This window comes from Apium graveolens, chromosome 6 (genome assembly GCF_009905375.1).
Source record: "Apium graveolens cultivar Ventura chromosome 6, ASM990537v1, whole genome shotgun sequence".
In the NCBI taxonomy this organism is placed as follows: Eukaryota; Viridiplantae; Streptophyta; class Magnoliopsida; order Apiales; family Apiaceae; genus Apium; species Apium graveolens.
Window position 1 is genome coordinate 90,380,799 of NC_133652.1, and position 72,089 is coordinate 90,452,887.

Here is a 72,089-nt window from a genome sequence, read left to right on the forward strand (position 1 = left end):
CTGTAAATACTGAGCATAAAGTCTGATAACACAGAACAAGACTAAGCAGATTTAGAGAAAGAACCTGAAACCATTCCAAGTTCATTTACCAATCTTTTAAAAGTAGCTTCACACAGTGTTTTTGTGAAGATATCTGCTAGTTGTTGATCTGTGGGAACAAAATGCAATTCCACTATACCTTCATCCACATGTTCCCTGATGAAGTGGTACCTGATGCTGATGTGCTTTGTCATAGAGTGTTGAACTGGATTACCTGTCATAGCAATAGCACTTTGATTATCACAGTAAATAGGGATTTTGAAATATGTTAACCCATAATCCAGTAACTGATTCTTCATCCAAAGAATCTGTGCACAACAGCTTCCTGTAGCAATATACTCTGCTTCTGCAGTTGATGTGGAAATTGACTTTTGTTTCTTGCTGTACCAAGAAACCAATCTGCCTCCAAGAAATTGACAGCTTCCACTTGTGCTTTTCCTGTCAATTTTGCAACCTGCAAAATCTGCATCTGAGTAACCTATTAGTTTAAAATCTGATTCTCTAGGATACCATAATCCCAGAGCAGCTGTTCCTTTAAGATACTTAAAGATTCTTTTTACAGCTGTTAAGTGAGGTTCTCTTGGATCTGCTTGAAATCTTGCACAAATACAGGTAGCATACATGATATCAGGTCTACTAGCAGTTAGATAGAGTAGAGAGTCAATCATACCTCTGTAGTCAGTAATATCTACTGATTTACCGGTATCCTTATCCAGTTTTGTTGCAGTGGCCATTGGAGTGGATGCACTTGAACAATCTTGCATTCCAAATTTCTTCAGCAAGTTTCTGGTGTACTTGGTTTGACAAATAAAAGTGCCTTCCTCATTCTGCTTGACTTGAAGGCCCAGAAAATAGCTAAGTTCCCCCATCATACTCATCTGATATCTTGACTGCATTAGTTTGGCAAACTTTTTGCAAAGTTTGTCATTTGTAGATCCAAAAATGATATCATCAACATAAATTTGGACCAGAAGTAAGTCCTTTCCATGGTTGAGGTATAACAGTATTTTGTCTATTGTCCCTCTATTGAATCCACTTTCCAGAAGAAACTGAGCTAAAGTCTCATACCATGCTCTAGGAGCTTGCTTAAGTCCATAAAGTGCTTTATCAAGCCTGTAGACATAATCTGGATGTTTGGTATCTACAAAACCTGGAGGTTGTTCAACATATACCTCCTCCTCCAATTTTCCATTGAGAAAAGCACTTTTCACATCCATTTGAAAGACAGTAAACTTTTTGTGAGCAGCATAAGCCAAGAATATCCTTATGGCTTCTAACCTAGCAACTGGTGCAAATGTTTCATCATAATCAATTCCCTCCTGTTGAGAATATCCTTTTGCAACCAGCCTTGCCTTATTCCTTGTAATTATGCCATCACTGTCAGTTTTGTTTCTGAATACCCACTTTATACCAACAACAGATCTATTCTTTGGTCTTGGCACTAGGGTCCAGACTTTGTTTCTTTCAAATTCATTCAATTCTTCCTGCATTGCTTGCACCCAATCAGCATCTTGAAGAGCTTCTTCCACTTTCTTTGGCTCAGTCTGAGAGAGAAAAGAATTGTAAAGACATTCATTTGAAGTACCTGTTCTAGTTCTGACACCTGCATCAGGATTTCCAATTATCAAATCAGGTGTATGTGATTTTGTCCACTTCCTTGCAGATGGAAGGTTTTTCTAGAACTGGATGCTCCCCCATGATCCATGCTATCTTCATTTTCATTTTCTGATGCTCCCCCTGAAACTATGCTCTCTGAGTTGGAGTCTTCAGTATTTAAATTTTCAGCACTATCAGAACTTTGCTTATCAGAACTTGACGAAACAGAATTTGAAGAGCCGGATGTATGTTCTGATGTTTCTTGAGCTGTGGTAGGATCTTGAGTATGCTCCCCCTGTATCGGTGCATCTTCCCTTGGCGTAGCCACCACAGTTTCAATAACATCAGAGTTTATTCCATCAGAGTTTACAGTATCAGGACTTAGACTTTCAGGTTTTTCAGTATCAGAATTTGAGTCTTCATTTTCAAATCTCAGCTGATCATGGTCAATGAAATCTTCAAGACCAGTAATCTTCTTGTCATCAAAAGAGACATTGATAGATTCCATGACTACTTTAGTTCTCAAATTATAGACTCTGAAGGCTTTTGTGCAAAGTGGATATCCAACAAAGATTCCTTCATCAGCTTTTAGATCAAACTTTGATAGCTGTTCAGTATGAGTCTTGAGAACAAAACACTTGCATCCAAATACATGAAAGTATTTCAGATTTGGCTTCTTTTTCTTCACCATCTCATATGGTGTTTTTCCATGCTTGTTAATGAGTGTTGCATTTTGAGTAAAACAAGCAGTCTGCACAGCTTCAGCCCAGAAATAGGTTGGAATCTTTGCTTCTTCAAGCATTGTACGTGCAGCTTCAATGAGAGTTCTATTCTTCCTTTCAACAACTCCGTTTTGTTGTGGAGTTCCAGGAGCAGAAAATTCCTGCTTTATTCCATGGCTTTTGCAGAACTCTTCCATTATCAAATTCTTGAACTCAGTTCCATTATCACTCCTTACAACTTTCACAGAATCTTTGACCATTTTATCCAAATGTTTGACATGATCAATCAAGATTGATGCAGTTTCACTTTTTGTATGCAAGAAATACACCCATGTGTATCTGGTGAACTCATCCACTATGACCAACGCATACTTCTTCTTTGCAATAGACATGACATTTAATGGACCAAATAGATCAACATGTAGTAGATGATAAGGCTCAAGAATTGATGATTCAGTCTTGCTCTTGAATGAAGATTTTCTTTGTTTGGCTTTCTGACATGAATCACAAAGACCATCAGGAGCAAATAATGTGTTTGGCAATCCTCTCACAAGATCTTTCTTGAACAGTTCATTTATATTGTTGAAATTTAAATGAGAGAGTTTCTTATGCCAATTCCAGCTTTCTTCAATTGATGCTTTACTCATCACACTTAGCTTCATAAATGTTACCACGCCTGTATCCTTTCAGAACAACTTTGCCTTTAGATTTACTCACAATTTCACAATGTTCTTCAAAGAAATCAACATGATAACCTCTGTCACAGATTTGACTTATACTCAGTAGGTTGTGTTTAAGTCCTGAGACCAGAGCTACTTGTTTAATTATGACATTTCCAAGATTGATATTGCCATATCCCAATGTTTTTCCAATGTTGCCATCTCCATAAGAAACACTTGTGCCAGCTTTCTCCACAAAGTCTGATAGCAGGGCCTTATTTCCAGTCATATGTCCTGAACATCCACTGTCCAGAACTAGAATATTTTTCCTGTTGCCCTGCAATCACAAAGACCACTAATTATTAGTTTTAAGGACCCAGACTTGCTTGGATCCTTTGGCCTTATTAAGTTTGTTAACATTTGCAGCGGTTTTAGCATCAGAGTTTATGTTAACATTTTTCTTATCAGAATTTACACTATCAGACTTTGAATCAGAATTTACACTAGAAGGAACAATGGAAACTTTCTTCAAAGAAGGTTTTATTTGATAATAATCATAGTACAAGTTATGATATTCCTTACAAGTATAAATGGAATGCCATAAACTACCACAATGAAAACAAGGATTTTGTGGTTTGTATCTAACAGACTGACTCTTAACTCCTGACTTTGAAGGTAAGGAGTTAATATTCTTATTCTTCCTGCAAAAAGAAGCCAGATGGTTAGAACTTCCACAGTTATGACATGTTTTCCTAGAAGCATCAGGAACAGATTTATAATTATTGCTTTTATTCACACCTTCCTTTATATTCCTATTTTTCCTAGGTGATTTTACCTTATTTGCATTCTTAACATCTTTTAGCTTATGCTTAAGCTGCTTCTTTGTCATTAAGCCTATGTTCACTTCAGCTGTCTTTTCCTGTTTTAGTTTGTCAGAAGTTAATTTCTTTGTAACTTCTGATTTTTCATTTTCAGACTTTACAGTTACAAACTTAACAGGTTTTAACTTTGGCTTTTGCTTATGAACAGACTTAATTTCTTCAGTTCCTTTATCATTCTTATCTTCTCCATAACCTAAGCCCTCTTTCCAGTTTCCACTACTTAGCAAATTTTGAGTTGTTTTGCCAGAGTTAGTTCAAGTCCTGATAATCTCTCTTTCCTTTTTTAACTCAGTTTTTAGAGATTCATTTATTTTTAGCACTTCATTCCTAACATAAAAAGCATCATCTCTATTCTTCTGAGTTTGATGGAACATGACTAACTCTTTTTCTAAGAAATCATTTCTTTTCTTAAATGCAAGATTTTCAGAAGTTAATCTTTCACATGTTAAAGTTTGATCTCTATAACTAACAAACATGGTTTTAAGATATCTTCTCAACTCATTAATATCATCAGTATGAAAAGCATAAGTAGTCTGAGGTACCTTTGTTTCAGCAGCTTCAGAACTGCTCTCAGCACTTTCTTTATCAGAATTTGCCATCAATGCATAGTTTTCCTCACTTTCAGAGTCTGAGGTGTCTGTCCAGCTTTTCTGCTTTGTGACAAGAGCCTTGCCTTTGTCACCCTTTACCTTCTTGCAATCAGGAGATATGTGGCCTTTCTCACCACAGTTATAGCATTTAACATTGGTGTTATCTCCTCTGTCAGACTTTCCTCCTCTGCCTTCAGATCTTCTGAAATTCTTCTTATCAGAACTTATGCCTTTCCTGGAAAACTTATTTCCCTTCCTGAACTTCCTGTATGCAATCTTTGTGATTCCTTTCACCATAAGAGCACACAGCTTCATCATCTCCTCATCAGCATCAGTCTCAGGAAAGCTTTCAGAATCTGAGTCATCATCACTCTCAGAACTTGATGACTCAGTATCAGACTTTATGAAAAGAGCTTTACCCTTGTCTTTCTTTGAGGAAGCTGCTTTGGGGAATTCTTCTTCAGCCTTAAGATCAACTGTCCTTGACTTTCCTCCTTTCCTCTTGCTTCTTTGTTCCATCTCCAGCTCATGAGTCTTGAGCATTCCATAGATTTCGTCAAGAGTTGTTTCATCAAGATTGTAGTTGTCTCTTATTGTCGTTGCCTTCAAATCCCAGCATTCAGGAAGAGCTAACAGGAACTTAAGGTTTGAATCTTCAAGATAATACTCTTTATCAACCAATGACAAATCATTCAAAAGTTTGACAAATCTATCATATAAATCATTCAATGACTCATTAGTCTTTGAGTCAAAGTGTTCATACTCTTGAGTGAGTATTGTCTTCCTGTTCTTCTTAATTGTGTTAGTTCCCTGACACCTTGTTTCCAGAGTATCCCATATCTCCTTAGCAGTCTTGTAGTTGATTACCCTGTTTGACATTACATTATCAATGGCACTATGCAGTAAGTGTCGTACCTTAGCATCCTTAGCAATTGATGCTACGTCTTCAGCAGTATAATCACTCTTCTCCTTTGGTACGGTCTTTGCTGCTTCACCTGCAACTGCAACTGCAAGCTTGGTTGGTTTGTGAGGGCCTTCCTTGATTCTATCAAGGTATTCTGGATCTGTTGCTTCCAGGAACATGGTCATCCTTACCTTCCATATGGGATATTCAGATGGTCTCAGTATGGGAACTATGATGGTCTCATACCGACTCTGAATTTGTGTCTTTGGTGGTTCCTCAGTTTTGGTAGGCTTAGTTGGAGTTTCTGTGTCCGACATGATTGTGTTTGGATCTTTAACTGTATGTATGTTAACAGATAGGCTCTGATACCAATTGTTAGGTCACACACACACTGTAAAGGGGGTGAATACAGTGTATAGTACACTCAAATCGAACTTTAAGAACTTAAGTAACAAAAAACAAACTTTATTGAAACAATAAACTCTGTTACAGTATGGAACTGTTACCTCTCAGTGATGAACAAATATCACGAGAGCTGCTAGGGTTACAATGAATAATCTTCTCTAATAATGATAACACTTATAGTGTAAACCCTATGTCTGTGTTTATATACTATACAGTTACAAGATAATCGCTAATTGATATGAAATATAATTCTGCTTCCTAAAATATATCAATCAGATATCTTTTCTTCCAAGTATTCCATTCTTTACATAATTCCTTCTTCATGCATATCTCTTCTTATGTTTATCTTGATCTTCTTTCCTTTAATCAGCTACTGTCCTTATCTGATCGTCCTTCAGCACTTAAGTTCTAATATCTATCTTCTGATGATTATCTCCTGATAACATAAGTACTGATATCCTTAAGTCCTGACTTCCAGTATAAGTACTGATCAACAGTTAAGTACTGATTTATCCTGTTCAAGTAAGATCTGAAAGCTAAACATAAAACATATTAGCCATGACATTATCAAATATATCTAACAAATTTACCTGCATTTTCTTTTATTCTCAAACAATACTCTAACTTGGTAGTAAAAGTTTGTAATGTTTATATTTTTTTATAATGAATAGATTAACAAATACTTTTCATTTAGTTTATAATTTTCATTTTTTTTATAATGAATAGATAAACAAAAAAAATTATCGTGAGAAATAATCATAGAAAAACACTAATACGTAGAATTCTGTAAAAAATATAAATCCCAAATTTTGACCAAAGTGTTTATGCAAGACAATTGACACAACTCCCCCAGGCGTTTCCCCAAAAAAAATTGATTTTTCATTTTCTACCACAAATACAACTACATAATATCACTTCAATCATAAATGAAGATAATATGGTTATTGAGATTGCTTATTCTATTACTTCATCATAATATGATCAGATGAAATTTTTGCTTATATTTCTTTCTCAATATTTTTGAAATTAAAACAAAATCAAAATAAAAAATTTATTGACGGCTTCTCGGCGTCGTCTTCGACGACGCCTCGTGTTTTACAATTGAAATGGTATAATAGAGAATATACAATAATTTTAAAATTAAAATTAAATAAAAAAATAATATGTACTAACAGTTTCTCGGTGTCTTCTTCAATGAAGTATCGTGTTCTGCACAAAAAATGTATAATAAAATATATACAATAATTTTTAAAAATTTATGTATAATTTTGATATAGAGTATAAGTATAAAATATGTCTATTTCATAAAACACGTCTGAATTAAAAAAGAATGTTAAATTAGTAATGCACAATTTTGATTATTAAATTTTATAAAAATCTGATCAAATTAAATTTTTACTTATATTTCGTTCTCATATTTTGACTACAAAATAATAACGCAAACACAACTGAAAGATATACACAAATAAAATAATTATTAAAACATACATACAACTTCAAAATTAAGGTCTTAACTTTACCCATCAATCCATTATCCATACACGTAGAATCAGAATTCAAGAACATGTACCAAAATTATTCGTTGATGATAAAATTTGGTCATATTCACTTTTATTTTCTCATACCAAGAAATTCTTTTTAATTTTAATAATTGTAACTACATAAACACACACAAACAAATATTACCAATAAAAGGTGAAAAAGATGATGACTTTCTAATTTTTTATGACACTTAACCAAACTCAACAGGTGTGTAGTGTAGTTCATTCACCAATACTATAAATTAATTCACTTTCTACACTAATCAAAGAAATATAAGTATTGTAATAGAATTAAGTAAATAACGAATTTGAAGGTTTTTCCAAACTAATATATATATAAATAAACACACACACACATACCTCAATTAATACTTTTTGAATGATTTTGGGTTCATCATCGTCTCTTATCTGCACAAATAAAAAAATATGAGTAAACGAATATATTCAAACATCAAAGCAGAAATCATGAAAAATTGAGATATATGAGAAAAACGGAAATCAATTAAAAATTAGATAATGAATTGAAGGTGTGGATGAGTATTATAGAATCAAAAAGATATATAAGAATTCGAATTTTGAATTTTGATTGTGAGCGATGATAAAGTAGGTTTATTTGACGTGTAAATATGATCGATCAATTAAGATGAGTTGAAATGATAATGAGTTAAGTTTAAATGATAATTGGTTAATGGGTTATAATGGATTTAAATGTGAAAGATTCATGAATATGTGTATAATATAAAGTTTTATGTGTAAAAAATTAAAATGGATAATGAGTCATGAGTAAATTTTATATGGGCAATATTATATAGATTTGTATTCTTATAAATTTTTAAGTAATATAGGTCATTATTATTATTATTACATACATTCCAATTAGTAAGAACCTGACCAAACAAAAATGTTCAATAAAAGTTTAAATCTTTAAATTTTAATTTTTTTATGATAAGTCAAATGAAGTCGCAAAATTTAAGAAAGCCCTAAAAACGGACATTCTAGTGCAGGTAAAGTGGCAATGTTAAGACAGGGGGTTATGGTGATGCACAGGTACATGTAAATCACCCACCAATCAGGACTTGTTTATATATGCGCACACGTAACTATATTTTACTGTGCGTGACGGCGCAAAACTGGGGCCTTCAAATTTCTCATTTCTTTCGCCCCCCCCCCCACTCTACATATTTCTTTTGATCGGTTAGTTTACTCTTAATAGCTTCATTCAACCTTCTTTTATTTCTGTTTATCCTTTTCACTGGAATGTTAAAAATTATTGATTCAGTGTTAACTTTATAACATTTCGTTGATTTTGTTTTTTTTTTTTAACTAGCAGGTGTTTGATATATTGACTAATACATTTTTTTAAAAAAAATTGGGGGAAATGCTTGTTGTTGAGTAGTGTTGGTATTGTTTGAGTTATTCAATTTCGACGATTTTGTTTTTGGTTTACTAGCTGTTTCATACTTTAGTTTCAGTTTCTGTTTTTGATTCTCGGTGCTTGGATTTGAGTCACATTTGTGTTGGCTGAGTTTTAGGTTTGAATGGTGGCATTTTGATTCATTAAGCTTCATGTTAATTGTTATTTTTATTCAATTGATTATTGTATTAGCTGAGTTTTGAGATTCAGATTTTATTTGCTAGGTGTTTGATAATGGTTAAAGAGACAATTTGATTAGGAATTTTGGGGATAGGTCTACAAAGATGGACTCTGCGTGCAGTTTTTTGCAGCCCACAGTGATTTGTGGCGGTGAAGGTACTAGTTATAGCTTATTGGAGAGGTTAAATTGGAGGACGGGTTATAAGTGTAAAGCTATTAGCAATGACAGACTAAAGTGGAAAGGTCGATCCACAAAGTGGAAGAAATCGGTTTCTTGTAGTACAAGTGAGTTTGATAGTTTTTTTGGTTGCTATCATTTGCGGAAGAGTTCAGGGTTTAGTTTTGGTTATTGTGTTGAGATGTCGAGGGGAGTGGTTAGGCCTTTCTGTCAGGGGAATGATTCAGTTGCATATATTGATGGGAATGGGAATGGTAATGGTAGTAGAGTAGATTATGGTAGGAATACTGATGAGGAGAGTCTAACAGACAGGGTTGATGAGAGTACGGGAGGAATTGGTTTGGTTGAGGAAGTTGGAAAGAGTGAAGAAGTAGAAGTCCCGAGTTTAGATGATTTGAGGGAAGTGTTACAAAAGGCTTGTAAAGAACTGGAGATTGCACGGTTAAACAGTTCCATGTTTGAGGAAAAGGCGCAGAGGATATCAGAAGCTGCAATAGCATTGAAAGATGAAGCAGCCGTTGCATGGGATGACGTTAATTCTGCACTTAATGATATCCAAGAGATTGTAAATAAAGAGGCTAGCACAAAAGAAGTTGTTCAGGCTGCGACAATGTCCCTTTCTTTAGCAAAAGCAAGGCTTCAGGTGGCAGGGGAATCTTTGGAAATCACGAAAAAATTAACTTCTTGTAAGGAAATAATTACAGAAAGTAATGTGGAAAATGAAACTGTAGGAGATAAATTAAATTTATTAAGAGAAGAGGAAGAAACTTTCTTGTCTGCCCAGGAGGAAATTAAAGAGTGTCGAACTGCTTTAGCTAATTGCGAAATGGAGCTGATGCATTTGCAGAGCAAAAAACAAGAACTGCAGCAGGAAGTGGACAGGCTAACTGAGGTTGCAGAGGAAGCAGAAAGGGATGCTTTAAAAGCAGAGGAAGATGTTGCTAATATAATGCTTCTGGCTGAGAAAGCTGTTGCCTATGAACTCGAGGCTGCAAAACATGTAAATGATGCAGAAATTGTTCTACAGAAAGCTCAGAGAACTCTCTCGGTTTCCCCTCTAAGTTACTCAGAAGGTACAACACTACAAAATGAATCATCTCAGGTCAGTGAGGGCGCACTTATTGAGGAAGACAAGACGGAACGTGAAAATTCAGGTGATAGCATTGTTGATAGAGACAAAAAAGTACAGCAGGATACTGCCTCTTCAGTTGGTGAAGCCTCATCAGATAGCCAATTTGACTTCCAAGGGCAGAGACTTAAGGACTCTAGAGAATTTGAAGACGTTGACTTGGAGAATGGAAAAGTAAGTGCATCACGGAAAGAGACCGAAGAAGAAGCAGAAAAGTTAAAGAAAATGGTTCAAAATAAAAAATCGGAGTCACACAAGGATTCGAATCGGGACAGCTCGCTTTTTAATGCTCCAAAAGCATTGCTGAATAAATCTTCCCGTTTCTTCCCTGCATCATTCTTCTCGTTTGCTGGTGATGGGACTGAATTCTCTCCAGCTTCATTTTTTCACGGGCTTGTTAAGTCTGGAAGAAAGCAACTGCCTAAGCTGGTTGTTGGGTTGTTGCTTGCTGGATCAGCGTATGCATCTTTATCAATTGTGGACTGACTATTTATTCTTCTGTTAAAAGAATCTTTCCCTTGTAATCCTTCCACATATTCTTGTTGAGAATTTATGTGTTAGCCCTATTTCTCTAATATAGATGCATCAGTAGTTGGTAGTTTTCGATATTGTTTACAAGGTTTGGCATCCTTTTGACAAAAGTGCTGAAACTTTTTCACAGGGTTGCTTTCTATGCCACCCGCAATGAGAGGGTCAGTCAGATTTTCCAACAGACGGACATCATGTCTACTAGTATTGATGAAGTTTCAACAAATACGAAGCCTCTAATTCGACAATTGAGGAAATTACCCAAGAAAATAAAAAAATTAATGGACAAGCTTCCCCATCAAGAGGTATGCTTCAAAGAGTATATCTATATATACACTGCACTAAACAGAATAAGTATTACATACTATAAAATATATGATCAATTACTTATAAGATCCATGTGCACTCAGATAAATGAGGAGGAAGCTTCTCTCTTTGACGTGTTGTGGTTACTTCTTGCAAGTGTTATATTTGTCCCTCTGTTCCAGAAAATCCCAGGAGGTATTGAGTTTCTTATTCATTTGACCGGCTGCAAGTGTTTGTGGTTATCTTTAATAAGTTGCTTCGTAATTCGCTGTACTGAATTTGCATATATCCCTGATTAATCACGACAGTAAAGTCGCCTGTTTTTTACTTCTAGTTTCTTGGATGTTAGTAACGATGCTTACCAGAGTCTTAGCACTTTATTATCATCTACACGAATGTATGGAGCCTTCACATACTTTTTAACATGTAAGAGCGTTTGATTTGCTCACGGATCATTCGTTTCATAATTTAGGCAGTCCTGTTCTTGGCTATCTGACTGCTGGTATTTTGATTGGACCTTACGGTTTTTCGATTATTCGGAATGTACATGGAACAAAGGCTATTGCTGAATTTGGCGTCGTTTTTTTGATGTTTAATATTGGTCTTGAGGTAAATTTTGACTCTTGTGACTCTCAAGATATTACTTTTTATTGAATGAATAACTTGATACCAAGTCTTGCCGATCATTGCAGCTCTCTGTCGAAAGACTAAGTTCCATGAAGAAATATGTATTTGGATTAGGCTCGGCTCAGGTGAATGAAATCACCATTTCCCTATACAGTGAACATGTTTAATAATTTAGTATATGACCTCAAATTACAATGCTTGAAACAGGTCTTGGTAACTGCAATGGTGGTCGGTATGATTACTCATTTTGTTGCTGGACAGGCAGGTCCTGCGGCCCTTGTCATTGGAAATGGCTTGGCATTATCTTCTACTGCTGTTGTCCTCCAGGTAACTAGCGCTGACATATCTAGGCTCTAGCTGTGCTAAATATTTCTTATATAATTATCCACCATGGGCACAAGTTTTTGGACTAAAGATATAAAACAGAACAGCACCAAATGAAAGATTGTCTTTTCTCAACATATTTCTGTATTAATAAACTTGTGTTTCCCCCCTCTTAGGTAGTCTAATCTGAAAAAATTGACTATTGCTATCACGCATGCGGTCTGTCTTGTTGCAAATTTAATTTCAAATTATAATATCCATAGTGAGGAGTATTTGTGAAGGCAGTAAATTTAATGTCCAAGATTATGCTTAAATATGTATCAATAATCTTAATACTGTAATATGCATAAAAGTACAACACAGATGAAACTTATTTCGAGTGAGGAGTATTTGTGAAGACAATAGATTGACATTTTCTTAATTTTTTAAGATGCAATTTAGGCAACCATCACAACAAAAAGTAATAGCTGCTGGTACAACAATTGCTGTTTTAAATTTTCAGTCAGCTTAAGTGCTTGTAACTTGATTTCTTTTTGATTTGCTAAGCTACTTAAAAAGAGTCCAATTTTTTTACTAATTAGTAAGTTTAGAAATATTAAGGGTCCATTTGTCCTATCTTAATTAAAGTTACCTTCCATATAATATTACTTATATTACTTGCAAGTAAAAAGTGATTTCTGTCTTATAAGTTACTATATAATTGATAATATATAACAAACAACAAAAAGTAAAAGTAGTCACCCTTTAAAGGGATAATAATATTATTTATGAAATTATATTGCAAAATCAAAATAACTGAAATATGTGCATAATTTGTACTTTTTAAATTTCAACTTATAAGTTACATGCAAGTCACTTTTACTTGCTTCACAAACAGTCTAATAGTATACTTCATTAACTTCTAGTCAATTATCTGGTAAGACAAACATGCTCCAACTTATGCGCTTTAGAGGTGTTAGGATACTTGAAAATACAAAGATCCTACTAAATAGTACTATGCACATTGTTGAACTCGATATCTGTAATCTTGAACAGGTACTGCAGGAAAGAGGAGAAAGCACATCACGTCATGGACGGGCTACGTTTTCAGTCTTACTTTTTCAGGTATCCTTATAAATTATAATCCCTTAGATAACTCTGTTGGTTAGATAATTTAAACCGCAAGGCAAATGTTGATATTATTATGTAATCCATTGTTGTCATCATTATGTATTTCCATAAGAATCGACGAAGGTAACATGATATACTTTTATTCATCTTAATTATAGAGCATGGCTCCATGGATCCATGATGGTCTACATTGTCGTTTAGTATCTATTTTACCTCCATGATTAATAACATGTTTGAAGTTTCTCTTCCTTCCATATGTTATTGAATATCCCTATTCTGTACTTTTCAGCTTATAATGCTTGCATCTTTTGTACTTTTCCTGATAATATCCAAATGTTCCAGGATTTAGCTGTCGTGGTTTTGCTGATCCTCATTCCTCTGATTTCACCAAATTCATCTAAGGGAGGCGTAAGTGTGTTTTTCGATCTTTTTATTAACTAGGTACATCGTGCCTTGTTTATCTTTCAAGAATGTTAGTGTTATGCGACTCTCCCTTTATTGTCATGTTTATTGTCACATTTATCTACTACAAATATTTGACCACTAGTTGACTGATATAGATTGCACCTGTTTGTTTTGGCACATGGTATCAGCGGTGCGTGCTGCGCTTTTTCTACTGTTGGTGTATAATGTCTACAATTTTCAGGTTGGCTTTCAAGCAATTGCTGAAGCTCTTGGATTGGCAGGCCTCAAGGCTGTTGTTGCTATTAGTGCAATTATTGCTGGAGGACGCTTGGTAAGTTATAAACTTCACGGATTTAAATTTAATGTTATTGGGTCTCAACTGATATTGCGGCTCTTTAGTTACTGTTACCATGAAAAAAGCTGCTCTTTGGATATTTTTTCACAGTGAAGTATTTGGATAAGGCTCGAGGCTATGTACATGTGTTCTTATTTAGCCTTTTGTCTAACTATTGGTATATGGAACTCTTTGTAGGTTTTAATACTTGAAGCAAGATTTTCATATATTCTGGTATTTGTAGTAGATTCATGCCTCTTTGTTTACATGCAGTTGCTTCGCCCAATATACAAGCAAATTGCAGAGAATCAAAATGCGGAGATATTTTCCGCCAATACGCTCCTGGTTATTCTTGGTACAAGTCTGCTTACTGCGAGGGTACACACGTTTTAGCAGTTTTCTGAATTGATACTATTTTAAATACAACTGAGAACTGGCTGGCCTAGTAGGGATCAAAATTCCAACAGAGTTATCTAGTATATTAATCTAGTATATTAATTTGTGATAGTTTTCCTTATGAGTTTAAAAACAGTAATGAAATATGTAAGAAGTTATGAGTTTGATTTACAGTCTTAAATCAAATAAGTGTATTGTTCTGTAAATCCGTCTTTCTACAATGTTGGGCCCACAATAGGATGCTGTTTATACTACTAGAATCCTCATTCCTTTATATTCTCTATGAACTTTTAATCACTTCATATTTTTAATGAAAACAGGCTGGGCTTTCAATGGCATTGGGAGCATTTTTGGCTGGTTTGCTCCTTGCCGAGACTGAATTTTCTTTACAGGTGGAATCAGATATTGCTCCTTATCGTGGCCTTTTATTGGGTCTCTTCTTCATGACGGTGGGTTACTATGTTATCATTCTGGACTTGGTTATTAGTTCTAGTAACTGTTACAAGCTCAAAATATTTGAAATGTTATTATAAATTTATGCATATAATAATCTGTGGGTGGTCACGATCCCCCAGGTATCTGACTTAACTCTGTGCATATATAAATTAATAGAAATATAAATTAATAGAATGTTCTTCTAAATGATTTATGTTGACCAGAAATAATATTCTGTCGACTTGGTAATTATAAAAGTTACCTTTTGGATTTCAGGTGGGAATGTCAATTGATCCAAAACTTCTCCTTTCAAACTTTCCGGTTATTATGGGGACACTGGGACTATTAATTGGTGGAAAAACCCTATTGGTTGCTTTAATCGGAAAGGTTTTTGGTGTCTCCATTATATCTGCAATAAGAGTTGGTCTTCTACTTGCTCCAGGTGGAGAATTTGCATTTGTGGCTTTTGGTGAAGCTGTCAATCAGGTTTGTTATGACTACTTAATATTTGCACCCATTTCCTACATTTGTCAAAACTTCATTGTAGTTTCCTCTATGAAGCTTCAATAATATGTTCTTAGCAATGTAATGGGGTCCAAATACTTGAGGCTCGTGAAGAATAAATGATTTATTACCAAGCTTCACCAGTGGGTTGGGGTTTGTCAGGATCTTAATTTCTTGGGGGTTTTGTTTTTTTAATGGATCTGTTGGGTTTGTATATATTGCTTATTTTAAATGATGTGCTTGATCAGTGTGTTTTATATATTATATTCATCACCATTAACCATGAAGGGGAGATAAATCCTATTTATGTAAGGATCTTGGAATGGCTTCGTAGTACTCCATATACATACGGATGTGGTTTTAGGCCCTATAATTTTTTTAGAAGAAAGAATGATTTTTTTTCTTGACTTCTGACAGACTGCTTTGATACTTAGGCAATCTCAGAGTATCTAGTAAAGAATCGCTTGACCGACTCGCCTCTTAATCTCTAGTAAAGATTATGTGTTGAATAAGAGCTCGGAAACTGTTCCCACCTAAGATTTCAGGGTTAAAATTAGGCACTATGTAACGGTTTACAAGGAGACGTCTGAGGTGAATGGGAAAAAAATTGAGTTTCTATAAACATTAACAAAAAGGAGAAGCTCTTCTTTTGTGTTCAATTCTCGTTCACAGGGATCTCTAGAACTAGGCAATCATGTAGATTTTAATTTAGGAATATTGGGAGCTATATCCTTGTCAATATCATAAATTATTGGTTGGTCGCCTCGCCTCTCGCCCGTACTATTTTCTGGTCACCCAAGCATCCAGTTACTGCCCTCATGAAGATACAGGATAGCATGAAAGTACCGAGTTGCCGAAGCACCGGAAGTTGTAAACTTCATTTATGTCTACATGAATGACTTTTATAATAATTAAAAAAAAGATGCAGTTTCTGCATCATATGTTATTGATAAGACAGCAGAAACTAACTTTTGCTTACATGTTTGCTTTCAGGGTATAATGTCTTCTCAGTTGTCATCTCTGCTGTATCTGGTTGTTGGAATCTCAATGGCGCTCACACCATGGTTAGCTGCTGGAGGCCAATTAATAGCTTCTCGTTTTGAGCAGCATGATGTCCGAAGTTTATTACCTGTAGAGAGTGAGGTAAATTACCCAGCTAACAATTCATAGAATTAGCGTGTTCGGATAGATTAATTTTCTTCATGTAAAACATGATTTCACTATCTAGTTTTCTTTCTGTACTCGGTGCTCATTTATTTGAGAAATTTCTGATTGTACCTTCAATATACTAAAGAAAATTTCAAATAGTTATAAATCTAAGTCGGGATCTTGGAAATGAGTATTATGTATGACATTTCAGTTTTTATTGTATATATAAGATGTAATTTTATTCTTCTCTTCATCCTTTCTAAAATGAAAAAATGTCATATTATGCTGCATAGATCATTATAATTATCATAATTTCTCTTTTGAAATAGAACTCTTTTCTATAATTCCATACGTTAGAAAATATTTCTACTTTTTAAGTGCTGAACAGTATATAAAATACTACAATATAGGCGTCATATTTCCATTTTCTACGTCCATATGGTACTGTTTTAGAGATCCTGGTTTTTGTTTGCATATGATGTAATTACTTTTTTTTGCTTTCAGACAGATGATTTACAAGATCATATTATATTATGTGGATTTGGACGTGTCGGCCAGGTTGTCACAATCTCGAATTATGTCAATTGAACTATTAATGAGAGATCAAGAAGCTTTTAGTCTCCTCTTAATATCTGATTCAATCTTTTATTTTGGTTAGATCATCGCTCAGCTTCTTTCTGAAAGGCTGATTCCTTTTGTTGCTCTTGATGTCAGGAGGTATGAGTTTATGCTGTCCTGTTCTTTATTAACTTAAAGTGGCACAGTTCTGTAAAATATTGCTCCTAATTATGGACTGGTCTTTTATTTTTCACTGGATAATTTTTACGGAAGTTCGCAGTTAAGATTTTTTTATTTAATTTCTTTTATCTAAATGGAAATTTTAAGTGGTCTCTATACAAGAAGACCCCTAGAAGCCTGTTTCTAGCTTGCAATATATTTGTGTTTTCACTCTTAAAGTACCACATTAAACTGTACATAAAAATCCACAAAAGAATAAAAAACATGGTAATTTTCTAAAGAAAGATACTTCTGAAGTCCTTGACTCAATTTTTCTTACTACTAAAGTTAGTTACTAAGATGTCCTGTATCTGGGGAGGAAAGGGGGGAGACGAAATTTACATTCAGTAGTATTTATTCATATTTCCTGAAACACTTCATAGCACCTAATTCGATAATTTGGAGTTGGCTTCAGTAACTTCAATATTTAGGATATAAGAAGAAACTAAGATTTATAAAGTTGCTTGAAAACAATAATTAATTAGATACTAGATGCTTTTATGATTTTTAAACCTTTTGTTGGAATTAGAGGTAATTTAGGTTTGATTTACTATCTATTCCTCCATAAATGCAACCCTAAGTGAATGTACTTATTCCAGTGATCGAGTATCAGTTGGGCGTGCCCTTGACCTTCCCGTCTACTTTGGTGATGCTGGTAGTAGAGAGGTAAGATAATTGAGGGTAATAGCTTTGTTTTTTTAAGATAATAATAATAATAATAATAATAATAATAATAATAATAATAATAATAATAATAATAATAATAACAAAAAATTTCTTGGTGACATACTAATCTACCAAGTGCTTGCATGGTTGGTAGGTTCTGCATAAAGTTGGGGCTGAAAGGGCTTGTGCTGCAGCAATAACTTTAGATACTCCAGGTGCAAATTATAGAACTGTCTGGGCTCTGAACAAGTATTTTCCCAATGTGAAGACATTTGTGCGTGCTCATGATGTTGATCATGGGATTAATTTGGAAAAAGCTGGTGCAACAGCGGTATATTTCTGCTATCTTTAATATCCTGTGATATATATAGTTTTATTTTCACATCAAATTGATTTTTCAAATTATTTGTTTCTATTTTCTATTTATATGATCTTTTTTTACTTTTTTCTTTGACATAGATGCTATATGGGTAATGTATTCAACCTACGCCAACTTGTTAGGAAAAAGAAGCATTTTGACTAGAGATGTGGTTTTTGACATGCAGTATATAGTAATTTTAGAGTTTGTAATTAGCATCTATGGGCAAATTTTGTCCCAGCACATGCAGAATATAAAAAAATATTATATCCTTTGCCAGGGAAGGGACACCACAGACACAATAAAAGATCTCAAGCTACCAAACTGATCACGATGTGAAATCTTATTTTTGATTCAATGGAAATAACTTTCAAAAATATTCATTACATCCATTATACTGATCGAATATTCAAAGTGTTTCTGAAATTATCTATGATTCTTCTCCTCTGAAGATATTGCCATAAACATTTAAAATGGCAGGACTTACCTCTTGTACTGTTCTTGGGAATTTATCTGTTTCCTAAGCGTCAAGTAATTGTGACGGTTAATATTCCCCCCCCCCCCAACAATAGTTAATTGAAATAATTACTCGTTCATATTAAAAGATGGGTTAAAATTGCAGGTTGTCCCAGAGACCTTAGAACCAAGCTTACAGCTGGCAGCTGCTGTTCTTGCACAAGTAAGCATTACTCTGTCATAAGTGTTAAGTCTCATAAATCAAGAAAATATATGAATTTGTGTACATAGAAACCTTTTGTAATGCTTTGCAGGGGAGTACAGAATGTTTTGCTTGTGCGGGGCACACAATAACATGTATTCACAACTATACAAGAACAGGTTCCCAGCTAAATTTAATTACAAATAAATGGGAATAAAAATAATGGATAAAACTAATGTTAGATTGTTGTTGATGACCAGATAGTTCCTAATATTTCCAAATAATTAGGGGGTGCATACCTGTTGTTTTAAACAAAGTTGTAAAGGTATAGAAAATGAAAAGCTATTTCTACAATTTATAGGGCATTTACCCTCAGGCCACTGGATAGGTCTACCCTGATCCTTAAAACGTTCTTTGTTGGTAATTAATATTAATGTATTGTAGTACTTGATTTCTAATTGTATCTCTTTAGACTTTAGAGAGAAAATTAATACATGTAAATCACAAATTCTCAGCGGTCTTCTCATTTTTCTGGAAGTTCGCCATGATAAATTTACAGTATTAAGTTATTTACAAGGTGTCCACTGACCACTGTTTGCTGGTTTGGATCCCTGTACAGATTTAGGTTTGATGCCCAATTCTTTGTAAATGGTTAGAGCCTTGAATTCTAATATCTGCTGGAAAATCTTTGAACTTGGCATGATATAGTTTTGTCAGTACATTATGTTGTGATGTACACTGCATTAACATATAAAATCTCAATGGAGGTCAGATTATGTATTCATTTGAATTTTCCGCAGAGTTAAAAACCTATGGTTGAATCTTTTCTTGAATATTAGCATGGTTATTTTTCTGTTTCAGTTTACAAGTTAAATTAATAACCTTTCCTTTATAGGCCAAACTTCCAATGTCTGAAATAACAGCAACAATCAATGAGTTTAGGTCCCGCCATCTATCTGAGCTTACTGAGGTATATAATCTTTATCTTTTTAATCGTGTGGAAACTGGTTGTAGTTATGTTGGTTTGGTGCCCCTTTCTGCCATATCAGTGGGAGGACTCCTTCAGAGATTTGCAATCCAGAGTTGCTGAGCTTCTCTAACATATACCACTAATGTTTATTGGTGCAGTTGTGTGAAGCCAGCGGAAGCTCTCTTGGTTATGGTTATTCTCGGATAATGACTAAACCTAAATCACCGCCATTGGATCTTTCGGATGAGGACGAAGTAACTGAAGGAACTCTAGCAATATAACCATCATATAAAAGACGGAAAGAAGAATAAATGAACAGAAAAAAGCATATTCAGCGACTGTATAGCAATTTCTTGACCGGTAGTCACGAGTTGTACAGAAATTTAAAACTGAAAACTTTCAAGTGCTTATTTTCTGGACATACGGCAAGTTGTATCAGAATGACACATCAAGGTTTCTAACATAGGCCTTACGCGACAGTTGATGAAGATGGGGGATACTAAAATCCCAAAATAAATTGTTTATTCTCTCGTCAACCATTTAAGTTACTTTTTGTTCTGTTTTAATAATGTTATAATAACTAGATTGGAGAGAAAGATGTAATAACCGGATATTTATATATAAATGTAATAACTATGGTGATATTTTGTCACTTTGCCCTTTTTCCTTACCTGCAGCTTTTAGAATTCCAGTTTCTGTAAATTTTTAAATATTGTGTATCTGCGTCCATCCAAAAACAAAAACAATTATAATCCTCCATATTAGGGGTTGGGGCAGGAAAACACTCGTGACTTGACTATAACTAGTAAGTACAATCTGCATTTTATGTTCTTTGCAACAAAAAAAATGTATTGGATTTATGTGTATTATTATTTTAAAAAAGCTAAGGATACGCAGCATTGCAGAAATGAGACAATCCATTAGAAGCCTTAACATTTCTGAGAAAAAAAATTCTATGAGAAATAGTGTTTATGAGTTGAAAAATGTACCTAATTCATGGGTGTACAAGAAATTATTAAGCTTTATTATATAGAAATTAGAAATTCCCCAATTGTGCAGCCGCTGGTGTTTTGCGTCGGGAAGGATTTGTTTTTCTATTCTAAATATAAAGTTATTTTTTTAGGGGTCTACTTGAAAATATAATATAAGAATATAATGTTTCATTTTAATATAATAGTATACATAAATGTAATTTTTAATTCAATTAAAAATTGAGTCTTAAGGGATTTGTACAGTTAATTTCTTAATAATTAAGTATTAGCCTCGGCCCCATACTATTAATATTTATATATTTATATTTATTTATATATAAAATTAATGAAAATCTATATAAATAAATAAATATAAATTAATAATTATATAATTAAGATTTCAATTTGAATGTGTATATATTCAAGATAAGATTAAATTAGGGACGTGTATTTACCTACCATGTCCTCCCAATCCCTTCACGCCATGAAAGGGCCGGGAATCGAGAATTTTTAGGATAAAGGACGGTAATCAAGAAGATATTTATAAATCTTTCGAGGGTGATTCGTGCCCTCATATTATATTTATAGATACATCAAATAAAATATTAAAATAATTATAATATTAAAATTTTAATCCTTTAAATTATTTAAATTCACCTATTTTGATATTATTTAATTTTAATAATATTATTTTTGTTTATTATTAATACTATAATAATTATTAATTCAAATTTAAGGTTTAAAACTAGTTTAAATTAATTTTTAATTAAAAAATATTATTCGCATTTTATTTTTGTTAAGCAAAAAAATCCCGCCTAGCCACCTGAATTCATGTTTGGTGTTCGGGATGGAGATGTTATGGTAAAATAATACTTGTTCGGGGATAGCACTTATGGACCCCAAATTGACATGATAGTCATCTCATCCCAAGATTAAGTAGTATAAAATAGTATATAAATGACAGACTTTAATTATTAACTTTATTTATAATTTTGTAAATTATAATACTAATTATTGTTGTTGGTGTGACTTGAACTAATTTTATTTTTTTTTGTATATTTATGAATAATACTAATAATATTTGTTTTGATAGGATTTCAATATGAGAGGTTGAGTAATGTTTTATTTTAATATTTAAATTCAACAATCCGTATCATATAATTAAAAAGATATAATAATTGTGAGAGACAATAATAAAAATGAAGATTAAATGAAGTCCCTATTATTAAAATTTAGTATGAACATAGAGTCCACGCAGCAAGGCATGAAGTGAATTTATTAATTTGAGAGATGAGTATGTTCCACAACTGAATAATTGATACATCTAACTTCAGTAGTTTCCGATCTCCCTGTGCACATCTTCATGTTTAAGTACTCCTTGACCATTGATTTTTTCCTTACCCGGAACTTCCTTGTTTTGTGTAACTGCATCAATTAAAAACAAGACAGGAAAAATAATTAAGAAATCATTGTGTGGCAGTGTAAGTAATTAAGGAAAAAAGAGAAGTATATTATAGGCACCAGAACACCAGTTAGGAGGACAATTCCTTCTACAAATGTCGTAACACCAAGGGGGCCTGGATTTGCATTGTTTAGAACAATCGTCACAACAGGGGTCGTCGTCATTTGATCTCCCAAAACCTTCCACATTTCTGCCATAACATAACACTACCAACATCAACACTACCTCCAAATTTAATTTTACATCTTTCTTTCCCATTTTTTCTTAGTAATTATATATACTATTTTCTTACTTCCAACTCTATTATGTTTTCTTTGTTTCTTTTCTGAATCAACAAAATAAACACTCACCTCTCCTCTTATTTATAATTGTCCACCCTACAATGTCTATTTAATACCTAACTACCAACTACCCACCCAAGGGTAATACAGATCCATATTATTATTTTTTTTTTATGGGAAAATTTAATGACTAATTTGTCCATTTGTGCATTAATTTTGAGAATCGAATTTGAGTCCCAACTATTAACATACTCCTCTCTTAACCACTTTACCATAACCCAATGTGGTTGGGAAATTAATCAATATTTAATTGAATTTAAGAAGATAATACAATGAATGTTATTTAGTATCTCTTACTATATATTATATGGGTAAAAAAGTGATTTAGTGATCGTGAAATCACAATTTTGTCCTTTTATTTTAAAAAATTATAAAAATGTCACTATTACACAAATTTTGTTAAAAATAAGTACAATTGTTTTATCCAATAGGAATTAAACTCATTACCTTTTACTTACAAATTTCATGACACTGCCATCAAACTACATAATTTTTTGAATCCAAAATAAATTTTTTATTAGATAAGTCATATCCTCTCCTTTTATCAAATTCTATTTTTTATTACTTTAACTTTTGAGTGAATAAAATATTAATTTATACAAATATAAAATATATAACTGTGATGTAAATTTTGAAGTTAGACAAACACACACAAATATATATATATATATATATATCAATTATGTTGTAATTGTTATGATATATATTTTATAAAATTAAATAGATTTTATACATTTTTGGATTTATTTTCAAAAAACCATAATTTCATCTAATTCAGTTTGAGTAATCCAGAAATACTTGGAATGAGTAATCAGAAAAAAAATAAATCAAACATACTAGAATCAAACTTATGACTAAATTTTATCTTTTTTTTTTTTTTTTGCCAAATTTAAAGCAGATTTCATTAATGACTTAAATGAAATTCAATCGGGACAAACCCCCAACTGATCATGCAACCAGGTTGAAAAACAAATAGAGCTAAATAATTAGTCATTTTGTTTCCGGATTGCTTAACAAACTGAATACAAATATTCTGAAAATTAAAAATGAAGGTAATGGTTTCCCGGACAATCCAGCACGCATCTCCCCCGAAAACAGTAGCTTCACAATTGACCCTCACATTAATTCGATTGATATTGCAATGTTCAGAGGACTCAGTTGCAACAACAGAGTTTAGAGGCCTCATATTATGAACAAATATTTTTTGTGAGAGGTGAGCACATGTGATTTTCACCACCGTTCCAAACACACTCCAGCTATCTACTTGCCGGACACCAGCTATAAACCTGCCGAAAGTGTTGTTGATTCGAGATATCCAGATCTCCCAATACACCATCCAATTCATTTTCAACACAACCACCACATCGCACAAACCGAGACACATCGCATAAAGCGAGACAATCAAACACACAAATAATAACTTAAACAGAACAATACGAAAAAACCCAAAATTCAAAAATCTCGAAATAACACCAAATTGTAATATGTTGTTAGACCAGAGATTTTGAATCCAAAAACTGAATTTTATTATAAAATCCAAGCTGTTATCTTAGTAGATCTGAAAACTAAATGAAAAACTGTAATGGATATTTCGAGATTTGTAAAACAAATCTCGATTTTATTAAAGAAAAAGTGAATAAAAGAAGAAGATGAAGATGAATATGGAGATAGAGATGGATAGAATGGGGGAAAAAGAAGGTAGGACGGCTAGGGTTAGGTAAAGTTAGGGCGGCCGACTCTCATACGTGAGAGAAATTTTTTACCTTAGTGTTTATTTACTAAATTTTATCTTAGAATCATGGTGCTATGATGAATTTTGATTTTATTTTAAAAGTTTTGTTTAAAAAAAATTATATTTTCTCCTTTTTTTAATTTTAACTTTTGAGTAAATAAAATGATAGTTTATATAATTATATAGTTGCAATTTAAATTTTGTACTTCGACACACACACATATCAATTATGTTTTAAAATATATTTTATAAAATTAAACATTTTTTATACTTTTTTTGGATTTGTTTTCAAAAAATCATAATTCTGTTTTATTCAGTTTGACTTGTGTGATTGTCGAGTCAAAAGTATTCTGTTTAATCCGGGAGTACTTGGAATGAGTACTTGGATCTAAAAAATCAAATTTATTAAAATTTTAACTTTAAAAACTAATTCATTAGGTCATCTCCAAGTATTGCTCTATTTTAAAATAATTTTATCTTCAGATTTCACCTTTTTTTTACTTATATTACCATTTCATCTCCAATCATTTCTTCAAATTTTACTTTAAATCTACTTGATCAATGTGTACAATAATAAATAATTTTAAAATACACAGAGAGTTGGGCCTACATGATAACTCTAAATTTGAAGTTGCACTGTGTTTTCTTTTATTTAAAAAGATAGGGTAATTCATCGTTGGACCCCCTAACTTCATATATAAAGTAAGAAATGAAGTAATATGATATATAAATATGTGATTGGAGATACCTATTATAGATATGTATCATATAAAAAATTATATATTACTTTTAAAAATGAAACCATCAAAACAATATGCATTACTCTTATTCTTATCATTATTATATACATATTCCTACATAACAGAAAAATATTAATTATAATTCATTACGGAGGTAAAAATGTTAATTTTGTACAAAATCGGACATATATGAATTACAGAACGAGATGAGTAATTAAATTTTGTAAGACTCCTGAATAATTAGGTAATTGTGTTGGTTCAATATTTTTCTTAACTTCTATTTATTTTTAGACTTCTTAATATTTAATCCGAGTAGATATAACTTTGACCCGAGTTAGACTCAAGATCGGGTTTTATTCGACTAAAGAAAAATCAGCTTGTGAATAAACCCCAATCAATCCTAACCCATTCGGGTCTGGGATTTCGAGAAGTTTTCGGGGGCGGACTTAGCAACGAGGAAGGTTTTATAAAATTTCGGGGGTCGGGCGGAGTTTAGGATTAATATCTCCCCGCCCCATTTCCCCGACCCCGATTATATGTATATATATACATAACAACATATTATAATTTAAAATATTTGTCTTGAATTTTAATTTATCATTTCTTTATATTGTAAATCAATTTTAATATGATTTGATTTTAAATTATATGAGATATTACTATTGTTTTTGTATAATACGAATAAGTAGATTTAAAAAAATAAAAAAATTACATGATAATTATTTTTAACTATATCCAAGATTCTCGCAGAATTTCCCATTCGGGTGAGGACCGGAAAAGAATAGAATTTCCGTTCGGGGTGTAGGGTGGGTTTGGGGATCAGCTAGGACTTCTTAATCGCGAAATGACCCGATGCATAATCCCTATAAACAATTACAAGTATTTTTGTTATAATAGTATAATTTTTTTTTTTTAGTAATTAGGTTTATCTACCTTAAATTACGTATCTAATATCAAAATTATCGGGGGTGAGCGAGAATCGAACTTTACGGTAAAAATAGATTTTCACTACTTAAGTTGTCTATATATTCGAAAAGGAAAAAATTAGAAAATACAGTGATGACTTTTAAGTCATCTCATTTTCATTGCATATTTAGTTATTTAAATTTTTATGAAATGTAATTAAATTTATAAAAATATATTATTCATTTTTACGTAATTGATGTATGAACATAAAATAGAGTTAAAATAATTATTTACTGTATTCAAAAATCAATTTCTTATAAACATAAAGTCGTCCGAGATAATATTTTGATATAAATACAGGCCCGTGCCTCGCATGGGCTTTCACGCTAGTTATAATTTAAATTAGAAACTATAATACTGCTTGTACATAAAATTACGTGACCAAAATTTTAATTATTTGATGAAAATTTAAATGTTTATAATAATATAGTATAAATTACGCTCTCTTAGATAGATATTCGTAGAGAACTATTATTTAAAAAATATATTATTTCAATTTTTCATCATATATAGTTACAATTTTTAATTACTAAATTAAAAACGAAGTTGCACAATTTTTTTATTTAAAAAATTATTAAAATTTGATGAAATAGTTTAAAATGGTTCTGTAGTAGAATCAAAGTAAAATCGTAATTATCCAAAATTATTCCACAATATAATCAAATTTAAAATTGTATTTTTTTTCAAATTTCAATTGTTATTTTATTATATTTAAATAAAATTATTGTTCTACATTAGCAACAAATTTGATAAAATTATATAATAGAACCAAGGTTCTCTCCGGTTGTCTATATATTCTCTTTTCTATAAAGGTCATATATATAATATATATAGGTCTTTTTTCAAGAGAACTCTTATATAGAAGAGTCCGTAGAAAACAATTTTATTATAGAATTTCTTCAAATTTATTGATAATGTAGAATAATATTTATATTTAAATATAGTAAAACGTTTAACAATTGAAATTTGAAAAAAATAAGTTATTTTAAATTTGATTCTATTATGTAATAATTATATTTTGGAATAATTTTGGATAATTGTGATTTTATTGTGATTCTATAGAACACCTTAAACTATTTCATCAAATTTTAATGATTTTTTAAATAAAAAATTATGCAACTTATTTTTTAGTTTAATAACTAAAAATTGTAACTATATATAATAAAAAATGGAATAAATTAGGTATTTACATTTTTAGATAATGGTTTTCTACGAATCGCCGCCCGATAATCTCTGTATATATATAAAAGAATTGTTATTGTTTTTAATCATACATATTGTTACTTAAAAAATACATTTTTATATGTGTATTAGGTAATTTTGTTATTAAAATTAGATCGGAACTATAGTTTCAGAATATTTGTATTTAGTTTTTAAGTAATCCAGAAACAAACTATTAATTATTTAGTTTGATTTGATCGGGTTTGTCCCCATTGAGTTTCATTTAAATTATTAATGAAATCTGAAAAAAGAGAAAAAGATTGCAATTTCAGAATTTTGCTCGAAATAAAAAAGAAATATAACAAAATATAATTTGATTAAAAAAATGATTGCTTTCCCTAATCTTCTGTCAATTGTTTGCAACATTTGTGTATTCAGCATCCCGTTTTTCCTGATCCGCAGTTTTTACAACTTCCTTATCTGTAAAGTTTATATACTTTGAACCTGCATCAATTCATAAAACAAATTCATAATGTGTAACAATTTAAAAAAAAGAATAATCTGGTATTATATAACATTGTTACATACAGAAGTCGGGAGGACATCTGCGTCTACAGGAACTAAAACAAGCGTCATTGGGCCCACATATTTGTAAACATACGAGACAACAGGTTGTGTTCGCCTTGACATTTCCCACAAAACATAACAATGCAAACACCAATATCACCACTAAATGCATCTTCACATCTCTCTTTTTCATTTTCCTTGGAAATTCTCTATATTTTTTATACTATTCTTCTGTGAAATGAATCGTACAACACTAAGCCCCCTTATTTATACTATTAAAATCTACGACTTTTGAAGATTTCATGCATATCTTCCTAATACCAACACAAATTATATTGGAAAGCTTTAAAGAAATAAAAGATACTCTTGTCTTTTTGGGTGATCTCGCCCTACTTTTGAAAATTTAGATCAATTGTAGGGAACTTTTAGAAATTCATAATTATTTTATCAAATGCCCGCGTTTTCTAATGAGTTTGAGTGCCACAAATTACTCATATATGCACACCCTAAAGTTATACTTGCATATCCTACTATAAATTTTAACTAAAGTATCCTCATATTTATAATGATCTTCCATGTCATTTTAAATCTACGTCATTTTTTTTATTCTCAATTTCTTTTACCTACTTTAAATTATTTTATATTCCGATAATATTGAAATTAAATATTATTATATTATTTATGTCTTTTTCACTTCTAAATTTTTTAAAAATTGAATATTGAATTTTAACATTTTAAATGTTAATGTACAACGATAAATGATTCTTTATAACATTTAACGTGAACCAAGATAAACCGCATTTAAGCAATATGCTCTGACTCCAGAGACATAATCATAAATTCTCCTCCCATGGAATTCGAACATGTGACCAAGAGGATAACTATCGCCGCTTTAACCAACCGAGTCAACCTTTGCGCATGATTCTTTATAACACTCAATGAGTGGTAATATAATTTAAATTCTATAATTATAATATTTAAAATTGATTTTTTCCTGTCATAAGTTTTTTGGTTCAACATGTTAAAATGTAAATAAAATTTTAGTACGAAAATACATATAGGTCCATTCCATTCTTATTAATTGGATTAATATTATAATACTAATAATCTTAAAAATAAATCAGTTTATTTTGTTTTTAATAGTAATACATATTTTTTAAGAGTTTGACTACTAATTATATAATTAAAATATGTTGGTGTTCTTAATATAAAAAAATAATATTTGTATTATATATAATATTATGTACGATATGATTACTAATATTTATTTGAATAATATAAATAAAATTTAAGAGACATAATTAATAATATATGTTAATTTTACATTAATATATTTATTTGCGGTTGCGTCCAGGAAGACCGAACAGTGAACCTAAACAGTGGCCCGTGAGCTTGTTTAAACAAATGTAAATGAGGTAAAATCATATTAAGGGTGTGTAAGAATAAATTTAGGGGGTGCATTTATCACTACCCTTAAAATATGATAATAATTTTCAAACATGACCTCTGGATATACAGTTCCTCTAAATTTCATATGCAAAACCAATTTCACAAGTCTTGAATGCATACTATAATGAGAATCAAGTAGTGTCTGAGAGGTCTAGAGTTCGACTATCATCTTTTCCTCCACTGTATACTTACAGTTGTATCTTTACAAAAAAAAAAGAAGAACTTTAGCCTATGATGAGCAAGAAATTTACATGACTTCCAAAAGCCTGACCCTTCAAAATCAAGAAGTGATGTCAGTTGGATCTGCAAGTGTTAATTTGACGCCTTCTTCGAATCTCATCGGAGAAAAACCTAGTGTTTGTGTCAATTTTTTGATATCCATTGATATGTCGGCAGGGGACTTGACACCGCGATTAATCTGAAAAGCAGATACTGCTGTGTTAATAAAAGTGTTAAATGAGTATGGCCACATGAGTGTTTTAGTGTATCCTATCAGGTCGGGTCACAGCCAAGCAACTAACCACACAATTAAGAAAAGTATAATGATTGAGAAACCAAGAAATTTATATAATAGGGGATGACAACAGAGCAAATATATACAAGTATATAACCAGTACACAGAAATTTTTTAACATAGGGTTTAACTTTTAAGGTAGACTTACTGTTGAAGCAGATACTGGTTTGAGCAACGATGGTTCATAACCTCTGACAGCTGCTACAGTCTCGGCCATTTGGAGTCGTGATAGCCTGTCTGGTCCCCCAACATTTAAAATCACTTGCATATGTGTACCATCTGGATATACCACAAATGCAAAGTGTCAAAACGAATATTAAAAAATAAATAAATTAAAGGAACAATGGACAACTTGTCAGAAAAAGTATAATCTGAACAATGGATTGCTAAGTAAAAGAAACATGGAACGGACTACTTTATAACACATGCACAACAGGTCAGTTAACTGATAGTCTAGTGTGTTTTCACTAACTTGGTTAATGCAAGTTATTCAGTGGTTATGTAGTGCAAGGATAGTGAAGTAATTGTCTACTTTTTACTTAAACTCATTACAGAAAAGGCTATTAAATTAAGCTCCAGCTCCAGTCACTTATAAGTATACTAGCATTTTGTATTATTAGACACCAATAACAAACAGTCTAACACTTGAAATCGGGCTCCATTTGTCAAAAGGTATAAAACGAAATGGAAATAGCAAAAATGGTATAGCATCTCCGGTTTAATTTAAACAAGCTAGCAACATCATTTGAAATGGTGCATGTTATTAGAAAATAAAATCAAAAGATTGAACACCATCTGGGATGGCGTTCGGTAAAGTAATTTTTTTATTCCTGTTTTCCCTCCGTTTGGCAACTCAAAATGCTATATTTTCGGTGATTCGGGGTCCATTTTCAGTGAGTTAAAAAATGTGATCTGAATACTAATAGTTTTAATCTATTTGTTGGATATTAACATACTGTTGTACTAATTTGAAACAAACCAGAAAAAGCGAAATTATAATATTAATACGTAAAACATTGTCATTTTGAACTCCGAAAATGACTCGCAGAGCTGAATCTCTTTAGAACTAGTTTGCGGAGGCATGTTGAGAAGCCTATAATACACGTTTTTTCATAATTCATTTTGAAACTTTTTAGCATGTATTAAAATATTAGCGTCCTACTTTGAAAAACAAGAAAAAGCGAAAGTCCGATATGCATAACTATGCTAATATGAGATACGAAAACGACTTTTGAACACTAATTTCGTATCAACAGATAACATTACATAACGATTTTTGTAACAGCATAACATGAAATTTTTGGAAACATTTTCATTTATATTAAAATGTTAACGTCCTAAACTAATACACGCCAAAAATGTTGAAAATTCAATATGTATAAGTATCATAATTTCAGCTACGAAAGCGACTGTCAAACATTCATTTCATATCTTTTCCCTATGTTACCCGGACTCTTCATTTTACCTTCGAGTACCCGTGTCCGACACTCGATACTCGGACATAAACACTCGAATTTGGACACTTGTTTTAAGCCAAAAACATGTATATTTTTCAAAATGTTTTCGAGTCAAATACTAGGACACGTGTCCATATCGGACACCTCTAGCTGAGTCTGAGTAACATAGTCTTTTTCAATTGAGTATGCTAACATCAAACATTCATTTCATATCTTTTTCAGTTGAGTATGCTAACATTTAATCCTAAATGTATAACTATGCTAACATATTAGTTACTTCATAACTGAAGTTGCCGCATGAAGATAATGTCCTTCTTTTCAATTCAATAATTGCATTAAAGATTATATATGATAGAAAATGGATTGTGGTCACGAATCAATTAGTTCCCGGACTATTTTTGGTGTTTTCGGTTTAGGTAAGCAGTTAACAAGCTAGATAACAGAGAAATAGAGAGATAGAGATTGAAAAGTTTCCAGAGATCAGAGTTAGATGTGAAGAGAAACTTAAGGAAGAAGATCTATATCTAAAGGGAGAAACACAAGAGAGAGAATTGCGGAACAAGTTTCATTTTAATATATTCATTTTTCACCACAATTAGAACAATACACTGGCTTATATAGTCCAGCACAACACATAACAGCAACACATAACAGTAATGAGCATATTACCCTTAATGATATCACACATATACTACTACACTCTGCACATATACTACTAATCCCGACACACTGTTAATTACTTAATATCACAAACTACTACTGATTAATATTAATACTCATATTAGTATATGTCAATCCTGACAAACCTCTCTCCCTAAATGCAACCATGTACTCATGGTGGACCATGCATTTCCAGCTTTTCACTTCTTCCAATAGTTGCTGAATATGTAAAATTCCAGTAGTACTAGTACCACCATGCATTTTCACAGGCTTATAGTATATATCCTCCTGGATCAAAGATGGTTATTAAAACCCTCTCCTGGAAACATCATGATCTTCAATTCGCCTTGCATTTTCAAGGTTACCTAGTCTCAGCACAGTGCACATGTATGGTATTACAATCATCCAAGTTCCCACTGAACAAACATATTGTTGATTTATTTAATCAACAATATTATTAAACTAGTCACTCGTTTTTCGAGTGCTATGGCCTTTGCCTTGTAATTCATCTGAATTCCCAATCTCAATAATGAACTTCCTTTGCCACTGAGAATGTCATAAATGTTAGAAAATGAAAAGTTTGAGGCATGTTTTAGACATGTTCTTGATGTAATTTCCTAAAACTAATTGTTGGAGGTTGATCCTTGATAAATGTTACAATTGTTGGAGGTTGATCCTAAAGTTACAATTATAAATCAAGTTACTAAATCAATTATAAACAATTGTAAATTAGACTAAAACTAATTTACTAAGTCAAGTTCAGAAATTTCTCAGAAAGTGCTCATAAGGTGTTCAAGTGTATTGTTCTCAGCTTTTCTCTTTAGATCTGTTGAAATTCTGTTGATGTTAGAATTAGAATTGAAGATGTTTATGCCGATTGAACTCGTTCCTAGCTAAGTAGTTGATTCTAGTTGTTAAAGGGGGAGAAATATCTGTATTGAGAAGTGTGAGTAGAACAGGTGCTTAAAAGTTAGAGGTATCGTAGTGTTGTTATCTTGACTTGAAGGTGTTTGATATAAAGTCTGTGAGAAATGAGCTATTAATTGGAGGAAGATTTTTCGGAAGCTTCTCAATATGGAACATCGAGAATGATGCAAAAGAATTTACAAGGCCGTATGAGGGGAACTGAAGAAAAAATTGACAAGTTATATAAACAGATTGGATTGCTGGTCCTTGGAATGAATAAGAGGAATGAAGGCAAAGAAGTAGTATATGACCTTCATGAGGAGGAAGAAAGTTATAAGGAAAATGTTCCTGAGTTTACTACTTAAGGCATGTTCAGAGATCCTGTACATGCTGCACTGGAAAGGCAGAAATTAGTGCAGAAGAATGTGAGAGATGAGTCTGGATTTGCTGGACAAAATAAGGAGAACGCCAAGGAAACTCAAAGTCTAAGGAATCTCAAACTATCATTTCCTGTTTTTAAAGAAGGTAGTGATCCTCTGGAGTGGCTAAGGGACTATGAGGAGTATTTTGCTATATATTTAGTGTGTGATGGTAAGAAAAGTGCAATTGCAGCTATGCACCTTAGTGGGATTCCTAGGTCATGGTATAAATCATTCATGATAGGAAGGAATGGAGTCACTTGGTATCAGTTCTCAGAAGCTTTCATAGCCAGGTTTGGTGAACTAGATACAGATCTTGTCTTTGACAAGTTCAAAAGACTGCACCAGACCAGTTCAGTAGAAGAATACTTTGATGACTTTGAAAGAAGTAGATGTCAGGTGTTGAAGAAGATTCCAAGTTTGACTCTGGAATACTTCTTGGAAAATTTCATTGGAGGATTACAAAATGACATCAAAGGCATGATCAGGTTGCCGAAACCTAGTACATTGGAGCAAGCTCTTAAGTTGGCCAGATATTATGAGCAGAATTTGCATAATCAACCAAGGAAGTACAACAGCTATGGAAACAGCTATACGTCTGGTGCTAGCTCTACAGTCACTGCAAAAGCAGCTGTTGCAAGTAATGGTGCATCTGCTAGTATCAAGTCACCCTTACTGATCCAGAGTAAGAGTCCAGAGGTGGAATGTTACTTATTCTCAAAGAGAGGAGAGGAGGCAGAAGGGGTTATGTTACTATTGTGATGAGAAATTCTCAAAAGGCCATGAGTGTAAAAAGCCTCAAAACTTCTTAATGAGGTTAGAGATAGAAAATGAGGAGTATGAGGGAGCACCTAAGTTTGATGAATATCCCGATGATACTAATGAGGATTAGCAAAACAATGAAATCTTATTATCAGCTTTAAAGATGGAGAAGAACAGCAGGAAGCAACCCTTACAATTTAGAGGAACATGTAATGGAAAGGAGGTTAAGGTGTTGATTCATGGTGGCAGTACTTTGAAACTGGTCTCTACAAGGTTATGTGCCAATCAAGGAATCCAAACAGAAGAAGTGACTCCAGTGGTTATCAAGTTACCAAATGGAGATAGCCTAAGCTGTTCTACTAAATGTCCAGACTTCACCTTTCAGATAGACCAGGAGAAGTTCAACATTGAAGTCTGGAAGGTGGAACTAACAGATTGGGATTTGATATTGGGAGTCGACCGGTTGGCCAAACTTGGGGAGTTCCAATGTAACTACGGAACTCAAACATTGAAGTTTGTATGGCAGGAAAAGGAAGTAACACTCAATGTTGATTCTACTTTTGAGTTGAAAGGAAGTTGCCATAACATGATAGTAGTTACTCTTGTATGGATGGAGCAGCTTATTGAAAGTTATGAAGATGATGTGGACATCAAATCTATCATTGTTCAAGTAATTGTAGTCAAACAAGGTCCACAACAGTACTACTTAACTCAAGGACTACTTCAGTACCAAGGCAGATGGGTGATTGGAAGTAAAGGCGGTCTCAGGAAACAAGTCTTTGAGGAGCTGCATTGTAGTGGGGTTGGTGGTCACTCTGGGAACAGGGCCACCTATAAAAGGAACAATGAATACTTCTTTTGTCCCACTATCAGACAGGATGTGGGTAGATGGATCAGGGAGTGTGTGATCTGCCAGGAGGTTAAGGGGGAAATTGTGAGGACACCAAAGTTACTGCAACCCTTGAGTATACCTCAGGAGCCATGGAGGGAGATAGCAATGGACTTCATCACCGGACTACCTAAATCTCAAGGATTTGAGGTCATATGGGTAGTTGTGGATAGATTCAACAGGTATGCACATTTTGTGGTCTTACAACATCCCTTATCAGCTAAGGGATTGGCTCATAGTTTCTTTGATCACATATACAAGTTGCATGGACTTCCAGAATCCATTGTCAGTGATAGGTAGAGGTGACCAGACGATCGGGCCGGCCGTGTCGTGCCGAATTTCTGGCGAGCCGATTCAGTTACCAAGTAACTCGTGAACGGCACGTAGAAGTGAACGAGCCGAGCCGTGCCGTGCCGGTTTGATAAAACGATAACCCGGGATCGGCTCGTGAATTAGGCGGGTTATCCAAATTAGGCGAATTCAGCGAATACGAGCCCGTTCGTTCGTTCAGACGAGTTAGCCGGTTAACCTTATATTATGTAATGCTTACAGAATTACACGCTGGACAGATGATATAAATATTGTATAAACAAATTGCAACTTTGCAAGTGGCAAGCAAAACAATGCTTTTGGTCCACTACTCTCCCACTTGGTTTTTTTATTTATTATGAATGTACATGTCTGTGAGTGTGAATACCAACTTGGTAGAATTGAATTGTCAAGTCTGTTGTGAATTGTGATTCACTCAGAAATTGATAAATATATATTACAGCTAGAATCAAAATTAAATATTTAGATAATATTTAAATGGCTGAATATTTTGTCAGTTATAATAAAATTCTGATTCATAATAAAATAACATTTTTATTATGTTCGATTATTAACATTTTCAATTTTTAACACATTTTAACATTTCAACATTTTAATTTGATCAAATAATAAAAACAAATTTGTTATTTTTAAAAACAAAGTTTGTTTTGCAAATAAGTGACTATATTACTGAAGGTGCAGAAAGAAAGAAACTATTTTTGCAAATAAGTGACTATATTCTGTGCAGTGCAGTGTAGTGAACGTTGGAAGAACAGAAGCGCGTGGCAGGGACTCGCGGGCCGAGCCGGTTAACCGCGGTCCGAGCCGTGCCGGTTCGTGCCTGTGAGTTCTGTAAGAATTTATCCGTGCCGGGCCGGTCCGGTTCCGGGCCGGCGGTTTCCAGCTTTTCTATTCGTGTTCGGTTCGTTATATTTACCGGTTCGAGCCGAATATTGAATCGGCACGTGGCAGGGCGACTTTTACGATTTTCCGGCGAGCCGAATGGCGAACGGGCCGAGCCAAACCGTTCGTTTGGCCGGCTCTAGTGATAGGGACAGTTCATTCATAAGTGAATTCTGCCAGGCCCTATTCAAGATCTCTAGAACTAGATTGTGTATGAGTACAACCTATCATCCTCAATCTGATGGTTGTACTGAGCGAGTCAACCAATGTTTGGAGCAATATTTAAGGAGTATGACTAGTATAACACCAAAAAAATGGGCTTCTTGGCTGACCACTGCGTAATGGTGGTACAATACTACTTTTCATACAGCTCTAGACACTACCCCTTATCAAGTTGTGTATGGAATTAAACCTAGGCATATTCCTGGCCAAGGTAGGATTCATACCAATCTTCTCTGGAGGCTATGTCAACAGAAAAGCAGCAGCAGTGAAGTAAGCTCAGGGAACTATTGGAGACAGCTCAGGTTAGGATGAAGAGTTATGCTGACAGCAACAGGTCTGGGAGGGTTTTTGCAGTTGGAGATTGGGTTTACGTGAAGTTGCAGCCCTATAGACAAGTGACAGTGGCTATAAGAAAGAACTTGAAACTTTCTGCCAAGTTCTTTGGTCCATATGAGATCCTAGAAAAAATAGGATCAGTGGCATATTAATTGGGACTCCCTAAGACCTCAAGAGTGCACCCTGTTTTTCATGTTTCTCAGTTAAAAAAAAAGAGCTGTGGGTCAGGCTAAAGTGCACAGACAACTTCCTCAAGTTACAGAGCATGGCACTTTTGATTTGAGCCCCTTGAGGAAGCTGGACAGTAGAAGTGTGATCAAAGATCATAAAGTTCTTTATCAGGTGTTGGTTCAATGGAAGGGGTGCAACACTGATGAAGCTACTTGGGAGGATGAAGACTTACTCAGGATCAACTTTCCCGACTTTTCTTTTAATCCATGAGGACATGGTGATATTTTAAGGAGGGAATCTCAGAATCTGCAAGTAGTAGTATATCAGATTAGTAGTAAGCATTACTTAATGAGGAAGTAAGGGTAGTTAGTAAGGGTAGTTCAGTACTTTTACAATTTACCAAGTCAGTGATACAGAGCTTATAAATAGACTCTTTAGTTGTAATGTGCCAATATTTCTACATATGAAAAGGAATTAGTTTCCACCAGATCTCTCTCTCTAAACTCTTTCTCTCTATATATAATAGAATTGTATCTTCTTCTTCAAGCTATTCAATTCTCTGTGCTTTCTCTCTCTGTTCTTCATCTGATCTCCCTATTTCTACTTAGATTCTAGTCTATAATCTTTGTTTGTTTACATTCCTAGTTCTCATAAATCAGAAAATCACAAAAATACTAAAAAACCCTAAGTCAGAAACCCTAGTTCCTGACAAGTATACAACTACTAAGGCATGTGGGTGTGCATGGTGTTATTGTGTGCCTCGCGCGCGCACGCGCGCCGCCGCCTCGGCTCGCCTCGCCACGCCACGCAACGCCACGACTCGACTTCAAGAACAATCGTTGTTGAGCATTACGTGACTGTGAACGAAGTGCTCTGTGTTGTTATATCATGAAAGTGATATTGCTGCAACACAGCGTAAGTGGGACAATAATTACGCTGGGACAATAATCTTTTCAAGAACAGTCTGGTCTTCTTGAAGGCTAATAAAACTTCTGTTAGAGCTAAGTGTTCTATTCTCTCTTTGTCAATTCAGTTACTGATTATATATTGTTGTTTCTGCCTTCGTATTTTGTTTCGTTACTTGGTTATTTGGCTGCCCTTGTTAATCCTGATTATCGCGTAGTGTTAAATAATTACCCAACAATATCCATAGTTGTTCTCTTGTCTGAACATCCAAACTTAAATCCTTCCCCACCAACTGATATTTTCATTACATTCTCTTCTAGTTTCACCTCACCTTGCACATATCTTGAACTTAGTTTTAACACCTTTTGATTCTTGTTTTGCTCCCGACCACATGGAGCAAAGATAAGCATATAATTCTTGCCAAAATTGCTAGATCTCTTACAAAATCTGTAAGAAATTGCAGCTGTTAAGGTATCATCAGTATCTGTTTTGGAAAGGAAAGCCTCATCAATGTCTTCCATTTTTGTAAAAGTCATTGAAGTTGTATGCTCCTCAGTAGGCTGTTGCTCACCTTTGTAATCCGCAACAGTTCAACTGTAACCTTGTTCTTGTACAACTTGAGGGACCACAACTTCATGCCATAGATGTGTATGCAACAATCATGTATCCTCTCAGTTTGACCAGCTGAGATCAGCAAGTTCCGAAAAGTGTGGAGTTTCATCCAACATTATTGAATTCAAATCATTTTCAGCTTTCACTTCTTTAGTTGAAGAAGGAGCACCAACACCAATGTCTATTAAAGTGCACAGAGCATAACTGCACCTTCGAAGGCCCCTGGCAGGGAGATATCACCCATCCTATTGACCAGTGTCTTAGGTACTCTCAACATGTTAATGACATCCATATCGCAAGTAATGTGACCCAGATAATATTTCCTCACAACATTAACGATTCCAAGTTGTGCGATTCCAAGTTGTGGATACTTGAAGCTCACCTTAACACTATATTGAGTGAGCATGACTTATGCTCGTCACTTCGTGAACAATGTCAAACAGCTCTTTAAATGTTATTCCCAAAGTTATATAGTGCATTAATTAAGGATTGCAATAATGGTTTATATCATCATCTTTTCGAACCATAGACCATTAAGACACTAACATAACCTGCCAACTTTAGATGAAGAATTAGTGTTTGAAGATTATATGGTGTTTGAGATGGTGCGTGAAATGTTGTTTCAAGAATTATAAGATGTGGATAAAATAAAATCCTAACATATGGTTGAAAATCTAAAGAATATGATCTTAGTGGATAAAATAAAAATTCAAACATGTGGTTCAGAAAGCAGTAATCCAATATGGACAAAATGCAATCAAATTTTTATCATACATTATCTCCGGTGCAATTATTGAATTGAGAAGAATGACATTATCTTCATGCAGCAACTTCAACAATGAAGTGACTAAAATGTTAGCATAGTTATACATTTCGGACTAAAACTTTGGCATATTCAACTGAAAAAGATATGAAATGAATGTTCGACAAGCTTAAACTAGGATAGTTATACATATCGGATTTTCAACATTTTTGGTCGATATAAAATTAGGACGTTAACATTTAACGAAGGATGAAAATGTTCAAAAAAACATTTTATGGTATTACGGCAATCGCTATGTAATGTTATCTATTGATACAAAATAAATATTCAACAGTCGTTTTCGTAGCACAAATTAGCATAGTTAGCACAAATAGCATAGTTATTATCGGATTTTCGCTTTTTAGGCTTGTACCATAGTAGGACACTAATATTTTAAAACGTTTTAAAATAGATTATGAAAAACATGCTGGATTTTCGAACTAGTTTAAACGAAATTCAACTCCGTGAGTCATTTTTGGACCTTAAAATGACAATTTTTTGCATATTACAATTTCGTTTTTACTGGCTTGTTTCATAAAGTGTAATATATCAGTTGTCTGTCACAAGAAAAAGGTTGCATCTTTGGCCAAGAACAAAAGTGCTACTTTACATAATAGCATCAGACCCTGAAGTTGCAGTCTGAATATAAATACAGCATATATATAAGTAAGTATAAACTCTATGATTACATACCTGCAATCCATCTGCTGGTTATTGTTTGTATGATGGTCACTACATCCTTAATAAAGACAGGGCAACGGAATTCATCATGAAAGAGATCAATTTCATTTCCTTTCGCAAGAAGACTATCAATCCACTGCAATCATAACATATTCAGAAATAAGACTTTCCAACGTCAAATGTAGCATACATTTGCTATTTTAAAGTCGAACTTTATTTGCTGGATATAGAAGAAGCATCTTCTCCAGTTTACAGATAGCTAACTTAAGAAACAACAATCAGTGTATTTAATTTTGTTCATCTCACCAAACACCACTATGATTCTTGCCTTGTATTACAAAGTTATAAACAAAGGCTACCCACTTTCATCCTCGCTTGTAAAAATCAAAGCAATTTTACAGATCGATGTCCTTCGTTAAAGAGACGTAGAGAAGAAGGGAAACACCGCTCTAGGCTTAACAAGTGAGATGTATTATGAAGGGTACCTCAAATGAGCAACAAAGATTAGAATAATAAAGGGAAACAAGCTCTAGGCTTACCAAGTGAGATGTATTATGAAGGGTACCTCAAATGAGCAACAAAGATTAGAATAATAAAATAAAAAGATACAGAAATAGAAGAAATTAGGAAACATGTGAAAATTGGAGGTAAAATAAAAGGGATGAATTTGGAGAAGCAAAGAGCATCAAGCCTAGTGAAAATCGGGAGAGAAATAAAAATGAAGATAATCCGAATAGAAAAATGAAGATACCATTGTAAATCAATTCAACAAGAACCCCTGACACAAGAAAAATACTCCCTCCGTCCCACTGGGATGTTTACATTGGGGGACAATGGATCGCCACGCATTTTAAGGCTCCCGTAAAACATGGTTCCCTAAATAATTTTAAATATTTTTTCTTTTAAATAAAAATATAATGTTTAAACTTTTATACAGAAAAAGAAATTTTTTAAAAAAATATAGAACTATATTTTATAATAGCCTTAAAATGCGTGTCAAGCATGAGGCAAAAGTATGTAAAGAATCCAGTGGGGCAAAGGGAGCAAGAAAAAACATGACCAGAGTAATATCTAGTATTCTATTTGAACTATGTCCAACTACACAAAGTATTATTGTTTTACATAGGTATTGGAGTTTTGCTCTTTTTGTCCATCTAAATAAACCTGAAAAATTATCTCTCTACTTCGTAGTACTTCACCAGACAGGCTAAAAAAAACATGTAGAACTATATTTTATAATAGCCTTAAAATGCGTGTCAAGCATGAGGCAAAAGTATGTAAAGAATCCAGTGGGGCAAAGGGAGCAAGAAAAAACATGACCAGAGTAATATCTAGTATTCTATTTGAACTACGTCCAACTACACAAAGTATTATTGTTTTACATAGGTATTGGAGTTTTGCTCTTTTTGTCCATCTAAATAAACCTGAAAAATTATCTCTCTACTTCGTAGTACTTCACCAGACAGGCTAAAAAAAACATGTCTTTCTGCATATATACCTGAACCGGAAGTGACTTGTGCACAGGTGCAGCAGTCTGTGGCCCATATATGATACTGCTTCTCAAAATAGCAAAGTTGGACCAGTTCGCAGATATAAAGTGCTCTGATTTCACTTTGGACTTGCCATAAACATTTACAGGAGCAGTCTCATCCTCTTCCTTGTAGAAGGATTTTACCCCTTCATAAACTGCAGTAAAGCAGCTTCACTTTCAATCAGCAACTACAAGAGCTGTACTTTTCAAATTATATTCTATAAATATTTCCGGAATAATGGCAAGTGAAGCATTTACATTCTTTACAGGAGATAGATTAGAATACCACAAATTTAGGTAAGATTAACATTTCTAATTCCTATGAAAATAATTATTAGTGTAAAAATTGTATTTCCTTATCTCTCATTGATGTATAGTTTGTACAATATATAGCAGAGTACATGAATAATTACGGGCACTATTACAGGAGCTAGTATATGTGAAATAAACTGGTGTAATTACAGAATCAAAACAGACCCTAAACTAAAGCTATATTTGAATTCAAATAAGAACAGACTTAATTGTTGCTGTGATTTAAGTGATGTGCTGATTTTGTGGAATTGCCTTGACATCCCCCCCGCAAACTGGACGATCCTTGACGGACAAGTTTGTGAGTAAGAAGAAAATGTCTGCGCTTGTGGAGAGGCTTGGTAAGTAGGTCAGCGGGTTGATCGAAAGATGGAATATAGCACACACGATGACTACGAAGAGCAACTTTCTCGCGTACAAAATGGTAGTCTAGTTCAATGTGTTTGGTACGGGCATGAAATACCGGGTTAGAGGCCATGTATGTTGCACTTAAATTATCACAATGAAGAAGGATAGGAAATTGTGGCTTAACTCCAAGCTCATGCAGTAAGAAAGCTAACCACGTGGTTTCTGCACTAGCATGTGAAAGGGCTCTATATTCAGATTCGGCGCTTGACCGAGCAATTGTAGGCTGCTTTTTGGAACACCAGGAGACCAAATTAGTGCCAATATAACAAAGATATCCAGTGGTTGATCTGCGAGTTTCAGGACAGCCTGCCCAATCTGCGTCAGAATAGGCACTAATGTATGTGAGTTGGCATTGAGGACTAAAGAACATACCATGATGAAGAGTGCCCTTGATGTATCGAAGTATGCGCTTCGCAGCAAGTAAATGAGAGGTGCGTGGCTGACTCATGTACTGAGAAATTGAGTTAACGGCATAGGAAATATCAGGACGAGTTATCGTCAAGTATTGCAAGGAACCAACAAGTGCCATAAAGGCAGTAGGATTGGCAAGTATGTTGCCATCATCAGAACTAAGAGTTCTTTTTGCCGACATGGGAGTAGTGACTGGTTTAGAGAAAAGCATGTCGTGCTTTACTAGAAGATCATGAGCATATTTAAGTTGGCCAATATGAACTCCGTCATCCTGAGAAGTTACTTGTAACCCAAGAATATAATGCAAAGGTCCTAGATCTTTGATGTCAAAATCACGACTAAGTACATGAATGAACTGGTCTAGAAGTTTATCATCGCTGCCCGTGATCAGAATGTCATCAACATATAGCAGGAAGTAGATTGTATGGTTGTTATGACGAAAAATAAAAAGTGAGGGATCAGCTAAACTTTGAACAAAACCAGCTGCTTTGAGAAAATATGTCATACAGCGAAACCAGGCACGAGGAGCCTGTTTGAGACCGTAGAGTGATTTGTGAAGTTTACAGACATAATGTGGTCTAGATGGATCGACAAATCCAGGGGGTTGTGCCATATAAACATCTTCTTTTAAAAATCCATGTAAGAATGCATTTTTGACATCTAGTTGTCGAAGCGCCCATTTCCGAGAAACAGCAAGACTGAGGACTGTCCTTATTGTGGCAGGTTTGATAACAGGACTGAACGTTTCTTGGTAATCAATGCCTTGTTGCTGATGAAATCCTTTGGCAACAAGCCGAGCTTTATGTCTCTCGATTGTGTCGTCCGAATTTCGCTTGGTGCGGAATACCCATTTGCATCCGATTGTGTTGTGAGATGGTGATGGAGGCACAAGAGTCCAAGTTTGATTCTTCAATAGTGCATTGATTTCCTCTGTCATAGCATTGCGCCAAATTTCATGCTTAGAAGCCTCTGAATAGCATGTTGGTTCAGAATTTTCAATGGCACTTAAGAGAGCTTGAGGAAGAGGATGTTTTACTGTTGTTTCATGACGTTTATTCTGCGGAAGTGTGCGATCTTTGGAACGAGTTATCATCGGATGTTGAGCAGGTGGAATACGGGCTGTTGAAGCCTCTGTTGTTGGGTCAGGTTCAGTCGTCACTGATTCTGGAATTGAATCTGGATTAACTCTATTGCGACGCTGATAGGTGAGGACAGGTGGTGGATTTATGGAAGTTGGGGCCTGATTTGGTGTTGTTGAATTGGAAGATGGTAGTGATGATGTCTTACCAAAGGATTGAGACACTTCATTATTGTTGAAATGAGACTCTGTAGATGGATTAATGTGCCCAGGATTTGCTGATCCTTCTGATAGCCTTAGAAAAGAGGATGGGCCTGGTAAAAGAGCAAATTCCAAAGGACGAGGTGCCTGTTCCTGCATGTTTTTGTAGGGAAAAGAAGTTTCGTTAAAAATAACATGCCTAGACACATAGACACGACCAGCTCTAGGGTCAAGGCATCTATAACCCTTATGTTGAGGACTGTATCCCAAGAAGACACATTCTATACTTCGACTAGAAAATTTATCAGAGACATAAGGACCAAGATACGGAAAACAAGAACACCCAAAGACTCGAAGGAAAGTATATGAAGGATGACTCCCGTATAGACGATGATGTGAAGAATCCCAATTTAAGATAGAGGTAGGACGAAGATTAATAAGATAGACGGATGTAAGAACAACTTCCATCCAAAGCTTGTGTGGAGCACCAGAAGTAAGTAGAAGGTTACGGGCCATGGTTGCAATATGACGATGCTTTCTTTCTGCTAACCCATTTTGTTCAGGTGTGTGAGGACATGAGAATCGTTGTTGAATTCCCAAAGAGTTGCAATATTTGGTGAATTCATGATTAACATATTCATTTCCATTGTCACTTGGAGAAATTTAATGGTGATGCCAAAGAGATTTTGAATTTTTGCAACTAATTTCTTAAAGTGAGAGAGTACTTCATTTTTCCGATGCATTGGACATATCCATGTATAACGAGAAAATTCATCGGTGAAAAGAACATAATACTTAAATCCACGAGTGGAAGAGGTAGATGAATACCATACATCACTATGAACAACATAAAAAGGTGAATCAACATAAGATTTATTGTATTCAAAAGGTAATTTATGGGACTTGCTAAGAGCACATTCATGACAAAAACTACGAAAAGAAATTTTAGAACCAATACTTGGACTTAAACGTGACAAGACGGATGGCCAAGACGATTGTGCCAGATGGAAGAGTGTATAACAGCGAGGGCTTGTGGACTGGAAGATGTGTGAGATAACTTAAGCGGATATAACCCATCTTTACAAGGGCCCTGAAATAAGAGACGGCCAGATTGTAAGCAATATATTTGATAAAAATCAGGGGCAAAAAGAAAGAAGATTTGATTATCTTTTGTAAAACGAGCAACAAATAACAAATTTTTACGAATAGAAGGAATGTGAAAGACATTTTGTAATGTAAAATGAGAAGATCTCAAGGATATTGGTAGGTTACCAGTATGGGAAACAGACATTGAGTTCCCATTACCCATATAAACATTATGAGGACCACTATACTCTTCTAGATTGTTGACAGGCATGGCGGTCATATGATGGGTCGCTCCAGTATCCGGGTACCAATTTGGATCAGCAGCAAAATGAGCTCCTGCGAAGGGTGCAAAAGTGGTTGGGCCTGTGAACCTATGGGGGCATTGTTGTTGTCCGCGCTGGTTTGTGTGACAATTAGAACACCAAGTTGGAGCCGGACCGAGTATTCCACTGGATGGTTGAGGATGAGGAGCCCAACTCGGAGAAGCGTAGGGTCTAAATGTAGAAAATTGTTGCTGATGGAATTGTGGTGATGAGAAATTGCCCTTTTGTTGTATTCCGAAGTTGCGCCCTGAATAATATCGCTTGGACCTGTTGAAATTTCGACCATTTGAATAATTATTGCGGCTATTCTGAGCTTGATTTTCGCGACGGGCATTAGTTAAATGAAACAAAGCAGTTGCTGTCCCTTGATCTTGGTGACGTTGTTGGGCATCAAAGGCTAATATTCGAGCGCGTAGCTCAGTAAAATTGGGAAGAGAAGAGTGTTGCGAGAGGGCCGTTCGAAGCATGAGGTAGTGGTCCAAGTCCATGTAGTGTTGCAAGTACTAAATCTTCATCAGAGACTGGCTTTTTAATAGCTGCTAACTGGTCAGCAAGTGACTTAGCATGGCAAAGATAGTCATCAATTGATTGTGAGCCTTTGTTGAGCTCAAGTAATTGAAGCTTGAGGCTAGATGCACTAGCGGCAGAACGCTGAGAGAAGTGGCTGGCTAGGCAGTCCCAAATTTCTTTTGAGGTATCAAAGCCAATTGTGAGCTGGGAGACACTTTTAGACAAAGAAGTAGTGATGAGACTGACTATTTGCTGATCTACAATGAACCATTCCTCATATTTTGGGTTGGAAATTTCTTTTGCTGGTGCAGTGTCGGTAGCAGCAGTCATTATGGTGCGAGAAGGTTCTGGTATAGAGCCATCAACATATCCCCAAAATTTGGCACCATGAAGGTAGGGCTTGATTTGTCTCAGCCAAATTAAGTAATTTGTTTCAGTTAGTTTGGTGAACTGAGCTGTGTTTTGAGAAGGGAAAGAAACATGTGAAGAAAATACAGAAGCCATGATAGAAAAGTAAAGAGATGATGGGAGAGGGAGGGAGGTAGAGAGAGAAAGAGAGAGAGAGAGAGATGATCCTAGGCTGATACCATGTAGAAATTGTATTTCCTTATCTCTCATTGATGTATAGGTTGTACAATATATAGCAGAGTACATGAATAATTACGGGCACTATTACAGGAGCTAGTATATGTGAAATAAATTGGTGTAATTACAGAATCAAAACAGACCCTAAACTAAAGCTATATTTGAATTCAAATAAGAACAGACTTAATTGTTGCTGTGATTTAAGTGTTGTGCTGATTTTGTGGAATTGCCTTAACAATTAGTGTGCTGATCTTGAAACACTTTGAATAAATAAACCACAGGCCCTCAGCCGACCTAACATTTAAATCGACACAACCTCCTTATCACTAGTAAATTAGAATAATATAAAAACACACCTATAGTAGAGTAGGAATTTGAAAGAACTATACTATAATGGTTACAACCTAATGAGCTCCTACCCTTAAAACGTATACTGACATTTGTTCTTCACATCAAATAATTTGTATGAATATACACTTGTTCCTCGATTATAGAACAAATCTAAGTGATAAAAAAACATAAAGCTGCTCTCTTCTTTGTTAAATGTTACCATGATCGGTGGAAAGATGAATGAGAAGAGTGTTGTGATTGCCAAAGCTTAATAACCATTTGACAAGTGCAGATGGAACATTAACCGACATTGCAGTAGCAGGATCTATCTCACAGGCACTAGGAGCAGAAAGTGCAGCACAATTGACCACCACATCAGGCTGAAAATGCCAAATTCACAAACATAACAACAAACTAAAAAGTAAAAATAAAACACACACAGAACCCATAAAATTCTAAACTTTTTAAGTTATACATCAAATAATGAAAATCAGAAACATACCCAATACTAAAGATAAAAAAAGGGAAAAATATCAAACTGATCACTCATTTCATCCAAATATATCAAATAGGTCATTACTTTCCAGTTTGACTCAATTTGGTTACCAGTTTGAAATTTTGTATCAAATTAGTTATTTAAAAGTTAAAATTTTATATCGATTTAGTCATCGGAAGATGATTTATTTGATATAAAATTTCAAATTAATGATCAAATTGAGTCAAACTCAAAAATAATGACATACTTGATATATTTGGACGAAAAGGGCGACCGACTTTATATATTTCCAAAAAAAAAAGAACTAGTAACAACTAATTAAATTGAAAATAGAGCAATAATCAAGAACACCAATAACAAAAAAAATGAAAGTAAATTAATAAGGAAAACCTGGCCAAATGTTGAGGAGATAGCATGAAATCCATCAACATTTTGTAAATCAAGAGGGAAAGTGAGACAATCGGAATGAATGGCTTCGAGTAATGGCTGAGGAGGAAGAGTTGAGTGATGAGTAAAAGCTAGAATGAAGGGTTGCTGAATGGGTGTATTATTATTATTTGATAATTGTTGTAAAAGATGCTGACCCAGGTACCCTGTGCCTCCTATTATTAATACCCTCTTCTTGTTGTTGCTATTGCTGCTCATTTCTGTCTAGTTGTCTGATTTATCTCCTGGTTTGACCCGTATGATTTCAATCTGAAACTTGTATGCAGGAAGCAGGAATGGGTTTGTAATATCCGAATCCAATCTGTTATGTTATGTTTTGATCCGGTTTGGTTCGGTTTTTTATATTGAAAATAAAGATTAATATCTGATTTTTCGGAATTTTTAGGATTTCGGGTCATTTTCGAGTTTAATTCGGATATTTTAAAAATGATTAATTAAAAATAAATAAATTTGCATTATTACGAATATGTTATGCTCCAGTACTATTGTCTATATTTAGTTGGCTAAATTGATTGGATATAATTATTTTTTCCACGTTGTATAAATGCTCCAATAATGTCCGGTGTAACTTAGTTAAGTAAAATTATATTCAAGGGCAAATTTGATTCAACAAATATAGTTAAGGTTGAAAGATTATCTACATTTTTTGCTAAGGGGTATTATGGATTGGAGCGATTCAAAATTTACATATTATCTATACAGTGTAATTTTAGCTAATGGATCTACATCATTGGAGATACTCTAACACATTTTTATTAAATGGTAAAAATACAAAAGAAGTACTTGTCTATGAAGGATTGATGCAATGACTGAGGTCTTAGTTTAATAATATAATAAATTTAATAATCAACATTTTTATATAATTTAATGTTGTGCAAGATATGTCTGTAATATAACAAGACTAAGTCAAATTGACTAAGTAAGTTGTATGATAATATAAGTTTGCATTTTGTATTGTATTACTCGAGTCTGTAAAAGTGTCAATAGATTAGATTGGAGTATTTTTCTGTAAACAGTCTCAAGCCTAAGAATAAACTCTAGAAGAAGATCATGAAGATTATGCCTCAGAGAAAGTGTGAAGAAGTTTGAAGTTGAATAAATCTGTTTTGAGAAAAATATTATAAGTCAAGAAATCTACAAGTCATATATCAAGTCATATAGAGAAGTCATTCGAGAACTCCAGAATGACTTATCGACAAGTCAAAAACTAGCTTATAGTAAAGTTTCAGAGATATCGACAAACCAAATGAAGATATGAAGATTGGAGATATCGACAAGTCAAGTTATCATTAGAGATCTCAGAGATATCGACAAGTCAAAAATTAGCTTATAGAGAAGTCTCAGAGATATCGACAAGCCAAATGAAGATATGAAGATTGAAGATATCGACAAGTCAAGTTATCATTAGAGATCTCAAAGATATCGACAAGTCAAAATGTATATAGAGTTCTCTGAGATATCGACAAGTCATTTTTGCAATAGAGAATTTAGAGATATCGACAAGTCAAATTGAAGATGTGAAGATCGGAGATATCGACAAGTCAAACTCTCATTAGAGATCTCAGAGATATCGATAAGTCAATATGCCAATAGAGATTTCAGAGATATCGACAAGTCTTTTATAGATGCAGAAATTTAGAGATCTCGACAAGTCAAGTTCTCTTATAGAGAATCAGAGACTTCGATAAGTCAAAACAACTATAGAGAAATAAGAGATCTAGATAAGTCATTATACTTATCGAGATGTCGATTTCTCTATATAACAAACTGGAAATCTTGATGTAAAACTCAAGTACATAATGCAGACCAGTTAAAGATCCAAGATTGCCAATCAACAAATAAATCAATCACTGATTTGAAAAGTCTACAAAAAGCAGTTTGAAGAGTACAAGATCAAATGCCAAGATTAGCTGACAAAGTAAAGTCACGGACATGCACGATTTGTAAAAATACACTAAGCCAGAAATAGAAAGTTTTAGTTAACAACATGTGTTTACTGTTCTATAAAGTAAACACTGGATGCTTTGTTTTATGAGTAACATATAGATCTAAAATTCTTGTAACTCTCTCAAGAAATAAGCTGGGTTCTTTAACAACAAAGAACCTAGAAATTTGTAGCAACACATACTTGATTTTAATATAAAATTAAGTGAGTTTTGAGGATATTATATTTATGTGCAAGTTTTATCATTTCTGTTAAAACACTTTATCTCTACAAATTAGAATATTTTGTTCACCATATCCATAACAGCTTAAAAAGCTTGAAAATAATCCAAAACACATTCACCCCCCTCTGTGTTATATTCATTACCTAACATTCAATATTAGCATCAAATATCGGTTAAAAACATTAAATTTAATTATTTAATGTATGTAAATCATTTATTATTGTTATAAAATTATTTAAGACACGTATATGTAATCAGATTTTTTTCGAGTTTCGGGTCGGTTATCGGTTTGGTATACAAATTCATATCCAAATTCAGATCCAAATTTTCTCGGGTCTAAAAATAAGATTCAAATCCGAATCCATATCCAAATAAAATCGGGTTCGATTAAATTCAAACGGATCGGAACGAATCAGGTATTCGTGGGTCGGGTTTTGCCATCCCTAGCAGGGAGTTTAATGGCTTAAACTTGAATGTGAGATATTTTCTCAATATATAAATTATGAAGTATAAAGTTGTCAAACTAAAAACCTCTATTATTAATTTTTTAAAAAAATAACAAAAATATTTTCTTTACTTGGACCCAGTTTTGCAGGTTTTTTTTTAAAAACAAATAAGTGATATGTAACAAAAAATCATACAATAATAAATTAATAAATATATTCATAATAAAAAAAATGAGTACCATAATTATATTATTTTTCAATTTACCGGAAGTAAAATTACATTATTTTCATTATAGTGTAATTGAAGAAAAATATTATTTTAATAAAATATTATTTTATTAGTTATTACCTAATTTAGTTGAATGTTTAACTGTATAATAATCTTGTAAAAATGCATTTTATTAGTGTTGTGCTTTATTTACTTGAAACTATATATAACCTTCTGCATTATAAAGTTGGGGTGCTTTTCTAAAATTTATATTTATCTGAAATATTTCTAACTTTTTGCATCTAAAAATCGGGGTGTGTGACTTTCAGTGTTGTGCAAGACATGTGTGTACTTTAATAAAACTGAGTCAAATTGACAACCCTAAGTAAGTTGTATTGTAATCTTTGTTTGAATCTTATATTGTAACATTTAGGTCTATAAAAATGTCAAAGAGCGGACTATAGTCTTTTTCTTTAAACAGTATCAAACCTAAGAATTCTATCCGGAAGAAGATCAAGAAGATCATGCCTCAGAAGAATTATGAAGAAGCTTGGAGTTGAATAAATCTGTTTTGAGAAAAATATTCTAAGTCAAGATCTCTACAAGTCACATATTTAGTGTTATAGAGAAGTTATTCGAGAACTCCAAAATTATTATAGAGAAGTCAGAAAAACTACTAGAGAACTCAGAGATATCGACAAGCCAAATTGAAGACATGAAGTTTTGAGATATCGACAAGTCATTTCTTCACTAGAGAACTCAGAGTTATCGACAAGACAAATATCACTAGAGAACTCTGAGTTATCGACAAGTCAAATATCATTAGAGAACTCTGAGATATCGACAAGTCAATTATCACTAGAGAACTCTGAGTTATCGACAAGTCAATTAGTCACTAGAGAACTCAGAGATATCTATAAGCCAAAGTGAAGACATGAAGAGGAGAGATCTCGACAAGCTAAATTCTCTTATAGAGAACTCATAGACCTCTACAAGTCAAATCAACTATAGAGCAATGAGAGATCTCGATAAGCCAATATACTTATCGAGATGTCAAATTCTCTATATACCAAACTGGAGATCTCGAGGGAAAACTCAAAGTACAAAGTGCAGACTAGTTCAATATCCAAGATTAACAATCAACAAACAATCCAACCAGTTGGATTGACAAGTCTACAAAACGCAACTTGAAGAGTGTGCAAGATCAAGGGTGAAGATTAATTGACAAAGGAAGATCAAAGTTAACACAGTATGCAAAGATATGCTAAGCCATAAATGAAAAATATGCTTTTCCTAAAATGAAATGATTAGTGACAGTTTACTAAAGTGAATAGCATCTCTTATTATACACTGTGTAAACCAGTAGTTAACTATCATATAAAGTTAACACCGATCCTTTGTTAGAAGTAACAATTTTAGATAAGAAATTTTTTTTAATCTCTCATGGAAGAAGCTAAGCTCTTTATCAACAAAGAGCCTAGAAATTTTGTAGCAAAACATTCTTAATCTTAATATAAAATTAAGTGAGTTTTGAAAGATTTGTGATTTGTGTTCACTGTTATTGCTTGTTTAATTTCAGTTTTAACACATCTTACTGCAAGATTTAACTTACTTTGTTCACAACCATTAACACTTCAAGAAAAGCATAAAAATACAAAAACACATTCACCCCCTATGTGTAATTCATTACCTAACAAGTGGTATCAGAGCAAAATATGAAAGCAAACAGATTCAAGATCTTGGAAGAATGAATACAAAGAAAATCAGTAGCATCAAAATTCCTACTTTTGATAAAACTAACTACACTCTATGGAAGAAGAAAATGTTGCTATTTATCAGGATAACCAATCCACTCTACATTCAGATTCTCAAAAAACGGGCCCTTCACTCCTATAGTTAGAGTTGAGGAATCTACAGATGGAGACATGATCATCACATCTCATTATGCTCCCAAAGATCCTTCTGAGTACACTGAGCCTGAGAAAGAAAAAGTTTCCCTAGATAGTGGCTTGCAGCTGATTTTGATAGAGTCACTTGATAATGTAATGTGCAACAACATTGTAAACTGTGACACTGCTAAGCAGATCCGGGAAAAGATTGAAATACTTTGTAAAGGAACTGAGGAAGTTGGATCTAATCAAAGAAGGATACTGATTTCATAGTATGAGGGTTTCATGGATAAGCCAAAAGAAAGTATCACTGATGTGTTTGAAAGGTTTAACAAGCTGATAAATGACTTGTAGCTCCATGACAAATACTATGAAGCTGAAGAAGTGAACTTGAAGTTTTTGCTTACACTCCTTGATCATTTGGAACAGGAGATTTCAACAATCAAAGAAGGGAGAGACTTGAGTAGAATAACACTTAAATTTCTATATAGAATCCTAAAAACATATGAATTATAGATAATTCAAGGGAAATCATTAACAACTGGTCAAGGGCATGTTGTAGATGGTTCAAGTGCTCTAATTGTCAATGAAGGCCAGACCTCTAATGATGAGCCAAGATCCCAGACTCCAGTTGCCTCAGCAAGTGAGCAAAGAAACAATGATTCACAAGAACAAGTCATTCTGGAATTGGAAGAAGATGAGTTCTACACCCTAGATGAACTTGATGAGCTTGATCAGTCAATGGCCTATCTGGAAAGAAAATTCTCTAACATTATAGTAAAGAAGCCAAGGTTCTTCAAGGGTAAAGGACAATAATTCAACAAAGACAACAGCTGGAAAGAAAAAGGGAAGTACACATCTGATAACAAAAATGGTTACAAAACTGGATCTGTTGACATATCAAAAATAAGGTACTTCAATTATGATGAACTAGGCCATTTTGCTACAGAATGCAGGAAACCCAAGAAAGCAAAGAAAAACAAAGCTTATCTTGAACTGGAAGCAAAGTATGAAGCTCTTCTACAGAAACAGCAAAGCAAAGCTTATATTGCAGAGGGAAAGAGTTGGGATGACTCTGATAATGATGAAGATGAGGAAGTTGGAAATTATGCACTAATAGCTTTGGAGCAAGGAGAGTCATCCTCATCAAAATCACAGGTACCAACTCTCACTAACATTGATTTAAATGTGAGTCAATATAAGGAAATTGTAGAGAAGATGAGCACCTAAATGTTTCACATTCATACAAGTATGGTTGCTACTAATGAAGAGGTTATCAGACTGACAAAGATAATTGAGAAGCTTGAAAATGAAAAACAAGAAGCTGAATTGTTGTTGGTAGAGCTTGAAGCTGTTAAGCAAGAAAATGTATATCTAAAGAACAAGCTCAAATATGCAGATGAAATTGAAGCAGTGTTAAGGGAGAAGCTGGAAAAGAATGAAGTCAAGTTAAAGTCCTTCAAGAATGCATCTGAGTCGGTTGGACAATATCATGAGAAGAACAAGCCATGTGCAAATATTGTTATTGGTCTTGATTATGATGCCTTGAACAGCAAGAAGAAAGATATAGGTGACAAATGAAGAGCAAAAAAAAATGTTTCAACTATGTTGAAAAAGGTTATTTCACCTATGTTCAAGGCATGTGAAGTTAACTTCAATGAAAAAGAGTTGATTATAAAGCAAGAAATTGATGATGAAGGTAATGAGAAGAAAAATGCAGAAGCAACTCAATCTTTTAAAGCTGAAGAGAAGCTTATGGACAACCAAGGTTCCAAGACACCTGTAAAAGAAACCAAAACTGAAGATGCAAGAAAGAAGCAGAAAAATAGAAATGGGAAAACTGGGATAAACAAAAGCAACAATTTTGCTTATGTTGCAGATGCTCCAAGAAAGATATGTGAAAAATATGGCTTTGTGAATCACCTAACTCACCTTTATAAAAAGGTTGTTAGCAAGCCCGTTGAAGGAGCATGCATATACAATGAAGCAGATGCAAATGATTCCTACTCATTCTGTGACAAGTTTGATTTCATCCCATGCAACTTGAAAGTGATGAAAAGTTGTCACAAGCTGAGAGTATACCTCAAAGAAACAAAAATTGGGCCTACAACAGATAGGGAAAATGCACAACAGTTAATGAATTCGATTTTATCTGAAATAACTCATTCTACTTCTGCTAAATCAGTTAACAAGAAGAAAGTACCCAACACTGTTTGGGTTGCTAAACACACTTAAAACTCATTGTGTGCAGTTTAAAATGAAGAAGGTCATATGGATCATAGACATTGGATGTTCCAGACATATGAAAGGTGATAAGGCCCTGCTATCATAATTTGAGGAGAAAGCTGGCCCCTTGGTGACCTTTGGAAACAACAACAAATGATTCACAATGGGATATGGCAAGATTGTTTCTGGAAATATTGTCATTGATGATGTAGCATTTGGTAGCTGGTCTTGAAGTAAATCTTCTCAGTGTTAGTCAATTTACAGACAAAGATTTTAAAGTTTTATTTGACAAAGAAGAATGTATTTTCATCAGCAAGAAAACCAATGAAGTTGCTCTAAAAGGAGCAAGGAAAGGAAGCTTGTTTGTTGCAGACTTGGACTCAACAAATGAGGATGGTATTTGTTGCTTCTATACCAAGGCATCAGAAGAACAAAGCAAGCTATGGCACACAAAATTGTCTCACTTGAATTTCAGGCAATCAACACCTTGGTCAAAAAGGAGTTGGTAAGAGACATGCCTAATCTGGAGTTTGCTCAAGTTGAAGTTTGTGAAGCTTGTCAGAAAGGAAAAATGAAAAGATCAAGTCACAAGTCAAAAACTGTGAATTCTATAAGTGCACCATTGAAACTTATTCACATGGACTTGTTTGGACCAGTAAATGTCTTATCAATTTCAAGAAACAAATATGCACTTGTGATGGTGGATGATTTCTCAAGATACACTTGGGTTGAGTTCATGCACTCTAAAGATAAAACTCCACACATTATAATTGAGCACATCAAGAAGATAGAGAAATAGGCTGAAGCTCAAAACTGTGTTATGAGATTGAGAAGTGATAATGAAACAGAATTCATAAATGCAACACTGAGTGAATTCTGTAAAAACAAAGGCATTGTTAAAAAATTCTCTACTGCTAGAACACCTCAACAAAATGGAGTAGTTGAAAGAAAGAATAGAACATTAGTTGAAGCTGCAAGAACAATGCTGCAAGATGCCAAGTTGCCAACAAGTTTTTGGGAAGAAGCCGTTAACACTACATGCTACACTCAACACAGATATCTCATTAACAAGGCTCATAGAAAATCACCTTACTCAATCCTGTCTAAAAGAAAGCCTATTGTAAAGCATCTTCATGTGTTTAAAAGCAAGTGTAACATTTTAAAAGACAACTCTGAATATGTGGGAAAATTTGACTCAAAGGTTTTTGAAGCAATTTTTTTGGGATATTCATTGGAGAGAACTGCCTACAAGGTCTATGTAATTGATCAAAAGAAGATTATGGAAATCACAGATGTGACTTTTGATGATGACAAGTGTCCAGGCTTGGAATGTCTTGATGATAATGAAGTTGAAGCCCTTGCATTTGAAAACCTCAATATTAATAGTGATTCTGATGAAGAAGATGAAGTCAATGCACAACAGATAATGAATGAAGAGACTACTAAACAAGAAAATCATGGGAATGGAAGCTCATCACAAACACCTGAATTTGATAGCACAAACTCAGGGAGAGAAAGAGAAGAAGGATCTACCAGTCATACCAATGATGAAGGCACAAGTCAATAAACTCACACAAGGAAGTGGGATAGAAGTCACACTAGAGAAGCAATTATTGGTGATCCAACTGCCGGTGTGAGAACTAGAAGTGCAACTGCTAATGAGTGCCTACATGCATGCTTTCTGTCTCAAGTAGAGCCTAAGAAAACTGATGAAGCTCTAATGGATCCTGATTGGATATCTGCCATACAGGAAGAACTGAATCAGTTTGAAAGGAACAAAGTTTGGGAGTTAGTTCCTGTACCAAAGAACAGAAGTATAATTGGAACAAAATGGGTATTCAGGAACAAGATAGATGAAAATGGTATAGTTACCAGAAACAAGGAAAGGTTGGTAGCAAAAGGCTACTCACAAGAAGAAGGAATTGATTATGATGAAACTTTTGCTCCAGTTGCAAGACTTGAAGCAATAAGGATTTTTCTAGCATTTACTGCACATTCAAATTTTAAAGTGTATCAAATGGATGTCAATAGTGTCTTTCTAAATGGTGAGCTAGAGAAGAGGTTTATGTGCAACAACCACCTGACTTTGAAGATCCATAATTTCCAGATTTTGTGTACAAGTTACTCAAGGCTCTATATGGACTAAAGCAGACACCTAGGGCTTGGTATGATATATTGTCATACTTCCTACTTAAACATGGTTTTACCAGAGGTACTATAGACAAAACTCTCTTCTACAAGAAAGATGATGATGATATAATCCTAGTTCAGATTTATGTGGATGATTTCATTTTTGGTTCTACAAATGAAAAGTTTGTCAAAGATTCTCCAAGCTTATCTAGAGTGAATATGAAATGAGTATGATGGGGGAATTAAGTTACTTTCTTGGACTTCAAGTCAGTCAAAGAAGTGATGGAATCTTCATCAGCCAAACTAAATATGTCAAAGATTTATTGAAAAAGTTTGGTATGGTTGATTGTTCACCTGCATCTACACCTATGTCTACAGCAACAAAGTTGGATGAAGATAAAAAGGGAAAAAGTGTAGATATTTCAAGCTATAGAGGGATGATTGGATCATTGTCTACAGCAACAATGTTGATGTGAAGTTTCTTGAACACCTCCAGAAACTTACCGAACTGCTTATCCAGCTTTTGTTGTTGCAATCTCTTAGGGAAAGGTGGTGGAGGATAGAGCTGTTTCTCCCCTGTATTACCCTCAGACAGAGTGTGTTCAACAGTAGTCTTCCTTGGTTCCACCACTTTCTCCTTTTGCTTCTCTTCTTCATCAACAACTTCAGCTTCTCCGTCTTTCGCTTTTTCAGCATCAACAACTTTTCCAGACCTTAAGGTAATAGCTTTGACTTGCTCTTTAGCTTCCTTCCTGCCTGGCACTTCAGTATCGCTGGGAAGTATGCCAGGTTGACGATTGAGCACTGTATTGGCTATTAGACCGATTTGATTTTCCAAGGTCTTGATAGAAATAACCTGACTTTTGCACAACAGCTTGAGCTCCTCGAAATCAGCACTAGAAGGTGGAGCAACACCTCCTTGTTGAGGATATGATTGCCTTTAAGCATAATGCTGTGGTTGCTGGAATCCAGGTGGATTAAACTGCTTACTGATAGGCTACTGATATGGTTGCTGAACAACATTCTGATTATTGCTCCAGCTGATATTGGGATGATTTCTGTTGTTAGGATGATAGGTAGCTGGCACAGGCTGCTGCGGTCGTTGATAACTGTTCACATACTGAACATATTCATTAACAAGATAACACTGATCCGTAGCATGGGCACAAAGCTCACAGACCATAGCTATCTGATTGACTCCATAGGTGGCTAAAGAATCGACCTTCAAAGACAGCGCTTGGAGCTGCGCTGCAATAGCTGTAGCTGCATCGACGTCCAGAATACCTGCTACCTTCCCAGGCATCATCCTTTGAGTTGGGTTTTGATGTTCATTTGCAGCCATAGTTTCAATAAGATTATAAGCCTCAGTATAGTTTTTGGCCCACAAGGCGCCTCCAGCTGCTGCATCGAGCATTGGCCGAGATTGGGCCCCCAAACCATTATAGAAACCATTGATCACCATCCAGTCAGGCATACCATGATATGGACACTTTCTCAACATCTCCTTGTAGCGCTCCCAAGCTTCGCACATAGATTCTGTTGGTTGCTACGCAAACTGAGTAAGAGCACTCCTCATAGCTGCAGTCTTTGCCATTGGATAGAACTTCACTGGAAACTTTTGCGTAAGTTCTTGCCAAGTAGTGATGGACCCAACTGGTTCAGAATGTAACCAGTCCTTAGCTTTATCCCTCAGAGAGAATGGGAAAAGCCTCAGCTTGATAGCCTCATCAGTCACACCATTATATTTGAAAGTACTACATATCTCGATAAAATTCCTGATGTGCATGTTGGGGTCTTCAGTCGCAGCACCTCCGAAAGAAACAGAATTCTGCACCATCTTAATAGTGCCCGGCTTGATTTCAAAAGTGTTAGCCTGAATAGCCGGATGAAGGATGCTTGACTGAATGTCATCAATTTCTGGCCGAGAAAAGTCCATAAGAGCTGGATCTGCCGGAACTATACGATCACCCATGATTATTGGTTCTTTCTGCTCACTCTCTTTATCCGAATCTTCAAAATCTATCTTCTCCGGAATATCAAGAACTGAGTCTGTCTCCTCATCCGTATCTAAAGTCCTCTTGCGAGTACGAGAACGTGTTTGCATAAACGCTCGCTAAAGTATCTGAAACACAACTGGAAACAATAAGTAACACGGCTTAATCAATGAGTCCTAACGACCACTGATGGTAAGTACATAAACTAAACAAATACGACGAGTCCCCGGCAGCGGCGCCAAAAACTTGTTAGGGAGAAAACACGCGCTAATAATTCACGCAAGTATACGCATTCGCAAGTAATATAGAATAATTTCTAGTTCATTCCCACAGAGACTCAGACTAGTTATGTTCAATTAATACTTACTCACCAATGTTCAATTAATACTTACTCACCAATGTATGATCATAACTTCATCACTACTTCCTTCAATATTTATTGTTATTACCCTTAGCATATAACGGTGATGATATTAATCGAACAACACGAAACTGATAAAAGCCAACTTTCGTTGTACTAATACCATTCTACCAAACATCCACAATTAAGATAGAAGTTGAATATGCATCAATTATGTTGAGACCCTATATGTCTATAGAATTTGACAACATAACGATTTAAGCACAAGTTATTCCTTATGATTACACAGGGCAAGTAAAACGGTTAGAGTTACCCACTAATCATGCATGCACATACATGAACCTATGCTAGCATGGCAAGTTCTAAACCTCAAGATCCACCGTCGCTTCACAAGAGATTAACACCCTATCTTATATGTTCGCGACACACATAAGACGAATTAGCGCAACCTATACTAGATATCATACAATCATCACACACTAAGGTATTAAACAACTAACTAAAGAATTCCATAGTAAATCCGTTACGACCCCATGATCACGATTAGCCCATGATAGAACTCATCGTCACTATGGGTTCATCTGAAAACATGATAATAACACACAAGATAAACTAATAAAAATACTTATTAAAACCAGAGTACGTCACAAGAGTAATAAGGTTCAAAGTAAAGAAAACTAGCATCCACTGATACAACGAATAAAAGAATCACAAGAAAATGTATGCTTCCTCTTCTTCGTTGCGATGTGCTAAAACGGTCTTCTTCCTTCTCTCCTTACTCCTTGATTGATACCACGATTCATTACTCGTAAAACGTCTCTGAAAACTACTTATATAGAAGCCCCACAAGACCCAGCCATCTCAGAAGTCAGAAGTCCAACAAAAATAGAACTCTACAAATAAATATTTAAATTTACCACCCTGAGCGGCCGCCTAGCAATCCTGAGCGGGCGCCCAGCATCCTGAGCGGCCGCCCAGCTAGGCTGAGCGGGCGCCCAACACCTTTCTGGAAAAATGCTTATTTTGCTCCCGTTTTCTGCTGCGTTCTGCTCCTAACTTCCCACTTACAATGCCAAGCACATACCTGGGCTTATTCCTGATGAAATCTCTCCACAAATGCAAGTTATACCCTGAAATGCACAAATACTAGAAAAACGCATCAAATACACAAAATACTTGATTTCAAGGCATCAATTCAAGCCATTATAAGACGTTCTAAGTGGTATAAAATGCTACTTATCACACCCCCAAACTTAAATCAATGCTTTTCCTCAAGCTTCACAGACTCAAAAACAAAACAAAAACATGCATGAATGCAATTTATATGAAATGCAGCGATCCCCCTCACAATGACTAAACCAACCAATTCACGACATCTCAACAAATGCAATTAGGCGAATAAAGATCAATTAAATCATGCAAACTAACATACAACCAGAAACATGGTGTGTGCGGATGCTTAACAGATATGCTTCGAAACTAGATCAATTATCATAACTCGACTATCCTCAAGGCAATCACATGATTATACGAAGAATAAATTCTAGGCACAAAATAACTTATAACACTTCAAGATCACTGGAGCTTATTACGGAATCATGCTTTTTATTCAACACAACAACAAATGCTTATTTGACCATGCAATGAGTGAGGTCCACAAAAGACTTATGCAATGGCATCCATTTAGCGAGCGTTAGGTTAACAGATCCTAGACTATAAAATCCTTAGGTCACTAGGCACAAAGTCCCCTAAGAACTTAATAACTCGAATACCAAAGAGCCCACTCGTGATCAATTATGCATTAACTCTTTATTTTTTTTTATTTTTTTCTTTTTTCTTTTTTCTTTTTTTTTTCTTTCTTTTTTTCTATTTTTTTCTCATTTCCGAGCAAGTGCGTTACGCTCCATCTTGCTCAACCCTAAACTACTCACATAAAAATACGAGCCGGCTAATAACCATTTGACGCCTAGCCACAATTAGCAATGAATTCCAATTTTTACTCCAATTTTTTCTTTTCATGCCTTTTATCGTGAAGAGCCTATCATAAATTCTAAGCATAATCAATAGATTAACCTCAAAAACCATCAAACCATGACAACAATCTAGTCCTTAAGCATACTCTAAGACTTAGTGAAATTACAAGTGTTTCTAGCATGCATATCAACCTACAAGACTCAACATCACTTTAACGCTATCACTACTCTTGCATCAATATCACAAATCAATCGGTAAAGCAACGCAAAAGGGATCATGGTATATGTATGAGCTAAATGAAATGATAAATAAAGCTATAAAATAAATAAATAAAAATCTATATGGAAAAAATATGCAATTATATGTACTAAACTTATCATGAATATGCAACTACATGACACACACACACAAATATTCCTTAACTACCACCCCCAAACTTAAAATCTTCACTGTCCCCAGTGAAGGTAGTAGAAAGGAACACAGGGTATACCTACTCAGAGAAATCATCATCATCACCCTCAAAGAGTGAAGTATCAGGAGGTGGATAAGCAGAGTCCTCACCAAAAACGGGCCACTGGATGTCAGCTCTAAGGCCTCTGAAAGCAGTCCCAAGTGCAAGGGTGAGCACCTGAGCGAACCTACTATGCGACTCATACATCGCATCCATCCACCTCGACAGCCTCCTATACTGGGCATCAACCATCCCAACACCCTCCTGAGCTCTAGAAGAGCCTGCCTCATCACGACCCGGCCTAGCCATGGTAGCACCAGCTGTTGGACGTCCTCCTAAAGACGATAACCCAACCCATGCTCCTCGGGCTCTCTACCCGTTCACTCCTGCATCACATTCGGAGTCGCTGAATCAATAGAAGCGGTCGGCATCTGCAACTGCTCGTGAGAAGGCCAATGAACTCCCACTGCTCGGCATAGCTTCGTGACAGTAGATGCATAAGGGATGTTCATGTGCTTCGCTCCCCTCAAAAACTTCAAAATCCCTTGGTAGATGAACCCACCAAGGTCCACAAAATACTCCTCATTCAAAATACCCCATAACAACCTTGCTCGCTCAACTATAACCTCATGTGCATGTGAAGTAGGAAGAATATTAGCACAAATAAAGGCATTCCATGCACGGGCATACCTATTCATCGCATTTTCCGGAAAAGAACGATACTCGTTAGTTCCTGTCTTGAACTTCCAAACCGTGCCCGGCTGACAGAGAGTAGCACAAATCAAAGTCCCCAAGGGTCTTCTCATTCCAATTCTCCTCCGTGGGCTTCCGCTGTCGCTGTCCAATCACACGACGAATTGCCGCGGCCTGATAATCAACTGTAAGCCCACGAACAACAGTAAACCCATTCTTTTCAGCCTTTACGTTCGCATAAAACTCGAGAATCACGCTCATCGGAACCACCTCCGGTGACTCACAAAATGAAATCCACCCCTTTTCAGCAATCATCGGCAACAACTCACCATCCCTCCCCGATGGTAAGAATCCCCTCTCCTTCAAAATCGGCTTAGGCAGAAGCCTAGTATACTCCTCCTCAGCAACCCTATCAAACAAACGAGGTCTCGCAACAGTTCCCCTCAAAGAATCAACAGTAGGAACGGTGCTGCTACTATCAATTGTTCGGGATCTCTTGGGTGCCATTGAAACTGAGAAAAAGTGTTTTGTTTTGAGTTTTGTTTTGAGTGTAGGAGAGAGTTTTAAAGTTGAAAGTATGTGGGAGTGTATATGGAGGAGTTATATGTATATAGGGTAGGAATTAGGGTTAAAAATTGAATATGAGTGGGGTTGTGAGGAGAAAAACATGGGTTATGGGAAAAGAAATCATGGGTTGTGGGTTGTATTTTTGTTTTTGAAATTTTCTGATTTTTTGGATTTTTTAGAAGGCAATTTTTTTTTCAACAGTTGGGGGCTGAGCGGCTGCTCAGCAAAGCTGCGCGGGCGCCCAGCATCCTGAGCGGCCGCCCAGCAAAGCTGAGCGGGCGCCCAGATGGTTTCTGGAAAATACTTTTTTCTTGCCCAATTTTTCTAATTTTTTTGTGGTTTTGGATAGGTTACTAACTTCTAAGGGTTCCTATAGTCACAAATCTTGGGTTGCCTCCCAAGAAGCACTTCTTTTACGTCATTAGCTTGACGTAGAGTACCTCGATCAAGTTGACAATAAAACGGCACTAACCAGTTCCCGGTTTGCCGTGTCCCCATAGTAAAGCTTCAATCACTGACCATTAACCTTGAATGCTTGGCCCGGATCATTCTCAGAAATCTCCACCGCTCCATGTGGAAACACAGTTTTGACAATAAAAGGTCCAGACCACCTTGATTTCAACTTTCCAGGAAAAAGTCAGAGACGAGAGTTGAATAAAAGAACTTATTACCCCGGCATAAATGACTTAGGATATAGCTTCCTGTCGTGCCACCTTTTCACTTTTTCCTTGTACATTTTGTTGTTCCTGTACGCTTGGAGTCGAAATTCATCAAGTTCATTTAACTGAAGCATTCGCTTTTTCCCAGCTGCATCTAGATCAAGGTTCAACTTCTTCAATGCCCAATAAGCCTTATGCTCAAGCTCCGCAGGTAAATGACATCCCTTACCATAAACAAGTTGAAACAGGGACATCCCAAGTGGAGTCTTGTATGTTGTTCTATAAGCTCAAACAGCTTCATCGAGATTTAAAGACCAAGAGCTCACAGGGACACAGTTGAGTCAGATTCGGAAGATGATGAAGCAGCTAAGTTTAGGTCACATACACTGTAGAAGGGGGTCAGGAATCTCTGATCCCAACAGAACCAATTGTTATTGAATCACTTCCTTCTGCACAACCAGAAACTGCTCAAGACAGAGTGCTTACACCTTCTGTGTCACCTATAATTGAACAAGTACACACTACAAATCCAGGTACAAGTGATGAAATTGACATTCACAACTTGAATGTGCCTGAGATTCTATACTTGGAAGCTCCACCAACTCAACTCGCTCCACCAACAACACCAATTTTGGATGCTGATTTCAATGCCAATATTCCATCAACGCCAATTCTGGATCTAGATGCTGAAGATCAGATTTTAGGTGAGCATCAAAATATGGATGTTGATCAGAACTTAGCTGCATATCAGAATTTAGAGGATGATGTTGAAGCCTCTATAGCCTCACATACTGTTATTTTATCAGAGGATCCTGATACTGCAGGATCTACAAGTTCTGATGCTGCCAATGAGGATATTACTGGTGAAGCTGCTGCCAATTTAGTTGCTGATGCAGCTGGTCCATCAGAACATGCACCTCAACAAACAGTTAATAAAGCTGATCTAATCAAGAAGTTTGTTAGAGAGGAAGCACCAGTACCTTGGAGTGAAACTCCTAGAGGAAAGGAGTGGACTAAGGAATGGAACACAATTAGTTTTATTCCTTCTGAAAAGATTCTTGCTGAGCATCTGGCAAAAGCTGATGAAATACCGATAAATGATGATTTTAAGACACAACTGAGAGTTACTGCATGCCAAGGTGAATAAAATTCAAGAAACTTGAAAAGAACCAGAAGGGAAATGAAAAGAACAGATATGAATGTAAAACTTGAAAAGAACAGATTTTTCAAGCCTGCCTTTGACAGAATTGCCTACATTAAGAAAACTCAGGAGAAGCAACAAACTCAGATTGCTGAAATTCTAAAGAATCAAGCTTCTCGGCAAACTCAACTCAATGAGATCCAATCCTCAGTGGAATTGATTGTCTCTCTTCTTTTACCTGCTGATGCCAAAAAGGGGGAGAAAGTAATTAAGTCCAAATGCAAATCTACTCAATCACTGAAGGGTAAGGATGATGGAAAAGATGACCAGGGAAACTCTGGAATGGGTAGAGGTCATGGTCAAGGCAAAGGTGGAAAAGGTTCTTCATCAAAGACAACTGAAATTTCTGCACAAAGAACAAGTTCTGATACTGGGAGAAGAATAAGTTCTGATACTGGTAAAAGGATAAGTTCTGGTGAACATCTGGAACTTGATGAAGAAATTTCAAAGAAATTATTTCTTAAAGAAAATCCAGAAATGGACTTGAGAGTCTAAAGGAAGAATAAGCTAGACTCAAAGCAGAAAGTGTCAAAACAAAATCTAAAGCTTCTGTTTTTGAAAAGAAACTTCCAAAGCTTAAGGGTATTGTGATAAAGGAAAGAACAAATTCTGAGGCAACCAAAGCTAAATCACAAGTGGAAGTAGATCCAAGGTCCAAGGGTAAAGAAAAAGTTGATGAACCTGTAAGGGTTTATATGCCAGTCATGGATGAAGAAATAACTGATGAAGAAGATGCTAGTATTACTCTGATGAAAAAGAAGATTTCTCAAGCAACCTCTGACATGGCTCATGTTGTTCAGAGTCAAGATGTAGTAAGTTCTGATATGACAGTGAAGCAAGCAACCTCTGACATAGCTCAAGTTGACTTGATATCAGAAGTTAAGGAAAAGGAAACCTCTGACATTGCTCATGTTAAACCTTCAAAGATACTCCTACCAGGATTCACCAAAGCTAAACAGACTCAACCTTTGAAGACTGTAACAAGTGGTTTTGAAGCAAGAGTTGTTACAGGAAAGGAAGCAAGAGATAAATCTGGATTGGGTAGTTCTGATGAAAGAAGAATACACAACACTACCAATAATCCAACTTCCTTAAGTGAACCAGGAGTAGGAGCAACTCCTGAAAGATTGAATCAACTTGAATATGTACAAATGGTTTACCATTCTATTTTGAAAGAACACATCATGTTATATTTTATGATAGATGGTAGGGTATTCTATATCAGGAAGAATGCTATTCCACTGAAGTATTTTGAAGAAGTGGAACATGTTCTATTTTTACTTCAAGTGAAAAATAGATCTACAAATGGTGCTGCAGATTATTTAAAATCAAATATTCAAAGACAGAAGAAGCTTTAGTTTGTAAAGTCTGACAACCCATATTTTCCCAAGTACATAGATCACAAAGGCGATATTGTTGAAATGAAGTCTAACACTGCTAAGATCATAAGTACTTTTCTGGGTTATAAGGCTGTGGAATTCAATCTAGAGTCTGACAAGGCGTATCTGATCAGACTAGATCAGGACATAAGAAAAGCTAAGATAAATGATCTCAGAGCAGCTATTTTTCAAACCGGTGAAGATACAACTGAATTGAAAAATGCTAAAAGGAGGATGTTCAATGAACTTGAATATGCTGAGAGATGTCTTTTGGAGAATTATCCCAGAACAACTCCTGACATCATAGAGATCAGAAATTGAAGCCAAGTCGAAGATCTACAACTACTTAAATTCTGAAGTGTATACAGACTGAAGCAGATATCAGACTTTAAGGATGGTAAAGCTATAAGGACTGTAAGTTGTAGTTATCTAGTCAAATTCTCATGTATTTGTACTTAATGTTTTTAACAACATCAAATATCTGTTGAACTTGTATATTATGCTAATTTAAAAGTTAGGGGAGATTGTTAGATATATTTGTGATGTCATGTCTAATGATGATTTGTGTTTAGTTTTCAGATCTTACTTAACAGGAGAAATCAGTACTTAACTGGAAATTAGTACTTTACTGAAGTCAGAACTTAAGATATCAGGACTTAAGTTATCAGAACTTAAGTTATTAGGAGATATTTATCAGGAGATAATATCAGGACTTAAGGAGACTTTCAGATAAGGAAGGCGGCTGATTGAAAGGAAAGAAGATCAAGACAAACACAAGAATAGATATGCATGAAGAAGGAATTCTATGAAGAATAGAATACTTGGAAGAAAAGATAACTGATTGATATATTTTAGGAAGCGAAATGATATTCGATATCAATTAGAAGATTATCTTGTAACTGTGTAGTATATAAACACAGACATAGGGTTTACACTATATGTGTTATAAAAATTGAGATTATTATTTTTTGTAACCCTAACAGCTCTCGTGATAATTAGTTCATCACTGAGAGAGGACAGTTCCATATTGTAACAGAGTTTATTGTGTTGAATAAAATATGTGTTCTGTTACTTGTGTTCTTTAATTCGATTTGATTATAGTAAATACTGTATTCAAACCCCTTCTACAGTGTGTGTGACCTAACATGACAGTTTACTAAAGTGAAGAGCATCTCTTATTACACACTGCGTAAACCAGTAGTTAACTATCATACAAAGTTAACACTGGTCCTTTGTTAGAAGTAACAATTTTAGATAAGAAAAATCTTGTATTCTCTCAAGGAAGAAGCTAAGCTCTTTATCAATAAAGAGCCTAGAAATTTTGTAGTAAAAAATTCTTAATTTCAATATAAAATTAAGTGAGTTTTGAAAGATTTGTGTTCACTGTTATTGCTTGTTTAATTTCAGTTTTAACATATCTTACTGCAAGATTTAACTTACTTTGTTCACAACCATTAACACTTCAAGAAAAGCATAAAAATACCAAAACACATTCTCCCCCCTCTATCTGTGTGTAATCCATTACCTAACATTCCGCCTTAAGATGATTGTTATGTATGACTTCCACGTATGTTTTAATAAATATAAGTGACATAGAATATTAAATTTTCATGAATTAAAAAGACTTTTTTTCATGTAGAAATCGAAACTCAAAATCATAAACATAAATAGAAGTCTACATATTTTTTTTATAGTTTTTGTTAAAATTTATAAAATTTAAAAGTAATTTACAAGAGTGTTAGGACCTTTTGCACTTGTTTTGAAAGATAGGATGCATTTTTAAATTAATAAAATGGTGTTTTGATTGTTTATTGCTTTTCAAAAATATTGTTGTCATCAATTTTTGTTAAATATTTTTATTAATTGATATATTTATAGTACAAATTACTGATATGCCTTTAAATTTCCAAAATAGTGACATATTATTGTGGAAGAGTTGTTACTTAAAATAGATGTTTATTTCTTATTTATATTTACTTGTTTAATAATATAATATTTATTTAATGATAAAAATAGTGTGAGTACGCGTAATAATTTGAAAAAATCATTTTTATAAAAGGCGAAAATACGTGTTATCAATTTATTAAAGTTTGACAATTATTTTAAAAATAAATATAAAGTACAACCAACCATCATTTTATAATGTACGCTACATATATATTTGTTAATGATAAAAAATAAACGGTAGATAACGAGATGCATTCTATTGAAAAATTAAAAGATGACATATTACATTTTTTATAATTTTAAAATCTTGTCATTATTTTAAAATTACCGTATGTAATTTACTCAAAGTTTAATATCGTATTTTATTTTAGTTACCAAAAGTCCATGCTCGAGTATAAACTAGAAAAAGAAAAAAATATGTTACTCCCGAGTCAATCGATTAATTTATGATTAATCTTCTCTAAAGTACCCGATTGATTCGATTAATCCTTATGAATTTTTTCTTATTGGAGTATATAATTATTTATTAAAATTAAAATATTATATAAATTTAAATATAAATAATTATAAAAATTATAATAAAATAAATATATATTTGTTAATAAATAACTAATATAATCATAATAATATATTAAATATGATTCAATATTATAATACATCCAAATTTTATTTCAATTAATTTTCCCCGGAATTTCTCAATTTTTAATTAATCTCCCGTACAACATTGCTCCAAACACGCAATTGAAGCAAATCAATCATCTATATTATATTATAATAGACGAAACATTAAAAGTTTGGTAGTCGGTCGATCGGTACTTGCTGAAATTACTTAATTATCTTTTCTGTTAATTTAATATTAAACTAACTAACATGGGAGTCAGACTTCTATTATACTTCTTCCATAAATTAAACAAGAGTCCATCATGTTTCTTCTTCTTGCTCCCACAAAATATTCGGTCAAATATAATATTAATATATTTTATTGCAAAAACTATTACGAGTATATATTAAAATTTTCTTTTAAAGGGATGAAAAGTAACATTGTTACATTACAAATTTATCTTATACATCTATAGTATACCATCTATTTATATATATTATATTATAATAGACGAAATATTAAAATTTTGATTGGTTAGTTTAATCGGTCGACCAGTATTATATTATAATAAGTCAAACATTAAAAATTTGGTAATCGGTCAATCGTTACTTGCTGAAATTACTTAATTATCCTTACTTAATTATTCTAATTCTAATTTTCTGATTGATTGGTCGGACGATAAATTCTAATTTTAATTGATAAGGAAGTCAACTTCCTTTACGACTTTAATTTCTATTTTATATCGAACTTTATATCATTATAATTGATACTAAAAATTATTCTAATTGTTATTACGGCCTAAAATAAATTTAAGTATAATAAATATAATTAGTTGAATTTGGTTGATATAACGTGCATTGGTCTAAGACAAACTAAGACAAAATAATAAATATCAATAATCTGGCTAAAAAAATATATTGTTGAAATAAGATATACAAAATAATATATAATAATTATCCAAAATAAAAAATATTATACGATTTTGATCCATACTAACACAAAACTAAAATAAAAAATTATTTGACCAGTTAAAATATAATTATTTTATTGATCCGAACTTAAAAAAATTAAAATTAAATCAAAATCATTAGTTTGATTTGGTCGGGGTATTAGCTACCGGGCTAAAATAAAATAATGTAAACCACTGATCCGGGATAAATCAAATTAATATTAGACTAAGTATACCCTATTGATCTGAACTAAAAATCAACTTTCATAAAAATTTAAATATTATTTTTTAAAACACACGTATAACTATCAATAAAACTCTATCGTTCAACCAATAATATTGTCTTTTTCACGTATCGTAATAATAATATTTTTTCCGATACAGGGTTATTACTTTTACTAGGTTTAACTGTTCTTAAAAATTATGAACATATATGTGTGTTAATTTAACTAGCGACTTTTGTCCGCGCTACGCAAGCTTGTTATCCGAAAATTTATTAAACGTAGATTGTTATATAAATGAAAAAATGGTATATCGTATTCCATAAAAACTACATAAAGATGTACCAAAAAAACATAAATCGGCACTTTCAAACAAAAATACAGGAACCTATTATTTAATTAAAATCTCACATCAATACCATGATTATATTCGCCACAAAGATTTCAGCGTTAAGGAATTGACGATTATAAGAAGTGAACTTAGTAACAATCTGAATGCTTTGTTAATTAATATAACACGGACATTACCTCAATTATAATGCATAACAGTTATAGTTAGTGGCCAAAAATGTTCATCTGGGAGAGTCATTACTTTTTGTTATACTCTTTATACTAAGCACAATATGATGTTCATTGACATTTTTGGAAATGCTTGACGATGCTTAAAAAGTCCAATAATGCATAATGCTAATGCTTAAAATGTCCAATGATGACAAACAGAGTGTTGATGATGAATTTGAGGATTACTAAAGGGGTACTATTATATATGAAGTGGACTAATGGAAAGATACAACATGAAGGATTAACTATCATGAATTAGTGCTTAGCAAAATGAATTTCAATCTTAAGATTTTAACAAAAATACAAAAAACGGGGCTTCATATGGTGCATCAAAATTCAATTGGCAGTATCTTATCGCTAGATTGAAGATTAGTTGTTTCATGAAATTTTCTTTGGAACATGAGGCCTAATAAGATTACCAACTACATACTAAAGGAATGATTGCTATGAAGTATATCTTGCAAAGATGTATGTGACAGTATTAAATTAGAAATCAATTAGATTACTAATTAAAATTTTACACACTATACACTGTACTATAATATGTAGTTAGACTGCGTAATATTCTAAAGGTGAAAATGTAAGGAATAGTGAGATAGTATACGACCTGAATTCTAGTAGGTTACTTTTGTCAGTTTTGGCAACAACTGTGCTATTAAGAAAGATTAAGGGGATTTTAACATTGAAATGCTTGTTTTCTAACTACTTCACTATCATATATGATTAATAACAAAAAGTAATAACACATATAATTTGAAATGCAATCAGTTGAGCTACATTGTTCCATGTACATGCATTGAAAATTCACACAATATGTTTAAAATACAGAAATCCATAACATGTCCTTGGTTTGAAACTTTAAAAACACATGCAATGTAGGAGAATATTTAACATGCTTAATCAGTGAAACTACTTAGGAGAATCTTGTACAAAATGAGTTGAGTAGCACAATGCTCACACTTAGTGTTCCACAAATGAGATATATTCAAGGTTTTGCAGTATACTTCACTCTCAACACGAAAGTCAGGCTCAACAATCCTATCGCAGAGTGATAGCCATAATTCTTCTCCATAAGGATGACTTTCTAACTGGTACATTGGGTCTAAATTTTGTGCATTTGGGCAAAACTTGTCTACATGCAGAAGATAGTCTATGTCTGTAATGTAAGCATGCATCTCTTCAGACAACCTAAAAATTTCTATCAACTTCGACCTCATGTCAGTTCTATTGAGAAATTCAAATATCTTCTAGCAAGTCTGACTTCTTTCAAGGCCTATAAATATAGATTTATATAAAACATAGCCGAACAAAGATGAGAAATGATTGCCTGATATATGAGCCAACACTGCGAGATGGTGATCAAAATTTTGCCTCGGAAACAGATTCCGAACTGATTTGTAGAACATCGCTTGATCAATATTGTTACGACTGCAAAAGCTATGGAACCATGAAAACGATCACGTGTAACCTCGAATGGATTTTGATGAAACTGATACAGTGCCTCCCAATCCATCTTGTCCAACACTTCTTTGATTCCGAGTGAGGTTTGCCTATTTAGCCAATCCCTTAACAGTCTTGCAAAACTGTTGAAATCATCTGTCTGGATAATAATGTAAGAAGATCAAACTGATAATGTCTGATTGAAGATTTTCCATTATTTTGGTTATTCTCAGAAATGACAGTTGTATAAAATAGATAATTTGATAGAGTAAGAACACTGTGAAGAAGTGTCTAGATGAGATAATGAAAATATTGTGTTAAATTAGTTATAATTATACTTAATGAACTTATCATCAAATTGAATCCATGCATGTGTAACAGTGAGGCCAAATAGACTCTTCACCTTCTATAATTATGTTTTTAAGTAAAAGATCTTATATTTAGATTTTGCAGTTGATGATGTAAGAATGCGCATGATACTTTATTGTGTAATACGTGCCATAATAATTACACTTTAATACATTAGTCTTTTGCATTACACTATTTTCTTGGAAGATGCAATATATAAATTGCTTTAACTCTAATG

At 34.1% G+C, this 72,089-nt stretch overlaps 2 protein-coding genes and 1 long non-coding RNA gene across 4 annotated transcripts; 1 reads left to right on the forward strand and 2 right to left on the reverse strand.

Moving 5' to 3' along the window:
• The first annotated feature begins 8,326 nt into the window (after nt 1-8,326).
• LOC141668262 (K(+) efflux antiporter 2, chloroplastic-like) lies at nt 8,327-20,437 on the forward strand. 2 transcript variants are annotated; one of them, XM_074475055.1, is made up of 21 exons: nt 8,327-8,531; nt 8,976-10,696; nt 10,900-11,071; nt 11,177-11,267; nt 11,545-11,681; nt 11,765-11,824; nt 11,907-12,026; nt 13,059-13,127; nt 13,476-13,541; nt 13,780-13,869; nt 14,146-14,250; nt 14,589-14,717; nt 14,980-15,189; nt 16,201-16,350; nt 16,861-16,914; nt 17,015-17,073; nt 17,733-17,799; nt 17,954-18,130; nt 18,780-18,836; nt 19,711-19,785; nt 19,944-20,437. In XM_074475055.1, the coding sequence occupies exons 2-21, from the start codon at nt 9,036-9,038 to the stop codon at nt 20,064-20,066; spliced, it is 3,672 nt and encodes a 1,223-aa protein (XP_074331156.1). In that variant the 5' UTR covers nt 8,327-8,531; nt 8,976-9,035; the 3' UTR covers nt 20,067-20,437. The 2 variants fall into 2 exon arrangements, with proteins under 2 accessions (XP_074331156.1, XP_074331157.1); XM_074475056.1 differs by lacking the exon at nt 8,327-8,531 and adding an exon at nt 8,577-8,869.
• Nucleotides 20,438-21,956: 1,519 nt separating this feature from the next.
• On the reverse strand, nt 21,957-22,573 carry LOC141667778 (uncharacterized). The gene is made up of 2 exons (XR_012552770.1): nt 22,278-22,573; nt 21,957-22,181 (listed from the first exon to the last, which is right to left on the reverse strand). It is a non-coding gene; the product is annotated as an uncharacterized LOC141667778 (long non-coding RNA).
• A 6,589-nt stretch (nt 22,574-29,162) lies between these two features.
• On the reverse strand, nt 29,163-47,730 carry LOC141668277 (uncharacterized). Its single transcript, XM_074475089.1, has 6 exons — nt 47,382-47,730; nt 46,716-46,875; nt 41,222-41,409; nt 39,736-39,859; nt 29,837-29,967; nt 29,163-29,592 (listed from the first exon to the last, which is right to left on the reverse strand). The coding sequence occupies exons 1-6, from the start codon at nt 47,634-47,636 to the stop codon at nt 29,455-29,457; spliced, it is 996 nt and encodes a 331-aa protein (XP_074331190.1). The 5' UTR covers nt 47,637-47,730; the 3' UTR covers nt 29,163-29,454.
• Nucleotides 47,731-72,089: the final 24,359 nt, after the last annotated feature.

What these genes read in the sequence shown, in the direction of transcription:
- LOC141668262 (XM_074475055.1), top strand. Translation starts at nt 9,036, where the DNA reads ATGGACTCTGCGTGCAGTTTTTTGCAGCCCACAGTGATTTGTGGCGGT. An exon ending in GATTTGGACGTGTCGGCCAG is followed by an intron (nt 16,915 to 17,014) that starts GTTGTCACAATC and finishes TATTTTGGTTAG; the next exon opens with ATCATCGCTCAGCTTCTTTC. An exon ending in GTGATGCTGGTAGTAGAGAG is followed by an intron (nt 17,800 to 17,953) that starts GTAAGATAATTG and finishes CATGGTTGGTAG; the next exon opens with GTTCTGCATAAAGTTGGGGC.
- LOC141668277 (XM_074475089.1), bottom strand. Translation starts at nt 47,636, where the DNA reads ATGAGCAGCAATAGCAACAACAAGAAGAGGGTATTAATAATAGGAGGC. An exon ending in TCTCCTCAACATTTGGCCAG is followed by an intron (nt 46,876 to 47,381) that starts GTTTTCCTTATT and finishes TGGCATTTTCAG; the next exon opens with CCTGATGTGGTGGTCAATTG. An exon ending in TCATCTTTCCACCGATCATG is followed by an intron (nt 41,410 to 46,715) that starts GTAACATTTAAC and finishes GCTTTACTGCAG; the next exon opens with TTTATGAAGGGGTAAAATCC.